The 72,089-nt window shown below is 43.9% G+C and overlaps 3 protein-coding genes across 9 annotated transcripts in view; all 3 read left to right on the top strand.

The window, feature by feature from the left end:
* The window catches only part of LOC310800741 (PDZ domain-containing protein 2-like), a 98,883-nt gene extending 76,690 nt beyond the window's left edge, over nucleotides 1–22,193 (top strand). The window contains exons 3-8 of one of the 7 annotated variants that reach the window (XM_083664669.1): nucleotides 2,448–2,926; nucleotides 13,746–13,915; nucleotides 14,333–14,466; nucleotides 14,868–14,974; nucleotides 18,580–18,628; nucleotides 22,031–22,192. In XM_083664669.1, the coding sequence (XP_083520795.1) occupies nucleotides 2,448–2,926; nucleotides 13,746–13,908 (642 nt within the window). In that variant the 3' untranslated portion in view covers nucleotides 13,909–13,915; nucleotides 14,333–14,466; nucleotides 14,868–14,974; nucleotides 18,580–18,628; nucleotides 22,031–22,192. Of the gene's footprint in view, nucleotides 1–2,447; nucleotides 2,927–5,417; nucleotides 5,505–11,208; nucleotides 11,541–13,745; nucleotides 13,916–14,332; nucleotides 14,467–14,867; nucleotides 14,975–18,579; nucleotides 18,629–22,030 lie in introns of those variants that run through there. The other 6 variants (XM_083664673.1, XM_083664668.1, XM_083664670.1 and 3 more) reach the window with 6 other exon arrangements.
* Nucleotides 22,194–27,772: 5,579 nt separating this feature from the next.
* On the top strand, nucleotides 27,773–58,341 carry LOC310800740 (uncharacterized protein; the record flags this gene model as incomplete). The annotated part of the gene is made up of 18 exons (XM_083664667.1): nucleotides 27,773–27,853; nucleotides 29,300–29,465; nucleotides 29,634–29,677; nucleotides 30,723–31,012; nucleotides 32,500–32,606; nucleotides 35,531–35,633; nucleotides 36,727–36,803; nucleotides 36,974–37,080; nucleotides 37,587–37,663; nucleotides 37,871–38,018; nucleotides 41,230–41,447; nucleotides 43,115–43,317; nucleotides 47,680–47,920; nucleotides 48,078–48,121; nucleotides 53,383–53,538; nucleotides 53,741–53,883; nucleotides 57,931–58,079; nucleotides 58,229–58,341. Exons 10-18 carry the CDS (start codon nucleotides 37,978–37,980, stop codon nucleotides 58,339–58,341), a joined length of 1,308 nt encoding a protein of 435 aa, XP_083520793.1. The 5' UTR covers nucleotides 27,773–27,853; nucleotides 29,300–29,465; nucleotides 29,634–29,677; nucleotides 30,723–31,012; nucleotides 32,500–32,606; nucleotides 35,531–35,633; nucleotides 36,727–36,803; nucleotides 36,974–37,080; nucleotides 37,587–37,663; nucleotides 37,871–37,977.
* Nucleotides 58,342–70,451: 12,110 nt separating this feature from the next.
* Nucleotides 70,452–72,089, top strand: part of LOC310800742 (trafficking protein particle complex subunit 11-like) — a 72,204-nt gene continuing 70,566 nt past the window's right edge. Inside the window, exons 1-2 of the mRNA XM_083664677.1 lie at nucleotides 70,452–70,796; nucleotides 71,689–71,908. Coding sequence (XP_083520803.1) covers nucleotides 71,702–71,908 — 207 coding nt within the window. The 5' untranslated portion in view covers nucleotides 70,452–70,796; nucleotides 71,689–71,701. The remainder of the gene's footprint in view (nucleotides 70,797–71,688; nucleotides 71,909–72,089) is intronic.

Raw genomic sequence — 72,089 nt, 5'->3', positions numbered from 1 at the left:
TTGTTAAAAGAGGGCAAGAGAGGAAATTAAAACAGAAGTGGATTTATAGTTAGAAAGAGTGCTAAAAAAGAGAGATTTTTTTTTTTTTTTGGAAAAAATCCATAGATAAGACGCACCGTTATATAAGCCGCAGGGGGCAAAAAAGGCCAAAAAACGGGAAAAAAGCCGCGGCTTATAGTCCGGAATTTACGGTACATTACGTTACATTACATTACGTCATTTGGCAGACACTTTTATCCACAGCAACTTACAGTAACACATTTTGTCAACAATAGAGAAATCAACTATGCAACATAATCTATGACAGCTACAACCTTTATCTTTATTGTTTATTTAAGCAGGGACAGTACACAAGGAACAGACATTTGCCATCAACAGAAAATTCTCAAGTGTTAGAAAGTTATATTTCTTGATAATGTCACAATGATGATAACTGTTAGGTTTTTTATCCAGGACCTTCAGCGCTTGCTTGAATAGAGTAAAGAGTGGCTGCGTTGTTGTTTTATTGGCCTGGGACCAAGTAGTGGCACAGTAAGACAGATGTGATAAAATGAAAGAATGAAGATACAGTTTCGCCACATCTGTGTTCAGCTGACATCGAATTAATCTAAATTGCCGAAGATTACGTTTGACAGTCCCTGCAGTTTTCTTTATCTGCTTTTTGAACGAGAGGTTGCTATCTAAAATAATACCCAGGTATTTAAACTCCTGGACAACCTCCACTCTCTGACCCTTTGAAGGAATAGAGTGGTAAAGTTTTTTTGTGTGTGGAAAGGAATGAGAGAAGAGAGACAGGTCTGTAGTTCTGAATAGCAGTAGGGTCAAGGGAGGGTTTCTTAAGCAGAGGCTTGACTCTAGCAGTCTTTAGAGTAGCCAAAACAAGACCTGAGGACAGAAAGGAGTTGAGAGTAGTGAGGAAGGGAGATAGGTCAGGTGAGATGGTTTGGAGGAGAGAGGAGGAGGTGGGAAGGGAGAATGTTATAAAGTGGTGGTCGGATGAGTCACAGTGAGGAAGAGGAGTCACAGACAGTGAGGTTGGAGAGAGGTAGAGGTCGAAGGATGAGAAGAAGTTAAGGAAAGGCAGAGATTGCAAGGTTACCTTGGTCTGGATGTTGAAATCGCCCAGATTTGGGCTGAGGTTACAGGGATGAGGAAAAGACACATAGTTAGGTAGATGAGCAAGTAGTTAGACAAAGAGAAGTAACAAAAACTCTATTCTCTGGCCTACCCTCGATGGACTCCCACAGATAGACTCCCTTTGTGCCCAGAGTCTTCATGCCCAGAGGCTGCTGCTAGAGCTGCCGCTCTAGACTGACTATGCTGAGAAATACTGGTTCAACAGGGAGTCAGGCCACACCTTCCAGCAATCAGCGTCTAACCACAGTGGCTGGCCACCTCAGGCCAGGCTGTGAGCAATGAACAGGTTTTAAACAGGTCAAGTATCACTGGTTAGGAATATCTACACACTTCAAACTAACAGAGAGAAAAAACAAGACATATAAAACTTACAAACAAAGTTTCAGCAAGAAAGTGCAGCACAGAAGAAAGCTCTTTGCAACACAAAATGTTGCAAATGGCGATGTTGGTTACTCCTGAAACACCAAACATCTGTACATCTGATGCAGTATTTTTATTTTATTTTATTTTAATACCGCTTCCAGCACCTTTAACATTTTGAACTTCAGCAGAAGATTAAGTTGTTTGTCAAATAATATTGTAGAGGGCTGGTTTGTGTGGGGTTTATTTATCCATACATTAAGACTGATTAAGACATTAAGATTTAAGACTGTATAGTCTTGAACGTCTCTCTGCGTAGTGCTAGTCACGTGTTGTATTCCTCCGGGGATTGAATGGGAGAGGGCAGAGGAACTGAAGGGAGTTGTTGTGGAGCAGGAGAAGAGGGCGGTGGTGTGAAGCTAAGGAGAGAGAGCTAGCGGGGTTTTGCGGGATTGGCGTAGGATTTGGCGTGACTGCGGCCAAGCCATCAGCAGCTGTACGTCTTGGAAATTAAGTGCAGAAATGGAATCCGCCTTGAGTTGATTATTGATTATTGATAACGTTACAATATGTTACAATACGTTTACAATATGACTCAGAAACGCATGGAGGGGATGTAAAGGAGCACGCCAACATTTTGGGAGATTCACCTATTTGCCATATTCCCGATAGTAAGACAAGAAGAATCAGAATCAGCTTTATTGGCCAAGTATGTTTACATACAAACCGCTCCTCGGCTGGCGCCTCGGACCGGTTCACGCCTCTCGCGTCGTCCCTTAAAAAGTGATAATGGACACCTCGTCGTGCATTAACCCTTACTTATTATTTCATAATGTGGTGAGTACACCAGTGTGCTAAGCAAACTAGCAGGAATCCAGTCCTACTAATGCATGAAACAATGTCATCACATTTCATCTAGCATGTGGCTGCTCTTCTTCTCCCTCCTCCAGGAGTCCTCTCAGCATGGGGAGCCTGATAGTGTCTGCAGCAGCAGCAGTTCCACCAGTGTTACTGGGGGGGACATGGTCCTCTGCCTGGCTGCCATCCACAAGCTGGTGGAGTACATCCAGCTCAACTTCACCCAGGCTGACAAACCCCCCTCCTCCAGGGAGGCTGACAGAGCCCCCTCATCCGGGGAGGCTGTAGAGGTGGAAGTCTGTGCTGTTTGCCTTCATAAGTCTGGAGGGGACGTGGCTGAGTTTGGCCTGAGCTTTGGGAACATCCCGATCTTTGGGGACCCAGAGGGAAGGCCAAAGGGCAGCCGGAGGAGGAGGAGACCTACGGGGCCCGTCCTGGAGGTGGGCTGCCTCTGGGTGACGGAGGTGAGGAAGAGGAGCCCGGCCGCCTGCTGTGGAGCCATCAAACTCCGAGACGAACTCCTGTCCCTCAATGGACAGCTGATGGTTGGAGTGGACGTCAGCGGAGCCAGGTAGGATCACTTCTGGTGTAACTGAAAAATATTGCAATATTTCCCGAATAGCCTACCCCCCCTTTTTTTTGGTAAACAGTTAGATAAACAGACAGTTTTGCCAGTCTGCCCTGCTGCCGACCCTCATTCCACCACTCACTGTATATTATCGCTACAGGTAAGAGTGTCTTATTTGTTGCTGCAAAGGGAGAGAGAACAAGGAAGTGTAGAGCACATCAACCTCTCAGTCCTTTATTCATAATATTCACCCCCCCCCCCCAGTATTTTGAAAATAAGTGTTACAGAAGTTTGACAAATGAACACAGTATACACCTTATGTTCAGACCTTACAGCTGGGTCAAATGGGTGCGGCTACATAAGGTGAATACATACTGTAATAACTCAATGCTAGACACAAACAAAGATAATAGCACACTCTCAAGCTAAGGTTTTAAGCAAACTCAAATTTGAGACTTCTGTGCTCAAACTCTGAGTGGATAATAATAATAATAATAATGATTGGATTTATATAGCGCCTTTCCAAGGCTCAAAGCGCTTACACAGAATCATTATTCGTTCACACCATTCGTGCCGGTGGTTCAGAAGCGTGGCAGCCACACATTGGCGCTCAACGGGCCCTCCAAACCACCATCATCATTCATGTCTACATTCATACCAATCATACCAATCATACCATTCATGTCTTACATTCATACCAATCATACCAGGCAAGGAGGGTTAAGTGTCTTGCCCAGGGACACAACGATTAACAGCTGGGAGGGAGCGGGGATCGAACCGCCAACCCTTGCGTCATTGGCTGACCCGCTCTACCTCCTGAGCTAAAGCCGCCCTCGGATTTACTCTTAAAGTCGAGCTGAACCCAAAAATGACTTTTATTTTATTTTAGTTCAAATACCTGGGTATGCAGTGCACCTACGGTATTTAATAATGTATGCAAACAAAATCACAACAATCTACCGGTAATTTCTTTAGTTTTTCACACTTTTTCACATCAAAAGTTCATTTTTCAAGATTTCATTGATAACAGTAATGTACAGTTTGCTGACGTCACCTAGTACTATCAAATTTCTACCCCATTTCAACCAATCATATCACGACATGCAGCTGTCAATCAAATCTTCATTTCTGGATAATTTTCTCTTCCAAATGAAGTAGAAAATGGCGCCTAGTGCCTGTCATCTGGCAGAATTCCTATCCCATAAACTAACTACTAACTTGGCCAATTGTTAGAAACATGAACAAAAAACAAAAACTATAATCTCTGAGAATGCAAAGAAATGTAACTGGCTCGTTAAAACGCGCATTCCAGGGATATCGTAGCGATAATGGCGTGCGCATCCGAGAGCTTGGTTGTTAGGGGTCGCACTTCGGAGATTCTAGGCCGACGTGCTGCACTCTCCGCTCAGCAACACGAAGGCAGCTGGCTGCCTGCGGGTCGCTGAGCTCCACTCAGCCACTAACCTCCCGTCAAAAGGGTCTTCCCGAGGGGAGCGCCACAACACACTGAATCCCACTCGATTTGGAGGCGGAACACGCCAGGATTGGCCAAAGCCCAATCCAGTCCCCAGAATTGTCAAATAAAATCATCGACATGATACTATGACCCGCCTCTCAACCTGTCATCTTAGACAAACTATGTTTTCAGTCTGAAACGGACGCATTATGCACGTGACGAACAGGTTCAGTTCGACTTTAAGTATGTAAATCACTCTCAGGAAAGTGAAGAATTTACTGTGGTTGTGTCAGCATACTTGCCTCCATGCACCGAAGGGTCTTGCAATGCTGCGGTGTAGCACTGACTCTATTGCAGTGGATTGGGCGTGATCGACCCTTCCGCGGGCAACGTTGCAGACAGAGTAGGAAGGCTGATCCGTGAGCGGCTGCTTCTGGGATGCGGGTCGGGGGCTTAATCGGCCTCGGCTGGGTCTACTGGGCGAGGGTGTATGATGTTGAACAGACCCGAAACACCTTACGACCCCAGTTAACATCACTGCTGACGCCTCCCAGCGCATGCTGAAGTATGTATATTTGTAACGTGCAAGCAAAAATTAACATAAAAAAAGATTCCCATTTCAGACGGTCACAGACAGTCAAATAGCGCATTTTAATGTTCTTGGTTAACCGATTAATGATCGGTTAATGCGGGTTGGTTGTGGTCAATTTAGTTTTTTCATTTTCGCCATCCCTACTAGCAACCAAAGAATATAGCCAACCCCCGACACGGGAGAAACCGTGAGGGCCGATGCAACACTCCAGCGGAAGTCGGACTCGGTCCATTGATGCAGCGCATCTGGCCAGTCGTCTGCATTGGCGGTGTTCTACAGCGGTGCAAACATTGGTTGGATTTTAAGCACTAGATTTATGGGAATTGATGAAATGATGCACAATACCCTGCAGCAAATCTCAGACCTCTCAATGGTTTAAAAAATATCACACAGGAGAATGGATGTTGAATTAGATCCTAATGTGTTCTTCAACTTCCGCCCAGCAGATGCCACTAAAAGACTATGGTCCACTGTCTCTGTCTCTCAGTCCAACATGCTGCCTGGTGTAAGGGGCTGTCTCACTGATCAGTACAGTAAGGAGACAACATGCCAACAAGCCTTTGCTCATAATGCTGCTACTTCTTAGCGAAAGGACGAACGCCATTGTATAGTATAAATGCAATAAGAAAAATGACCTGGGAAACCTCCAGTCATCTCAACAGTGTGATGATACACATTGCATATACATTACATATCAGTAATAGTACAATTAGTAAAAGAGAGAAAAGGAAAAATAAATGATTAATGTAAAAGTTAGTACATGTGTGAGCATCCTGCACAATCACACATGGTCACAAGACTGGTTAATTCTCAGCCACGCCTTCAGATGGCCCTTGAAGGTGGCCAAGCTGGAGCTACCCCTTATAGAGGGAGGTAGGCTGTTCCATACAGCGCTTCCTTTAAAGCCTAGCTCCTCATTGCGTGGCTCTCGAAGCTTTAGTTGGCGGCTCTAAATTTTTTTTTTTTTTTTTTAAGATTTCATCCCCCCTGCTCTCCCCAAAATGTCAATAAACCTTTATGGCATATTATTACAATACAACAATACTGGTGTTGACAGTAATAGAAGGTGCCAAATCATTCAAAACAATAAGCATTTTGCTTTTAGGAGTATTGTGCCAGCGTGCAGCGCTGTTCCAAAACGTGTCAACGTGTGTCGTTGCCTGGGAAACGCACATCCCATAATACAACTGTTCACATCGCATCCCATAATAGTATGATGATACTAGGGATGCCATTGCGAACATAGATGTGAACAGGTTAGATAAAACTTCAGCGTCGCCAGCGATGGCCCCCACCGTTGCGGTCGGGGTACGTTTCGAAATCCCTCCAGGCCTGAAAGATTTTCTGTGTGTGTGTGTGTGTGTGTGTGTGTGTGTGTGTGTGTGTGTGTGTGGAAAACAATCAAACAAAAAAATGGTAGGCAGATGTGCTTGGTTGGGGTGGCTTTTGGTGTTTTGCGGTAAAAGTGGCTCTCCTATTGACTTTGTCCTGCCAGTGCTGCTCTCATCGAAGAAATAGTGAGGATCACTGCTTTAAAGGATAGCACGTTTTGACCAAACAGGGTTCTTCTGAGCGGAACTTCACAATCCCTGTTGGTGATGGCTCTAGTTAGCCGGGTCGGATTGGCAGTAGATCTATATTTAATAAAGGTTAAAAGAGGTGGAGACGCTAGGGGCAGGGGTGGGCAACTATTTTTCATGGGGGGCCACATGAGAAATCCAGATTGTTGCCGGGGGCCGAACAAATATTGTCATGCCGTAATGGATGGGCAACTTTGATGATAGAGAGGGCCACAAAAAAAGTCCTCGCTACCAGATTTTGCTGAGGGCTGAACGGCGCCAGCGCGAAAAAATTGGGGCATTTGAAGCCAGGTTTAGAGGAATAACTAATTTTAAATTAACAGTTGTGATGTCATTATTCAGTCTTAACCACCAATATTTGATCCTTTTCTCACTCACTCCTATGTCACCACACTCTCCCTGCAGGGCTTGAAATTAACTTTTTTCACCACCTGCCAATATGGCTGCTAGATTTTAAAGTTACCAGCCAATTAGAATTTCCACTATCCGAAATGTTTTTCTTGAAATAAACCAGAATATGAGTGGGTTAATTTAAGCATAAGTATCAGTAAGTGGCCGGGATTCTCAAAGCCTGTGTTGAGGGTCACACGAACATGCACTCTTGAAGCTAAATAAATCCAAAACCAACAAGTTAATTATTTAAATTTCTACCTCAATGTAGAACAGCCATTTCTTACACATGAGATTACTTTTGGCCTTTTAGTCATAAAGATTATTGAAAGATATTCCATATTCCAGACTGAAATGCTATAACAGAAGAATATTGGCCAGAATGACATGAACATTTGGACACTTATTCAGCGGGTATCTTGCATGTTGCGTTCAGGTGCACTGTAAAAAAAAAAAAAAACTTTTTTTGCAATTCCATCGCAGGCCACACAGGGGGCCGTATGTTGCCCATGTGTGCTTTATAGTAAGGTTCAGTCATAACTCATTTATAATTAAGCCCATAGTTAATGAACTAATCATGTACAAAACACACACAGTCACATATTTTATATACTGTATATGTTGTAAGCCTAATTTTTGCCATCACCGCTGCTTTTTACATGTATGGGATAATACAGGCTAATATACAAGGTGTCCCAAGCTCTGAGTCATTATAAACTCAATTAGCTACAGAAGCTAATGTTCACATTCAGTCCTTGTATATTTCTCTCATGTGTTCATCATTCCTTTCCTCCTCTGTGTGTGTGTGATTGAGAAATGAGATGCAGGTGGTGTTCATCCTAATTGGCCTGGTCAGGTGTCAGATTGCTGCTGGCTGATTGGCTGGTGGAGAGCATTTAAGCCAGCTGATGCCATCCTGACGCCCCTTGCTCTCCTCATTCCCAACGATGATGGCTGCTGTGCTGACTGCTGTGTTCTGTCAGGTAGGAACTGTGTGTAGACCTACTTTAGTAGTTCTGCAGAACTTTATTAAGATGTGTCTTTATCTTGGTAGACCTGTGCAGTCTAAACTGTAAATAGTTACCTTCCAGATCTACACTTTTGTACACTGTAAATAACACTTACCCAAGTAGCAGAAAGTAGGGGGAGAAGCCCTTTAGTTTTTTGTAACATTTTCTGATGTTTATTTTGTAGGAGCTTATAGGTAAGAGCTGTGTCTCTTATTTAATCCATCATTTTCTTTTCTTAGGTAAATTTAAGGTTGGGGATTAGTTTGGTTAGTTGTGTTGGGGCCATGCTGTGCTCTGAAACTAAACCTGCTACTCGTGAACTTGTGATGGTGGTTTGGCTGATCATCCTTGGGAGTGGGAAGAGTGGGGGCACTTTTGTGTTGCGGTCCGGTTCCCCGAGGCCGGTTCCTAACATAATTGGGTGCTCGTCTGCTTTTCTCATTCGTCAGCACGTCGTGTGTGTGTATATATATATTTTATGTTTGTCTGGTGGGCAGTCTTTGTGCAGGTGGTAAATGGTGTTAGTCAAGGTGCCTTTGCATGGAGCTGAGGAAGCTCATGGTGGTAAAGCTGGTGGAGATGTTTGTTGGAGGAGGAGCCGGTCAGAGGGGACCAGTAAGACTGAGGAGGGGCGTGACAAGGCAGGGCCGTCAGTAGCACCGTTTCTCCGCTTTCTGTGTAGACTATGCTACCCTACAAGAGTCTCCGTACATAGACTTGCCTGTGAGTCTGACTTTTTTTTTACCGAGCTTTCGGCCAGAGTGGCGCTGTTGAGCGCTCTGACGGCTGAGAGCTCTAACCTGGAAAAAATATCACCAGCACAGACTTCAGATGAAAAGAGGCATTTATGAGCAGCGTCGAGCTTTCTTACCCCGACGTCGAGAAGCGATGAACCCTTCTCAATATGTGGCTTTGAAATGTTTCTGTGACACTTGTAAATACGTCTGTATCACTGATTTAGATGGCTTGGGAGTCAGAGTCACAGGCAAGTCTATGTACGGAGACTCTTGTAGGGTAGCATAGTCTACACAGAAAGAGGAGAAACTGTGCTACTGACGGCCCTGCCTTGTCACGCCCCTCCTCAGTCTTACTGGTCCCCTCTGACCGGCTCCTCCTCCAACAAACATCTCCACCAGCTTTACCACCATGAGCTTCCTCAGCTCCATGCAAAGCCACCTTGACTAACACCATTTACCACCTGCACAAAGACTGCCCACCAGACAAACATAAAATATACACACACACACTCACGACGTGCTGACGAATGAGGAAAGCAGACGAGCACCCAATTATGTTAGGAACCGGCCTCAGGGAATGGGACCGCAACACAAAAGTGCCCCCACTCTTCCCACTCCCAAGGATGATCAGCCAAACCACCATCACAAGTTCACAAGTAGCAGGTTTAGTTTCAGAGCACAGCATGGCCCCAACACAACTAACCAATCAAACTAATCCCCAACCTTAAATTTACCTAAGAAAAGAAAATGATGGATTAAATAAGAGACACAGCTCTTACCTATAAGCTCCTACAAAATAAACATCAGAAAATGTTACAAAAAACTAAAGGGCTTTCCCCCTACTTTCTGCTACTTGGGTAAGTGTTATTTACAGTGTACAAAAGTGTAGATCTGGAAGGTAACTATTTACAGTTTAGACTGCACAGGTCTACCAAGATAAAGACACATCTTAATAAAGTTCTGCAGAACTACTAAAGTAGGTCTACACACAGTTCCTACCTGACAGAACACAGCAGTCAGCACAGCAGCCATCATCGTTGGGAATGAGGAGAGCAAGGGATGACAGGATGGCATCAGCTGGCTTAAATGCTCTCCACCAGCCAATCAGCCAGCAGCAATCTGACACCTGACCAGGCCAATTAGGATGAACACCACCTGCATCTCATTTCTCAATCACACACACACAGAGGAGGAAAGGAATGATGAACACATGAGAGAAATATACAAGGACTGAATGTGAACATTAGCTTCTGTAGCTAATTGAGTTTATAATGACTCAGAGCTTGGGACACTTTGTATATTAGCCTGTATTATCCCATACATGTAAAAAGCAGCTGTGATGGCAAAAATTAGGCTTACAACATATACAGTACCGGTATATAAAATATGTGACTGTGTGTGTGTTTTGTACATGATTAGTTCATTAACTATGGGCTTAATTATAAATGAGTTCTGACTGAACGTTACTATAAAGCACACATGGGCAACATACAGCCCCCCTGTGTGGCGGGTATGTGTTAGAGGGTACACACAGGAAAATACTGTCACAGAGGACTAAGAGATGATTTACCATCTATAGCATACAGAGAGGAAGCAAATTGTTGCATTTCTGATCAACTGTCACATTAAAATATCAATGACAGATGAATAGATCTGGGGGCCGGGGCTATTTTTCTAAAAAAAAATATATATATATATATATATATTTTTTTTTTTAAATACCGAGGTCATGACCTCAGTGTCCTCAATGGTAGCTACGGGCCTGGCTGCTAGCTGTTTGTGAATTAGCTGTGGAAGCTACAGTACATTGGCTGTCCATGTGAATTAGCGGCGTGAGATAGCTTTGAGCACGTCGGAACGTTTCCAGCACATTCCGTCACAACCCGTTCTAAACGCAAGGTAACTCACTCAATCCCAAACTATTTTATTTCATTTCAGTTAATTTAAGAGTAAATGCTGTTTTAACTGCTGCAGTTTGCACAGTAACAACACATTGAAATTCCGTTGGTCTTATATATATATATATGTATAAACCCTGTGGCCTTACTGGGCGCCCCAAACACTGTTTTGCGTCCAGCCTGCTCACGGAATCGGTGAGAACATGCACTTTTACAAAAATGATTGTCATTTATTTTCTACTTTATTGCCTTAAAGTGTGTGCACTTGTTGAATGATTGGTTGTTTGTATAGCTATTTTGTTACAAAGAGGAGTGAATTATTTTACAATGATATATTTCAATTTATTTTGCACTTTATGTAAAACACTGTTACTGCACCTTAGGTACAGATAACTTGTTTAGAGATGTAATGTTTATTACAAATGCAATATGATGTGATGTACAACAAATGTGAACCAGACACAGTATTGCATAATTGTTTCCTTTTATTTTACGCTTCATGGTAATGCAAATTACATGATGAAAACTACATGTATTATAGAACAGAGAGTAGATATGATGCTGTAGAACAGACAGTAGATACAGTACATTGATACTCATGATACCTCTCTGACCCTGACAGGTCAGGTTTTTTTGTTTGTTCTTCTTAAATCGATCTCTTCGTGACCTTGATGGCGAGCCTTCCCACCTGGATCTAGAGCGAGGACCATTATCCCAGGATACCCCCCATCCCGTGTCGTGATCACTGAACAGGTCCTGCTGCACTCTGCGGTGTGGGAGGCCGATTGCTGCAAACACCCCACACTCAGGCTACTCATTCACATTTCCCCCTTTCACAATCATCTCCCCCGGATACACACACACCCCTTTCCCCTGGACTTTGAACTCACACTTACCTCTCGACGCGTTTTCTTTTCGTTTTGGACTGGATCGTACGGGCTTACCTCTTCCCTTCCCTGGAACTGTGAATTAGTTAGTGGAGTGGCAGTATACACTACTGCAGAAGAGGGGTCGTTTTGGTATTTATTTTATTAGTTATGCCTCCGCCGGCGAAGCCAGGCCGAAGGCATTATGGATCCGGGTTGTCCGTCCGTACGGATGTCCGTCCGTCCGTCCGTACGGATGTTTGTTAACGCCATATCTGAGGAACGCCTTGACGGAATTTCATCAGATTCGCCTTAAACATTCACTTAGGCTCAAGGATGATCTGATTAGATTTTGGTGGTCAAAGGTCAAAGGTCAAGGTCACTATGACCTCTCGAACGCCATTTTCAAGCTTGTTAACGCGATATCTGAGGAACGCCTGGACGGAATTTCATCAGATTCGCCTTAAACATTCACTTAGGCTCAAGGATGATCTGATTAGATTTTGGTGGTCAAAGGTCAAAGGTCAAAGGTCAAGGTCACTGTGACCTCTCGAACGCCATTTTCAAGCTTGTTAACGCGATATCTGAGGAACGCCTGGACGGAATTTCATCAGATTCACCTTAAACATTCACTTAGGCTCAAGGATGATCTGATTAGATTTTGGTGGTCAAAGGTCAAGGTCACTGTGACCTCTCGAACGCCATTTTCAAGCTTGTTAACGCGATATCTGAGGAACGCCTGGACGGAATTTCATCAGATTCGCCTTAAACATTCACTTAGGCTCAAGGATGATCTGATTAGATTTTGGTGGTCAAAGGTCAAAGGTCAAGGTCACTGTGACCTCTCGAACGCCATTTTCAAGCTTGTTAACGCGATATCTGAGGAACGCCTGGACGGGATTTCATCAGATTCGCCTTAAACATTCACTTAGGCTCAAGGATGATCTGATTTGATTTTGGTGGTCAAAGGTCAAAGGTCAAGGTCACTGTGACCTCTCGAACGCCATTTTCAAGCTTGTTAACGCGATATCTGAGGAATGCCTGGACGGAATTTCATCAGATTCACCTTAAACATTCACTTAGGCTCAAGGATGATCTGTTTAGATTTTGGTGGTCAAAGGTCAAAGGTCAAGGTCACTGACCTCTCAAACGCCATTTTCAAGCTTGTTAATGCGATATCTGAGGAACGCCTGGACGGAATTTCATCAGATTCGCCTTAAACATTCACTTAGGCTCAAGGATGAACTGATTCCATTTTGGTTATCAAAGGTCAAAGGTCAAGGTCACAGTGACCTAACAAATGCCATTTTCAAGCTCGGTAACGCCATATCTCAGTAACACATTGACTAAATTTCTTCACATTTGGCTCAAATATCCAATTCTGCACAGAAACGCCTTGATGCAATTTCTTCCTATTTGGCTCCAACATCCACTTGGACTCAAGAATGAACTAATGGCGGAGGCATAAGTCCGCGTTGCGGTCGTTCTAGTTTTGAAATGTATTGATTTGATTGATCTGAATTGAATTGAATTGAACTGAATTTAAAGGTTGAAACTGATAATTCGGGTTAAAGGGTGCACCCGAGATTGAATAACTGGGAAAAAGATTCAACTCAAAAGTGATCACTATTCTGATATCAACACGCTGTGATATTTTTGTCATTGTCTTATTGTTGTTTTTGGTACCAACCATTGTTCATTCTTTATTCTTCCAATACTAAAGAAGCCGGCATATTACACATTTAATTCTTGATCTCTGAGTCTCATTTAAACATTCACTGTGCTCCAGTAGCCGAACCCAGAACCTTCTGGTCCATTCTATTTCTATAAGTGATAGTATTGTTTCTCAATTATCGTAGTAGGTGTTACATGTGCATACATGTATGTTGCATCTCCAATGCTCTGTGATGTCCATATGCAATAAACTTAACCTTAACTCCATCACATACACCACACTCAATTTCACCACCACAAGACTGTATGGGTTGTGGCAGCTGCTGCGGTAGAGGGCCAATCACACGCCGCATTAAATTGAACGCTCGCTGTAATTGGCTGTGAGCAAAACCATACAAATACGATTTTTTTCTAGATCAGTTTACAAAAAAATTATGGAATGCAGGTATCATATGACTGGAGATGTTTAGATCATATTTGGTACTAGTACTACTGGGTTATTTTGGTCGATATCCAGCCCTAGTCCTTCCACCCCAGGTGGGGCCACAGAAGCTTCAATGTGTTGATGTTTTGACTAGCGTTGCCGTCTGTGTGTTCCTGTCTGCCCCCTCCCTCCCAGGTGTTCCTGTTTGCCCCCCTCCCTCCCAGGTGTTCCTGTCTGCCCCCCTCCCTCCCTCCCAGGTGTTCCTGTCTGCCCCCCTCCCTCCCAGGTGGCCGAGGAGACGTCAGTGGTGCTGAGGAAGCTGGGCTACTCGTGCGAGACGGATGACTGTATAGACTGAACCACAAGTTTGTTTAATGCATCATATACATACAATTTAATGGAGCGGCCCAAACGGGGGGCAAGGAACAAACTATTAACAAATTATTAAGGCTCAAATGCACGTGGGATGCTTTTATATCTCATTAATAACAACACTTTATAACGTCGGTTTGGATAGGTCGGACCACCCTGTTCAACTATGGTATATATCTTTAAAGGTTACAGTTACGGCTGAAAATGACAACGGAGATAAACAATAAACAGCTTTGCCGATTTCAATTCAAGCAATTCAAATCAATCGGCAGTTGTCTAACTGGAAGTGACTGTCGTTGGCACAACGATTGATTGAACGGTGATTCGGTCTATAAACGTCACGCGCTCCGCTCCTCGTACCTGTTTGAATCCATCCCTCATCTTTCCTCTCCCTTCCTTCCCGATCACAGCGGCTGTTTCCAGAGAAGCTGTCGAGCTGCCAGCTGTGTCTGCAGTAATCAAGGTGGTGAAGCGCCCGTGTGTGCGCCTCCCTCTGGCCACCATCACCACCGCGGTCATCGTCATCCTGGCTGTTTTCATCCTGGTAAGACGACTCCGCTTCCACCACTTTGAGCCGCTGGTAGAATGCCATCACATGCTCTGCTATTTATAGAGGTACTGCAATTCATAGCTGAAATAGCAAACTTCAAAGCCTGCTGTCCAGTGGCTGTATGTCAATCAAATCCTTTGATCCTTTTACTCCCCCTTAGTGCTTCATCAAGCCAGATTTGACATGTTCCAGTGATAGTCCTGACCGCCATGCAAATAGCGTACACAATGATAAAATGTCAAAATTGTCATCTTCAAGAGTAGCATTCATACATTATCATCAACTATCAACTCATTATCATCAACTATTTAAATAACAACACAGAGACATTTTATTAGCTCATGACTTTATTGGGAAACATTGTGCAAAACGTGTGTTTTCTCACCTCTTCTCAGTTCTCAGTTTCCTGGTCTGGACTGAGGAGGCGAAACGGAGGCAGATGGGTCCAACCCATGGTCCAACCTCACTTGTAGACGGGGAGCAGTGGAACATGCCAAGTGTGGTTGAGTGGGGAGGGGGGGGGTGTTAATTGATTACAGTTTTTCACAATTGCTTAAACACATTTCCTGATAGACTACCTCACTTTCTCAAAACCCGAAACACAAATCTCAAAACTCACACACAAAATGCAAAATCCTACACTTCTCTTGCAAAAGCACACTTTGCCCTCAAAACCGTGTTAACTGTTCACTAAATGGTATTTTCTTTTCAAATGACAAACACATCATATGAGTAGACATTTCTAAGCACCCATTGAACACTGGTGTGCAGAATGGAAAACACTATGAATGCTTTATCAGTAGAATTATGCCTTTGCATGTTCAGTTTCAGGTTGTGCACATTTTGTCTAATGTGTTTAAACAATTGTGAAAATCTGTAAAACCACTTTTTGAGGGGTTAACACTTTCAGTGCCACGGCCCTTGGGCAAAAGGTTGCTTGCTGTGCCACATAGGCCGCAATGCATTTTAAAACAGTCATATAATTTTTTTAATAATTACTATGTAAACACTGAACACGCACAAATAACGATGAGACTCTCTTCTATCACCTGCAAAAAAAAGTTTATTGATCCCATTTTCCGTTCTTTAGTTATGAGCCGGAGAAGATAGCTTGGTTGAACGAAAAACATACCTTTTTTTCTACGAGCTGAGATAATGAGCCTTTTGTGAAATTAAACATTTCAAGCACATCTCTGACTCTGAAGCGAATTTTCTGATGTCTGGGTCTGTCTGGGTGAAGTGTATGCTGCTCTGCTGCTCTCCGTGCTCCCCCCCCCCCCCCCCCCCCCCTCAACTGCACACGCCTCCTGGGTGTGTCTTATGTGTCTGGTGGCTCTCAGTCTCTGCTGAGTTTGCTGCGCACACACAGTGAATGGTGCGCGACATTCAGCTTTTTGGTTCCGCGTGTGTTTGTCACGGGCTGGCATGCTTCCAGTTCGGAATAATAATGCTGATTATGTGAATGTGCTGTTGCAGCGTACATGGAAGTGCTCAGTTGTGACAGCGGATGCTGCTGCTGGGGGCACAGCTGGCGTTGTGCTCGTTTATGGAGGCACGTCGATGCATACGGACGGATGCGATGCGATTTCCTCATTTTGCCCAGTGACTATTTCTGTGTGTTTGGCTCCTTTTTCTCTGATCAGGAGAGTGCTGTCGCCACCTAATGGGTTTGTAAAATAGGTTATCGACCTCCAATAGCTACAATATTGTTAGAGGCGACGTAAGAAGCTTAGATCGACACCCCCCCGTCAAAAAAACAATTTGGAGTTATGACGCCATTTGGCGTCGCTGGCACTGTACGGTAAATTTCTAATGACGCCATATGGCGTCGCTGGCACTGAACGTGTTAAACTACTTGGAGTCATTATAAATGATTAAGTTTGACGTATGGGAAAGTCAATGTAATAATAGTTGTGTTGAAGGGGACAAGTGGGGAAGTTTTGAATAGTGATCTGTTTAATTTATTAACAAATTCACTGCCAGCCGTTATTTTTTTACTGTAGGTAGCTTCTGCCAAGTTTTTTTTTTGAGGATTCTGGCTCATCTTTCAACAGCCGAGGATTATTTTCTGCTAAGATTTTGTGAACACAAAATATCTCAAAAGAACTAATAGAATGTGTGCTTTCTCTGTCTAAAAGAGTTAGTTTGTAGAGTTAGTAGTTATGTAGGCATTAGCACTTGAATACAGCATGGTTTCAGCGTCTGAAAATTTAAGCTGAGATAAATGGCTTTTTGTGAAATTCGATAGAACAGTCACTTTAACCATTCATTTTTGGCATCAGTAAGACGTCAGACATCTAAACAATAGTTTTGAACAGTAATTTCCTCCATAACAGCAGGAAACCCCCCTCTCCTTCAAACTCCTCCCTCCGTGTGTGTGTTCTCCTCCTGCCTCCCTGGCTCTGCAGCGGGCGTGTCACAAGCGAGTTTCTGCTGCTGCTGCTGCTGCTGCCTGTCTGCTGGCGGCCGCTCTTTGGGCGAGTCTGGATGGGCTCGCTCGTTTCTTGGGGTTTCGGTTGAGAGCTTTGATGAAGCTTTTGCGATTCTGGTCTTATTTATGCTGCGTGTTTCAAAGTGTGTTGCACCCATAATCTATTATGCAAATTTGCAATCCCCCACCGCCAGCTCCCTGCGCGAAAGCGAAAGCGAAAGCGTTTTCGCCAATCCATTTTCATGAGAATGGCTTCCTCACGCGGTTGTTTTTGCTTGGCTTTCTCTCGTCTGGAGAGCACTGTCGCCACTTAGTGGGTCGGTAAAATAGATTATACACATTCAATACCTCCCATATTTTAATAGGAGATGTAAAAGGGGTTGATCGACGTCCCACCGTCAAAAAAAAAAAAAAAAAAATTTGGACGAGATATCTCGTCATTGGCAGTCAACCGTTGGTTTCTGCTTGACGAGATATCTCGTCCACGGCAGTGAACATGTTAAGGACAATAAACCCTTTTCGCGTCATTTGTTGGGGAAAGCCATAACAAAACTGCCTAGAGATCCATTGTAAGTTACACAGGCCATAGGGGTTAAGGCGGAGGACCTCTCCTCTGCAGGCTCAATCCCTGCAGAGATGGTAGATTGAGAACAGGGTGAGAGGAAGGAGGCGGGGAGATAGATGGCAGAGGAGGGAGGGGAGAGTGAACACCTGCTGTCCTCCCTCTAACCCGTCCACCACCAGCAAGTCACAGTAATGTTATCTGTATGGACAAGAAACGATTCCTGGCATTCATTGCCATGGTGTTAAACTGTGCTGCTAGTATGACTGGGAAGACGGAGAGGACTGAAATGGTGGTTGACGCTGCAAAGAGATTTCTGGATGTGGTTGATGTATCTGGAGCAGAGATAGATAAAATACTGAGAGATGCATTTGTGCAAACTCAGGCGTCTGCATCTAAGTGATATGGAAAGTAATTATGAATCGGAGTACTTTGGGTGGACAGTGTTTTCTACTGTAGCTTACAGTAGGTTGACAGATACTAGCTAGTCCGACTGGTCACACAGCCAGCGCTCTGTCCTCGCTGCTCGTTAAATATTTCCAAATAGCCGTTATTCTGATAAACTGGTCACATATTTGGAATGTTACGTTGTCATCTGAAAAAATATTGAAACTTTAAAACAGTTTGTTTTTTTGCTTGAAAGGGTTCTTTTTGGAAAGTCTAAAAATTATTACGTAGACGAAAGATGATTACAAAATTACGTTATGCGGAAGTGGAACACATAGGTTGGATTAGAATTCTGTGTGTGTGTGTGTGTGTGTGCGCACATATTCAAGTCTGCGTATTATGCTAAATCAACTTGGACCCCCGGCGGGAAATGGAAGACTGGCGGCAATTAGAATACAGGCGCTTATTGGAAGAATTACGATATATATATATATATGGTATATATGTATATATACCGTAATTCTAGCTAGCTAGCACAAGTCACATTGATGCATTTTTGGCAAGACTCAGATTTGAACCTGAGAAAAAAAAAGTCTATGCAATGTGAATAAAAGGGACATAAGACCATCTGTTGCAATGAAAACAACATTGAAGGATTATGAAGTTGCCATTATCAGTGTTTTTGGTTAATTCTGTTTTTAATTTGGTGTTTTGTTGTTGCTTAAAGGAGTATGCAGAGTTCCAGTACAGGCGGAGACACAGGCAAAGGAGGCGAGGTGACATGTCGAGTCTGCGTAGCAACACTCCTGACCCTGATGACCCTAGCGAGAGCACCTTAGATATTTCACTGCATTTTTCACCACATCTCACCACCAGTGTTTAACCTTTCATGAACTCGATGTTTGTTGAAGAATGGTTTTTAATTTACTGATGATAAGAGATGCTGCACCATAACAATATTTTAAATGATTTCCTTTGAAAAATGTATTAAACGCTCGCCCGCCAGTGCTTTCTCACCTTGGTTTGTTTTACAAAAAGGAAACTTAGAACATTTTTGGCCAGCGCAGCGCAGGCCCGAGCCAATCTGCCTGCTGCACGCGAAGGGATCTAAAATATTATGCACAAGCTTGCCACAACATGGTCTCCAAAGTTCCCAGTCATGCTTACAACTCGTTCTAGTTGTGAGATATATATATACCCCCCTTCTAAAAATGTGCTTTAGACTTAAGGGGCCCTATTCTCCCACAGGCCTTCGGCGCTAAAACGGGCCTTAAACGCAAAAAAACGTGCCTTGCGCCTGTTTTGGGACGATATCAATATGGCTTTAGGCTGCCAAATGCGCTTTAGGCCGAATGGGCGTGGCGCAGTCCCAGAATGGGCCAAAGTGGGCGTGTCGGCGCTAAATACCGGCGTACTCCTATCTTCCGACCTGCCGTTAATTTAGCGCCTTGCGCCTTTGAAAAGCAGGCCTATTCAGTGGGCCAGTCCCTCCCCTCTCTCCTCTGTCACCCTTTTCTGTGTCACTCTCTCCCTCTCTCCTACTGACAGGAGCAGGCATTGGTGTGCGTTTACCAGTTTATTGTGAAATAAATCCTTCCGCGTTGAGTTACTGTCACAAGCCTGTGTGACAACGCTTCCAGCCTGGGTAAAACAACTCCGTCCGTACCGCTTTGAGGCTGCAGGCAGTCTGACAGGCACAATACGACTGTCTCTCTCTGACTGCCTGTGAATGCCCCAGCATGCAATTGGGTACTACATTTCGCTACTAAATAGCAACCAAATGAGGCGAAATAGATATAAAAGGTCGATCTAAAATAATGTGTAATGGTAACACAGCCTGCAATTGTAGAACATTTCAATATTGGACCAAATAAATCATCGAAATTAAAACACCACCCTAAGTGAAACATATATGTCCTCCTGGGCCTATATATATCCTTTGTCGATTTAACGTCATTTAGATAAGTGTCAGCGGAACGCGCTTCAGAACGCGCATGTGCTATACTGTGATGTCCGCTCCAATAACTTGGCCCAACTTCACATTTAGTTTTACAATAAAAACACATTTATGCAATGACTTTACATAATGTAGGGTATATTTATGTGCATCATTCTACCTGCAGCAGGGGAGAGAAAACGATATCGTTCTGAACAAACTTTCACCAATATAAAATTAATCTCATCATATAGGGATAGGCTATATTTTTGTAGCTGATGCCTTTAGAACATTATTTTCACTTTGATCTTGCTATAGTGTAGCGTATTTACATGCTTGCAGTATTGAAACTGCAGTTAGATTGGTTTGAGAAGCATAATAATATGGAATAATAGCCTATAATGCAGACAGACAGACTGGATGAAGGGAGGGGGGGGGGCAGAGCGTTTGGCTTTCGTCTGGTTTTGCGGGATCACTGGAATTGGAGCTAAAAAGGCAAGCGTGCAATTCGTTTATTGCAGTTATCCAATGAGCATGACGGTGCATAATTTTACGCTTAAAAGGCGTGGTTGTAATGGTTGAGGCTGCGTCTAGCGCCAGCACGACGATATCAAGTGCGCTTGTCCACGCCCACTGATTTGAGCTGCGCCAGGCGTTCGGCCTAGAAACAGCGCCGATGCAACGATAGGGACCAAGGTGTTAATTCATATAGTCAAATTGTATTTTTTTATTTTGGCCAACATTGAAATATTCCACAATTGCACGGTGTGGTAAAAATAAATATCATTATTATCTACTGTTACTGAGCTAATTAGGTAGGGCTAGCTCTTTCAGGTTTTAGCAGTGAACAGGATGGGGTGTCGGTCAGGACACAGAATGACGATGAGGAGACATAACTTCTTGGTTGAACAGTACTGCGATCCAGTATTTATTGTTGTGACATGTAGTATTATCATTAGTCTGAAATAACACAAATAAACCACAATTAGGCACTTAGATCTTCAGGGCTACAGAATATAAAATACAGTGAAATTAAAGCTATATATTTCCCCATATTACGAAATTAAACCAAGACCCATTTACAGTAAACATAAAATATAACAATAAGCATTGTAATGCTCCTTTCACCATAACATAAAGCTGCATACAGCCGAGTAAGTTACTATAGTCGACTCTTAACAGAAATAAACCAATTTAACCTTATGTATGGTTAATAAGATCACGGAGGGCAATGTCGACGCCCTGTGGCCAAACAAGGTACTGCTAATGGCGTCCGCACACAATGGAGTTGAGCACACATTCCCCCCATACATAGGAATGCTATCTACTTAACAATTACAGCAGCAGAAATAAACACTTCAACTTAAGCACAGATCACAATAAACTGAATACTCCAGTCAATTAGCTACCAGATAAGCATTGTGACAATTGCAACGGAAATATCTCTCCTCATGCTGAGCACACGTAGACACACGGTGAAACTGGCAAGATTTAACATAAAAACAACAACAGACACTTACTTTACAGCATGGACTCAATCCTAGAACGAATGTCACAAACTGGAACACACAGGACGAACTAAGGAGGTTTAAACGGCAACATGGTCAAGCTGAACTAAAATGTGGGGCACACTGAAGTGAACTGAACACACTGCCTTAATGAGGTGCAGGTACATGCATTGCATCATCTCACCAGTTAACAATACTCTTAAATACAGCTACCACTTATTTAGCTTCATCTGGTTGCTTCCTTGTCAACTTATGAATGCCACAATGCATCTTGGGACATTATGCAAATGTATGTTTGTCAGTGTGTCTGCGTGTGTGTGCTCTGCTCAAGCCCCACCCGCGGGAGACATTAGGAGAAGGGCTAATGGAGTATAATCCGCTTTTAAGAGCAACATCTGTGAAACGTTGCCATAGCTGTGGCTATTTTATGCAACGTCTGCATTTCATTTCTCACTTAACAGGATTCCTCTGAATGTGGGTGTTAGGTGTGTGGGCACAGGTACTTTCCTAGTTTCTTTCAGTGCCATTTCCATGGGCATCCTCCCTTACAAAAAATGGTTGAAAAAGTAGTGACACTATAGTTGTCAAACTGGTGCAATTCTAAGCACGACGACGATGACAACTATGATAATCAAGTAAAAGGGTCTCGCCTTTGCGGTCAGTCTTCCAGATGTTTTGATTGTTTTAAACCTGGTTGCATAAATGCTAAACAGGTTTTTTCTGTCGTGTTCCAGGCTCTTGGTTCTTTAGATGACGATGACCCTAACATTCTCCTGGCCATCCAGCTGTCACTCCAGGACTCTGCGATGGCGGGCGGGGCCAGCCACCAGTTCCTCGCCAACGAAGCGTCGCTCGGCGCCATCGGCACCTCGCTGCCCTCCCGGCTGGAGCGGAGCGCTCCAGGCGTGGAGTGGAGGTCCTCCCCAGAGCTTCGCTGAGCAGCTCAGAGCTGCTGGAGCTGGGAGATAACCTGGCCAGGCTGGGCAACATCAACAGCCAGTACTCGGCCAGTGTCTCCGTGGCGTCTCGGCACTCGGAGAGTCACCGGCGGAGCTACGGCGGCTCCGTGCCCATCCCGGTGGCCCCGGGCGGCAGCAACTCATCCACGGGCCTCTTCTCGTCCTCCAGCGACACCACAGACTGGACCGCATGCGACAGCCGCGACCCGTCCTCGGCGGCGGCGGCCAACGCTAACCTGCTGGGCAACATCATGGCCTGGTTCCATGACATGAACCCTCAAGGCATCACGCTGGTGCCCTCCACATCCACCGACACGGAGACGGACGTAGACACACTCCCCCTGGCCGGAGGAGGCAGCCCGCAGGATGAGGAGAAGACGGGGGTCTTCGTCCTCCCCGACAACACAAAGCCTCCTGGAGGTAAAACAGGCGAATATCGAATATAAAACCAATTTCACCCCGGTTATGTGGCGGACGTTCGATTTGTGGGAGGTGTGGGGACAAGTATTGTGATGGAAAAAGGTGTATGGTAGGAAAAGGAAAAGATGAGGTGAAGTGCTTGCATTGTGGCGGAAATCATCATGTGGGGTCAGCACAGTGCCCTAAAAGAGTTGAGCAAAGAATAGTGAGCAAGATTAGAGAGGAAAATGGAATATCATATGCAGAGGCAGTTAAGATGTCAGAGGAGAGAAAGAAAGAATCAGAGCAAAAACAACCGGAGAGGGAAAAGGGACAAACTAACCAGAGTAATGTCATTTGCATGGAAAAGAAGCAATTCCTGGCTTTCATAGCCATGGTTATAAACTGTGCTGCTAATTTGAGTGGGAAGACGGAGAGGATTGAGATGGTGCTTGACGCTGCTAAGAGGTTCTTAAATGTGGTGGATGTATCTGGAGCAGAGATCGATAAAATACTGAGGGATGCTTTTGCGGAAACCCGGACAACTGGGTCTGAGTGACAGTATGGACAATAATATATTATTAACTGGAGCACATTGGGGGGTGGTGGACACTATTTATTTTTTCATAATTGATATCTTTCACCTGCGGAGGGCAGTAAGACGCCAAGTCTGACACTATACTGCTGAAAATCTGAAAGAAGAAGAAGAAGAAGAAGACCTGTGACAAAGAGCATAAAAGTTCTTTGCCTGTGAGAGGCAGCAATGTGCCGCAAGGCATCCAGTCTGCCGGAAAGCTAATAGAAGAAGAAGAAGAAGAAGAAGAAGAAGAAGATTGTTTGTGATGCGAGCTCCTGTCTAGCGCTAGGTTGTTAGCACTGCAGTTAGCCAGTCGACTCGACTATGCGTTATAGTTCAAAGTTCTAGATAGCAGTTTTAAGAAATACGCGTCGTTTAAACCTGTTCATCTGACTGCATATTGTTTTATTTCGAGGTGGAAATGGCTGCGGCATAATTTGCTCACATGTGGTCGTATTGACCTATACACTTGTGCTAACGCTAGCTTGTTTAGCAAGCTTGTTTGTTTACTTCGTCTTCCCCACTCTGGCTCCTGTGCACGGATTTCCATTGTAATTTCAGTTCAACTAACGTTAGGGAGTGCCGCACGTATAAGGTAAGGCGAAAAGGCTAATTAGTTATTATCTATTTGGAAAGCAGGGTCAAATAACCCTAGTCTCTAAACAGTAAAGTGTCACAATGCTTTTGAATTTAATTACAAATTAAGTAAGGCTCTGTTAACGTTAAGCCTCGGGGGTTTAGATACCCATTGAACCAAGAACAACCTTCCACCTAACGATAACTTTCCAAATCTCTCAAACAAGTCTGACACCATAAATTGGCTGCTGAGCCCAACATCAGCTGTGTAGTAACGTTACTTTTACAGCAGAGAGCGTGTTGCCTCCTGGTAGCATGAGAAAGTAACAATTCAGTAACTAGTCACATACATTATTTACATACAGTTTTTCCGATCAACTCAACAGGGTTGTTGTTCAGCATAGCTTTACCCACTGACAATCTTTTATTTACAGTTTTAAAAGATTTCCTCGACATGTTTCCCAGTTAGGCTTTGGTGTTGTTTTTTCCTCATTTTAGATGGTTATAATGCATTCCTAAATCCTCTTCCACTCCAGAATAGAATTATATTTTTCAATGTAACGTTACACAGCATGCTGCACTATGGCCCCTAACTAGATGTTCTAGAAATTAATGTACCAGTCCAGTCCACTAGCCCCCAATTAAGTTATAGATGGCTTTGAGCCGCTCTTGTTTTATATCTTCTTGTTATTAAAGCCTTACCACAGCAGTACAACAGACCCTTTTGCACAGATTTTTTACTTATTTCCCATACTCTGTTTTTGTAAATGTATCCCCTTTCATTTGCTTTTAATAGACACTATTATGTGTGGATCTATTTTTTTTATATACATCAAATGCACAACCTGTTAATCTGCAGATGTGTATTTTTCTTGTATGCAGGTATTTTTAATCTGTTCAAGTTAACCATGCTCTGACTTTTTTCTCTCTCAGTTTGAGGCTATTATGTTTTTAATAATACAACAAAATAGACAATATTTTTCCAGTTTTTTGTGTGGCTTTGGCTTTGAACCACCGACCGTAAATATGGATAGTGATTCTGGTAACATCCTGACCTTTGACCTTTGCCTCCAGATGTTTTTGGTGGGACTGACCGGCGGTATCGCCTCAGGGAAGAGCACAGTGTCTTCAATGCTGCGGGAGCTCGGATGCCCCATCATTGATGCGGATGTGGTGGCCAGGAAAGGTAGGCCACTCCCTCTCTCTCTGCTGGTCCTTTAGGCCACGCCCTCTCTCTCTGCCGGTCCTTTCCAGTGCAACCTCTTCTGGTTCACAGAATGAATATACTGTATAGAGATACTGTAGAGAATTAGTGATGTCACGGTACCAATAATTCAGTAGTCGACTCGGTACCGGTACTAGTGAATTTCCACGGTACTCTGTACCAATTTCGGTACCACGGTAAAAAAAACAGACTGATATTTCTTCAACATATTCTCCTTTATTAAAGTATGCAACCATTTCCAATGAACAAATGGCATGTAGCCTTCAACTTTAAAACAAAACAATGTGCTTCTGCTTACCGTATATATATACCGCAGCCTGGAGGATGAGTTGACGGTCGGGCCAGCGGAGTAGGCAGATGAAGATGGCCCTCGGTGGCAGGCCGGGGTCTGGACGTGGCCGAGGCGCCCGGTGTGCCCTGTCCACCTCTGGTGTTTCTCGCCTTCCTTCAGGTCCATGTAACACAGGATTTTGCCACGAAAGCGTCCATGTCACCAATCTCAGCTCCCTCTTTTACATTGATCAGGCGAATGTTATTTCTTTTACTCCTGCTGATTAAGTCATCAACCTGCGTGTGCAGCGTTTCGATGTTTTTGCATTTTATCCACTTTCGGACTCACTGTGTTGTTTTTGTCCTCCAGTGCGCTGATGCGCTTTTTTTAGAAACTCTGTTCACGGTTGCATTATTTTCTTTAGTGAGTGAGTGGATGGACTTCTGCACGTTTTCAAACTTGTTTTCAAGCTGCTCAAACCTCTGAGCGATGTCGGACTTAATCGATAGTGTTTCACGGAGTAAAAGTTTAGCCCAAGCCGTGTATCTCCAGCCTCCAGCAGGTGAGTCATTTCCTCATTCATGGCGGTGATTGCTTCTTTCTTTCTTTCGTCTTTTTCTTTCTGCTTACCTGTGTTGTGTTATGTTATGTTATGTTATGTTGTTAAAAGAGGGCAAGAGAGGAAATTAAAACAGAAGTGGATTTATAGTTAGAAAGAGTGCTAAAAAAGAGAGATTTTTTTTTTTTTTTGGGAAAAAATCCATAGATAAGCCGCACCGTTATATAAGCCGCAGGGGCCAAAAAAGGCCAAAAAACAGGAAAAAAGCCGCGGGTTATAGTCCGGAATTTACGGTATATATATATATATATATATATATATATATTTTTTTGCAATTCCAGCACGGGCCCATGTATAATACTATCCTTCTTTGCCTTGTATATTTTCTTTATTTTGTCTGCTTTTTGCAAGGTAGGCCTATATTTAAAAAAAAATCTTTAATTGGCCAAATCTTTGCCTATGCTGTATATTCAAGAAAAATATCGGTATCGGAATAATATCGGTATCGGCAGATATCCAAATTCAGGTATCGGAATCGGATCGGAAGTGAAAAATGTGGATCGGTGCATCCCTATTCCTAAGCATAAGAATTGCTCTTAAATTAAAAACAGGAACAACATTCCCAAGTCTAACATTTTAAGAGGTGGAGAGTAGTAGGTGGTTGGTATACATTTGATCTTTGGTGGTCAGCTTTTTAAACTATCACAGTTCTTGTTAATCCAAACAAGTCTTTATTGGTTAGAATTAGAAATGTTGTATTCAAACCCACAATCTGCAAATGGATGGTAATGATAGTAAAACATAGATGGGTGTTACATTACATTTAAATTATGTTTCAGCTTATTATTGCCTTCAAGGCCAAAATAAACCACTGCTTTATGGTTATATTTCTAGCTACATAGCTACAATGAAAAATAAATCACTTATTCCTGTAACAGCCCCCTCACACTCTACTGCAACAGAAACCCAGGGGCATACGTGAGTCGAGTCTTTGAAAACGATGATAAATGTCACAACTTGTACTGACTTCATGCCTGGCTGCACGTGACCGCTCGTGTCAAAAATAGGCCAGACGCAGAAACGCTCGCTGCAGGGCAGGAGCCGCCCGCCCCGTGCCACGCCACAGCCGGTGTGGTCCCACCCCGTGCCACGCCACGGCCGGTGTGGTCCCACCCCGTGCCACGCCACGGCCGGTGTGGTCCCACCCCGTGCCACGCCACGGCCGGTGTGGTCCCACCCCGTGCCACGCCACGGCCGGTGTGGTCCGTCTACTCCGTTAACAAGGACGCCGAAATTAAACTATCCACATGCTTCCATTTCCAGTGTGTTTGCACCGTTAGAAGGTAGTGTGTCTTTGTGGGGGGGAAATGTTCCTTTCCAAATAGAACCTTTTCTAAATAGAACTCATCTATTGACAGAAAACTTTTCTTTCTGTCTAGATAACATATTATGTAGGCAGCTGTGGCTCAGGAGGTAGAGCGGGTCGTCCACTAATCAGAAGGTTGGTGGTTCCATCCCCGGCTCCTCCAGTCCACACGTCGAAGTGTCCTTGTGCAAGGCACTGAACCCCAAATTGCTCCCGATGGCTGTGCCAGCACCCTGCATGGTAGCTTGCCGCCACTGGTGTATGAATGTGTGTGTGAATGGTAGGGCTGGCACGGATCAGAAAACCCACGGATCGGATCGCGTGACGGATTTTGAGCCACGGATCACGGATTTTTCGGATCAGCAAAAAAATATATATATCAGATTTTTTCTCTCAAAATTAGATTTTCGATTAGATTTTTTTAATACTATTATAATTCTCTAACCATTTGTTGCCCTGCACAGCTCAAAAAATATTTTTTTCTCATAAGTGACACAATGTATGCTTTTACTCTGAAGGCAGAACGACCCAACTTCCTGTTTTAGGTGGCACTGCTATGCCTAACTTCGTGGCTGTTGCTTGCACCAGTCACATGACACGGGTACAGACCTACAGACCAGACCAGGTCAGTCTGGAAATATAACGTTGATGCTACGTTAAGCTACTCAGTGGCCCCACGTGTTGTTTTGTTGTTATGTGTCCTAAGGCAACATTTCACCGTCCGGTGATAATGTGTTTGTGAAACGTGTGCGCGCGTGTGTGTGTGTGTGTGTGTGTGTGTGTGTGTGTGTGTGTTGTGGCTCTCGTTATCTTGTGCAGCGCGCAACACGCTGATCGCATTCCTGTGCTTTTTCAGAGGTGTTGAAATAAGTTTGTGTGACTCTGTCTTTAGTAGCCACTAGCCACAGCCTTCAGACATACTTTACAGCAGCGACAAGGGATGAGGAAGCTCAATTGTGCTTGCCATGATTATGCCTGTCTGTGTCTGGCTGCGCTGGGCGTTCTCATACACTAACATTAAACGTTAAATGAAACGAAGGGGGGGGGGGGGGGGGGTCCGCGGACTATTGATGTTCCGAACCGCGTTCCGAACCGTGGGGGCTGATCCGTACGGGTCACGGATTATCCGTGATCCGTGCCAGCCCTAGTGAATGGGTGAATGTAGGCATGCGTTGAGTAGGGTTGAATTAGTTTGGAGTCTGCTATACTGTAGGTTGGAGGCTTTAGCTGATGTGGCCTCCAGAAGCATCCTACGTGAGGGGATCCAGGACCGTCCTCACGTGATCAAAGACGTCCCATAAACACGAGACCGGACAGACGTGACAAAGCAAAGCAAAATGAGACAGACACTAATATTAACTGTCCACAGGTGATGTGGTTGTGCGTACCAGACTGACCTCTCGAGGGCCGAGGCAGACGCCATTTTAAGTACGCCTATGGCAGCCCCGTATGGACAAAAAGGCACCATACGGACAAAGAGGTGATATAGAGGTATAAAGGGTGCCTCTATATCCTTCTAAATGAGCAGAGCAGATCAAAAGATGAACAGCCACAACAAATAGACATAAATATTGATCATATCTACATGCGAAAGGGGGATGACTGTAACACTACGAAACTGTGATATATGAACAATATTAAAGCCCCATTCAGTAAGTTTCCAACTGCGCCCTCTGCGTGCATTAGTATCGATAACGATATCGCTGTTCAAAGTCAACAAAACACAGCGCCAGAAAGCTCTATGTACATGTTGTGACATCGGGTGAAACATCATTTTCGTAGCAAATCCGAATCGAGTTACTTCCTCGTTTTCATGAGCACAGCGCTTCCGCTGTACAGCGCATGCTTCTCTTTTTTCTTTTTTCTTGCTACGGGACGTGACAGACAAACTGCTTAGTCCCAGTGCTGGCCAATGGAGGGCGGTGTGGGATAAATAAAGACGAGGGTCTCCCTATTAAAAGTCAATCTACCATGTCCTGTGAATAAAAAGCTGTTATATTTCAGTAAAAAATGTCAAAAATCTTACTGATTGGGGCTTTAACCAATTTTCTGGGATATTATCTCTCCTCAGAGTCACCTGTTTGAGAGCATCCAGGAGGGCCAAGTATGAGTTTCCAGACAAGGACTGGGCTCACATCTCAGAGGGAGCCAAAGACCTCATATCCAAGCTGCTGGTCCGGGATGCCACTCTGCGTCTCAGTGCTGCTCAGGTCCTCCAGCACCCCTGGGTGCAGGGGGTAGGTGTCTTCTAAACTTGTATTTACACATGACTACTGGTACTCTAATTCATCCAGTGGCATTTATTAGTAATACAATTAGGAGTTTATTTCACAGTCTTTATTTTGTGGTTATTTAAAAGTTAAAGTGTACATGAAGAACCCATGCTGGTGTTTTCATTTCCCCAGAATGCTCCAGAGAGAGATCTTCCAACTCCTCATTTTCTCCAAAGGTAAAAGCAGATAGCTTTGAAAACTGTCAAATTCATCTCTAAAGCCCTTTAAACAATTGTCAGTGCTTGTGCAAAGTGCTTTACAGAGCAACAAAGGACATTGATAAATACATTTTAATTAATTAAATTAAATTAATTAATACATAATACATAAATAATTGTATTACTTTCTGAAGACTGGACAATGTGTGGTGCGTTTATACTATTACATTATACTTTTATACCTCTCAAACCTTTTCTGTTGCTCTGCACAGCCCAGCTTTATTTTCCAACTTTTCTCAAAAGTTTCACAATCTAGGCCGTCCGGGTAGTGTAGCGGTAGATTCCCTGCCTACCAACATGAGGGTCGCAGGTTCGCGCCCCCGGGTTACCGTCGGGTGTCGGGCAATGGGTCTGCGGGTGGGAAGCCAGATTAAGGGTATGTGTCCTGAAGCGGCTGGCATGTCTTGGAGGAAGCATGGAGCTAGTCTACGGCTCTCCCCAGATTGGCAGAGGGTGGAGCAGTGACCCTGGGCAGCAGGGGGAAATTGGCCAAGTACAAATGGAGGGGAAATCTGAAAAAAAGTTTCACAATCTAAGCTTTTACTCTGAAGGCAAAATCGCTCTACTTCCTGTCTCACCCTGGTTAACTCCTACAGTAGGTAACTTGACGCAGCAAAATCGCACCACTTCCTGTCTAGTCCTGAGCAGGAAAGCTAACTTTTACTTGGCCCCACATGTTCTTTTGGGCATGAAGTGTCCTAAATGAGAGCATTCAACCGTGTGTGTGTGTGTGTGTGTGTGTGTGTGTGTGTGTGTGTGTGTGTGTGTGTGTGTGTGTGTGTGTGTGTGTGTGTGTGTGTGTGTGTGTGTGTGTGTGTGTGTGTGTGTGTGTGTGTGTGTGTGTGTGTGTGTGTGTGAGAGAGAGTTCTCCCGTTCTGGAGTCCCCAAAACTGTTTGTCTTCATACTCCAAACGGACAGTAGGCGTTTTCGGACCAGAAGAGTTAGTTAAAGACAGGCATCCATGATCTTACAGATGCTCTTCTCCCTTCTCTCTCCTGACAGGAACAGCAGCACCAAAGACTTGACCCAGTTCGCTGCGCACGCTATCGCCTTCAACCGGCAGCTGTCCCAGCACGAGGAGCAGCAGGAGGAGGTGGAAGCCCTGGTCTGCTCCATGAGGCTCCAGCACGACGAGAAGCAGGAGGAGGTGGGAGCCCTGGTCTGCTCCATGAGGCTCTCTCCTCCCTCCAACTCCAGGCTGGCCCGCAGTAGGGCCATGTCCAGCGCCCTGCGAGGAGGAGCCATGGAGGAACTCACCCCCTGACTGACTCAACCCCCCACTTAAGGCTTGGGTGAACGTCCTCCCGTCTTTGTCGTCCCACTGACAAGTCGCTCTATTGTTCATTCTTAAAGGAGAATTCCTGTTTTTTACACCCCAGACCTTATTTCCAGCTTAAAATATGTTTTACTCGCCCAAATAACTTTGGTTTCATTCTGATCTCCCTAGAAGATATTCAGATCCAAGTAGAGTCCTGGAACTGGCCAAAACAGGCGTAAATGGGGCATATGTCGTTCACACTGTAAATAACATATTTTCTGTCACCTCGCAGTTGGTTGTTATATAATTATGGGAACATGAATTAGCTATGTAATGAACCTCAGATGTGCTTATGTTCTTCTTCTGTGGTTTTCTCTTCTTATTCTGTTACCAAACAGAAGCGCTTCTCGCTTCTTCTCATGAAGCACACCCGGGGCAGGTCAGAGTTCACTCCGTCTGTTGTGTTTTGTAGCGTAGCAGCCTATCTTAGCATAGAGATATGATCTGATTTCAAGATTATGGACGATTCAATTAAATTGCTGCTTGTATGGAATAAGGCCATATATCGATTACAAACAGCAGCGGGAGATAAAGCGGGAGATGTTATCTATGTGACGGACACTCGGACAGCAAACAGAGCAGGCTGTCGGCAGCACGGGAGGTTCGTTACATAGCTACTTCATGTTCTCATAATGATAAGTCACCCCTTGGCCCTTAACCCTCCGTTTTGCATGTTCACGTGGAGGGTGTCCCGATTGTTTTTTGCATCAGATTATTTATATACTATAAGAAAGAGAGTTGGAGAAAGAAAAAAAGGTGCAAAATCTTAATGGGTGCGTTTTTATTATTAATTTAAATATCCAGCATTATATAAGAATTTAAATCTCCTACCACTGCCAATACCAACATTCAGCTAGGGAAAGCAAAATACAAATAAAGCAAGACACTATCTGTCTGCTGCACTTGCCCCCAAATCACTAAATATCCCCCCCCTGCCTGGAAGTAAAATTTCAACAGAGATGATGCTAGACTGGGTTTTTGACGATAACACACCCAAACAGCTGGATAATGTTTACTACCCTCGTCTTTTCACCCATGTTCACATAGTCCTACCTGGTGAGGTGGGTCGGGGCATTATTGACAGATGATGAAGTCGTGTGAACTAGCTTGTTCCCCTCCCCCCCGAACAGGCGCCCCAACTGACCAGAGGAGGTGCTAGTGCAGCGACCAGGACTCATACGCCGCTGGCTTCCCACCGATAGACACGGGCAATTGTGTCTGTAGGAACGTCTTGAGCACGCCGAAAATACCGCTGCCCGGGAATTGAACCCGGGTCTCCGTGGTGGTAGGCGAGTGCTTATTATACCTCTACACTACCCAGACCCACCCTGTCAATGAAATGTTTAACTTTAACAAATCACCAGCTTACTGGGGACCCCCTGATGGTCCCCAGACCCCATGTTGAGTCGACAACCACTCGTTAGGTTCTATCTTACTAATTGCATTATTATGCTTCTCAAGGTGGATATGGTGAATCCCATGAAGAATAAGAAGTGCAACCACCACTATGATGAAGCAGCCATCCTGGCCCTCATCAAAGCAAGACACACCCAGAAGAAGAAATGCGGGTAAAACACACTCCCTCTGCAGACCGCTAGAAAGTCCACTCAGCTTTTTCCACCACTAAACAACTGGGCGGGCCGGTGTGGGACCAGAACTTAACCTTAACTCACATTTTCTTCATTATAGCGCTTTGATGTTTCAGACAAATGAAGTTTGGCTGCCTCCTAGAGGAAAACAGATGAAATTGTGCCACCTGGCCAGTTGTTGTGAAGGAAACGTGCTTATTGTCTTGGCCTTGGTTAAGCTGTGTTCACACCGAGATATTTATTTTTCTCTCTGTCGCTCGATTCAACCCTTTGGAATCGCTCTGTCGCTCTGTTTAAATCGCTCGTCAACAGGCACAATAATTGACGGACATGTGGGGGCTATAACGTTACGCAATGTCATGATGTTTGTCCACTACGAGGCCGAGCCACCGTAGTTGTTTACAAGCTAAGCCTATCAGCGTGCTCCTAATGCGAGCTCTATACCGGTAGTACAGACTTCACTTCATGTCAGCTGTCAGCCTGTCAATCAGCTGTCAATGCAGTTTGTTGCCACACAATAAACCAGCGGTTTGTTCCAAGCCAGTGTGATCCTTGACTCACTCTCACACGGCAGCCAATCAGCGTTGAACAGCGAGCGACTGATGCCAGCGTAATTTCGCTCGAGTTGGGATATTTCATCTCGGGCGTATTTTCGCCCTATCGTTCTGTCTCTGTCGCTCGGACGCCCAGCGATTTTTCTCCCGGGCGAATATACGCTCAATCGCTCGTTTGCATTGACTTTGTATGTAAACTCGATGCCAGCGAAAAAATTTAATAGGTCGGTGTGAACGCAGCTTTAGCAGTTTGTTTTCAAAGACACAAACTCTGGACGTTTTAATTTTGGGTAAAGCCAGAGGGTTTTTATATGGCTTACGCCAGCTCTGGGAGTATGAAGTGCTTTGAATGTGAGACGTTAAACGGTCTGGTTAAACGCAGGTAGACGCGTCTACTTACTTATTCTTCAGACGGATTTGCGTCTACTCACTTCTAAATCTCCTTTGATGCAAATCCATTCAAGTTTTTTTTCTCTTTTGGGACTAAAGTCTCTGCCGGGCAGCCGGGCAGATTGAGATTCCACCAGGAAACGTTGCATTACGACGGCGAGATGAGGCGGACGTAGCCTGTCTAGTGAATACTTGTGTCCACCAGAGGCGTCCCCGAAGCGGCTCTCCGCTCTGCTCCACAAATCAGCCTGTGTATTTTAGCTTCTCTCAAGAGTCACGTCAAGCAGCACAGAGCAGATCAAGCTGGGCAGGAATTCACGAGAATAATAAAATAAAACATCCTGTCGATTTCCCCCCCATTGGGGGGTGCCAATTTAGCCTGCTTTCTATAATAATGCATCCCTCAATTACTTGAATGCTTCCATTATTTTGGCAGCTACTTGGGTTCAAATTAACTTAGTGAGTTGGTTTGAAATTTGTGTATCAATGAACTAAATTCAGTAATGTTCAGGTTATGGTAGTCTAATTGTTCTCATTGTTACATTGTAGCCTTTAACTCAATCAAAATGTTGTTTTTGTAGACACCAATAATGACTGCCCAGCAAATGTAGTTGAAACTAGTAAGTATAGTTAAAGCAGGACTAAACCCCCAAACACCTTTTTCAGCTTTTAACCAATATATATGGCTTTTGGGGTGGTATGTGAAGGATTCTGGTCAAAATCTCCACATCTGTGACCAATCTGTTAAAATTGTACAAACCCCTATCATTTCAGCAGCATAAGTTCCCTCTATGGGTTCAAACCTGCTTTTTTTTGTGCCCTCAAATGAATGGGCGATTTGGTACATCGTGACGTCACGGTGGTATTTGCGCGTGCCCCACTCATGTGAAAATGTGTTTTTTCCCCCCATGTGATTATTACTGTAGTTAATGCGGCGCGAGCCCTTTAAGAGCAATGTGGCACGTTGGACAACAGCGGGATGGTGTACACAGCATTAATTATAGCCTTCTTCACCGCCTCGGCCGGCATCTTCTTTGAAAAGTTGAAACAAATCTCGGAACGCCTCCTCTCGAGACCTCGACTCTGATTGGCTAAACGGACAGTGACTATCCGACCATCCGATACGTCTATCCAGAAAAAGTTCATCCCTCTTCAACTTTCTGTCCATCAAAACGTATGCAAATCTTCTGGATACGTATGCTTCTGAGTACTCCACGGACAGTCGGACAGCTGTCATTGAAAATGAATGGAAGTGAACAGAGAAATGAACGCACACGGACAGACACCACGGATCAGTGTGGCCAAGGCCTAATGTAACGCTACGCTGTGTCCGTTGCATTGTTTTTGAGATGACCTGGAACATAGTTGTTAGTTGTGAGCTAATAACGTTAGTTGTGTGGCAATAAAACGACACTGAATTACCAGTTTGATATAACGGTCAACCGAGTCACACTCTTTCCATGAAGCCCACCAGCTTTAATAATATCTGTTGGCTAGTTGTTGATATTTAAAGTCCCTGGAAACCAGAAATATTTATTTATTATTTAGCATTTTGAGTTCATCACATCACAGGACCCTATGTTAATAAGCCACCAGCCAAATTTGAACGATGATGAACGTCGCAAAGTATATAAATTTAGGTTTGACAGTCATGGCAAAAGTCATGAGAATCAATTAGTTTTTAGAGTGTATTTTCTCCCGCGGACTGTGTGGGCGTGTCAGGCTGTCTTGAGAAATCTGATGTAGTTACCGTAGTTCATTTGTTGACTGAATGTTTCTCAGAATGCGATTATCATGCTGCTGACTAACCCTGGTTTTAGTGCTGTGACTCACATATATGTGGACATGTTCCTATAAGTGCCTTTTATAGTTTCACTGTGCTTATGTGTTGATCTATATCTGATGGAGAAAAGTTGATTTTCACATTAATTATAATTAAATATTTTTTTACATTGCCAGGTTGCAAACCAACAAGTGAACTCCTACAACTCATCAGTTCAACTGGAAAATGGCAGCCATGCTAATTAACGTGGCCATGGGCCTGAAGTCACTTCACAGCTGGGTAAGTGGGTCACTCACATCACTAACCTGTTATTTTACGAGCTATTATTATATGACTCTCTTTCAAGAGTCATATAAAAAAGGTATCGAACACTCTAAAATTCAATCTCTGCAATTTTAGGCAGATTAGAGCATCTCTGACTGACAGTGCGGCTCTAACCTTTCTCCATTCAATGATTTTTGCACATATAGACTACTGCCTCACTGGTCCTTCACAGGAGTAACCACCTTGAAGCCCGTCGAGTCTCTATATAAAAAGGCCCTGCAAATTTTAGATAAGAAACCTATCTTACCATCATTGCAATATACTTCTAAAGTACAAGCTCCTCAGCTTTGACAATTATAATTTTTTTTAAATTGCCTGTATGATTTATAAAATCCTTCATGGGCTAGCACCACCTCCTTTAGAATGCTTTATCAAACGGAGAGCTACCCAGAACACCACGCGAAGCTCGTCGAGAGGTGACTGTGAACTACCTCTGAGACGGTCCTCTGTCGGACAAAATGTTTTGTCCTACAGGGGTAGCAAACTGTGGAATAGCCTACCAATGTCAGTCAGAGAGAGTAGCAGTTTTCACACCTTTAAGGGGCTGTTAAAGTCATGGCTCAGATCAAATCAAAACTGCGACCATATCTAAACCCTTTTGTTTCATGTGTTGTTTTTGTATATATATATCCTTGTAAGTCCTATGTCTACCTTGGTCAATGTCCCTAATGTTTCCTGTTTTTGTTTTATTTGTATTACATACCGGAATTGAAGGTCTGTATGTGCCCACTTGAATTGCAAAGTTAAATGCCTCCTTCATGTATATGTATGTCTCCTCTCCTTTTTACCCTATGTGTATGTATGTGTCACCTACATTGCACCCCTGTCAGTTGCCCTATGTATGCACTAATTTTTCTATTTCTTCTTTTTAAACTTTTTTGTACCTCACCTGTCGAGGGACTACGGATGGAAATTAGCTAAGGCTATAATCCGGCACATTTACATGCAAATGTTCATTAATGTTGCACTGTCCCTGAAATAAATAAATAAAAAATTACCTACCTGTCTTTAGACTAAATGTCATGACTTTGTTTCAATCTTTTTACAGTTAACAAACAAGCCAGAGCTCCCAGCCCACCGCCCAGCGACATGGTTCTGTGAAACAGTGCCTTCTCCTTCAACCAGGTATAATTCTGGACTTGATCTGAAAGCTTGTGTGATTTATCAAATGTCTTCAAAGGGCGTAATGTAGGGCTAGCATTTGAATCCAGAGGTAAATTAGTATTTGGGACAGCCCTACAGTTGGAACAATATTTGGCATTAAAATGTAATACTTTAATTTGCCTTCATTCCAGTGGCAGCTGGTCTCCTCTCCATGACCTTCTGCTCATGACCGATGCCTGCAGCAACTGGCGGATGGAGCAGGATGTGGCCGTGCTGACCAAGCAGCTGGAACAGCAAGGTAGAGCATGAAGAAGCACACATGAATTTGAATGAGTTTTCATAAACTGTTAAACTCCACCTACCTCCCCCCCATAGAGACACTGCGGAGCGTGCCATCATTCAGAAACCACGCCCAAAACGGGGGAAAACACAATCTCCCCTCCAATCCTGGCATTCCTCCTATGTCGCGTGCATGGTCGGGTGTTGCACAAAAATATCGTATATGCGGAAGATGAACACTCCAACTTACTTCATTGACAGCAACATCCACATTTTTCTTCTTGCCAATTCTCAATGGCTTCCTTGTTTTCCTTGGGAGTACAAAAAAATGTTAACTGGCGATTTTTTTTTACATTTGTTGTCTGCGCAGCCCACCACACAACAGCTTTTAGCTATGTTTAATTCAAGGAAAATGACACTGGTGTGTGGAAATGAACTGTGCTTTTCCCCCGTGATGGGCGTGGCCTATTTCATACTGTACATTTACTGTTTCTCATCTCACTCTGTAACCATCTATCTATACAGACTGAGAACATCCAGTTGAAACGCAGTCTGGAGAAGCTGAAAGGACAGCGTGAGGAACAGGAGCTAGAGATCAACAGGTAAGCACCTAAGGACTCAAAACACTTGAAGGGAATGTGAGTCTCTCTTCTTTTTTCATTTCTTTTCATGAGTGCTGGTTGTACGACAAGAGACCATTTCTCATTTGTGACTCAGAAAAAACGACAGGACTTCTGATGAAGCTGTTTTTATTCATTCATGTATAAATTGCCTGACCCACAGTTTCACTGCTCGCCTGTCTCTTTTAGGTTGACAACACGCCTGAAGGAGGAGAGAATCCACTACTTTGACCTCTGCAGTGAGCAGGGGGCGAAGGAGTGGATGCTGACCCAAGAGCTCATCTCCAAAATCAAGGATGAGAAACATCAGCGGGAGATCCAGGACTTGTAGAACCAGGTGGGGAAGCACTGTATGCTATTGTGTGCTGGGGCAGCAGGCTGAAGGCAGCGGACGCCAACAGACTCAACAAACTGATCCGTAAGGCCAGGGACATTGTGGGGCTGGATCTGGGCTCTCTGACTGCGGTGTCAGAGAAGAGAACGTTGTCCAGGCTACGCTCCATCATGAGCAACGACTCACACCCACTCCACGGCGTGCTAGTCAAACACAGGAGTACGTTCAGTGAGAGACTGATTCCACCTAGATGCAATACGGAGAGGCACAGGAAATCATTCCTGCCTGTGGCCATTGGTCTATTTAATGCCTCTCTTAAAAGAGCACCTCGGAGACGCTCAGTCAAGGACAGTCTGTTGAAAGGCCAGGAGCCCCTGAGCCCCTGATATAAGAGTCATGAAACAGCTTCCCAGTGTCAATTCCTTTTCTCACCCCTCCCTCATGCCCTTATAGCCAATCCAAGATTCAAGATTCAAGATTTGTATTGTCACTCCAGTCCGTAGTACAAGTATCACGTGTGAAATTCTTGTGCTGTAGACTCCGTTACAACATAGTGCAAAATAGCAGGGCATATGAGTGCAAAAACAACAAGAGACACAACAAGCAATAAAACAAGCCAAAAAACAGTGACATATTCACTGCACATAGGTGCAAACAGTATAGACATAATTTAAACATAATTATAATAATGTTTAATAATTAAACATTCTGTTTGCACAGGTGCAAATAGCATAGACCTAATTAGAATTAAACATACGTAATGGTAGCAGCTGCAGTACAGCTACTACATGATTGTTGGGAGTTTATTTGTGTATGTTAAGGAGTCTCGTGGCCTGCGGGAAGAAACTGTCCCTCAAGCGATTTGTGCGTGCTTTTGGGACAGTGTATCTCCTCCCTGAGGGTAACAGGGAGAACATGTGGTTCACATGTGGGGGTGGTTTGTGTCCTTGATGGTCTTCAGGGACCTCCTGAGGCAATCCAATATTGCTGTAGAGGTGGAATGATGAGCAGCTGTAGTGCCTTATGCAACTTGGATGACATTAGTTTTTCGGCCTCTGCATCTTTGACATGATAGTAGAAGTGGTTACCAGACTGGGGTGGGGACATCTCTCTCTGGCTGTCGTGTGTGTTTTCCTGATCAGAATGTATCTTTGACATGATAGTAGAAGTGGTTACCAGACTGGGATGGGGACATCTCTCTCTGGCTGTCGTGTGTGTTTTCCTGATCAGAATGTATCTTTGACATGATGGAGAAGTGGTTACCAGACTGGGATGGGGACGTCTCTCTCTGGCTGTCGTGTGTGTTTTCCTGATCAGAATGTATCTTTGACATGATGGAGAAGTGGTTACCAGACTGGGATGGGGACATCTCTCTCTGGCTGTCGTGTGTGTTTTCCTGATCAGAATGCATCTTTGACATGATAGTAGAAGTGGTTACCAGACTGGGATGGGGACGTCTCTCTCTGGCTGTCGTGTGTGTTTTCTGATCAGAATGCATCTTTGACATGATGGAGAAGTGGTTACCAGACTGGGATGGGGACGTCTCTCTCTGGCTGTCGTGTGTGTTTTCTGATCAGAATGCATCTTTGACATGATGGAGAAGTGGTTACCAGACTGGGATGGGGACGTCTCTCTCTGGCTGTCGTGTGTGTTTTCTGATCAGAATGCATCTTTGACATGATAGTAGAAGTGGTTACCAGACTGGGATGGGGACGTCTCTCTCTGGCTGTCGTGTGTGTTTTCTGATCAGAATGCATCTTTGACATGATGGAGAAGTGGTTACCAGACTGGGATGGGGACGTCTCTCTCTGGCTGTCGTGTGTGTTTTCCTGATCAGAATGCATCTTTGACATGATAGTAGAAGTGGTTACCAGACTGGGATGGGGACGTCTCTCTCTGGCTGTCGTGTGTGTTTTCTGATCAGAATGCATCTTTGACATGATGGAGAAGTGGTTACCAGACTGGGATGGGGACGTCTCTCTCTGGCTGTCGTGTGTGTTTTCTGATCAGAATGCATCTTTGACATGATGGAGAAGTGGTTACCAGACTGGGATGGGGACGTCTCTCTCTGGCTGTCGTGTGTGTTTTCTGATCAGAATGCATCTTTGACATGATAGTAGAAGTGGTTACCAGACTGGGATGGGGACGTCTCTCTCTGGCTGTCGTGTGTGTTTTCTGATCAGAATGCATCTTTGACATGATAGTAGAAGTGGTTACCAGACTGGGATGGGGACGTCTCTCTCTGGCTGTCGTGTGTGTTTTCTGATCAGAATGCATCTTTGACATGATGGAGAAGTGGTTACCAGACTGGGATGGGGACGTCTCTCTCTGGCTGTCGTGTGTGTTTTCCTGATCAGAATGCATCTTTGACATGATAGTAGAAGTGGTTACCAGACTGGGATGGGGACGTCTCTCTCTGGCTGTCGTGTGTGTTTTCTGATCAGAATGGAACTTAGGCTGGAAATTGGAGCAATTTGTTATGCAGTAACCTCTGACATCACTGTTCCCCTTTGTTGCTGGAGAAGAGTTGAAAATGCTATTTTGTTCAGATTGCCTGTTCCAGTGTGTTCCAGGCCAACGGCGCCCCCGCCAGGCCAGAAAAAAGATTGATTTTTTTTCCTGCTTTCCCCAAAATTTCAATAAACCTTTATGGCATATTATTACAATACAACAATGCTGGTGTTGACAGTGTTGACAGTAATAGAAGATGCCAAATCATTAAAAACAATAAGCATTTTGCTTTTAGGAGCATTGTGCCAGCGTGCAGCGCTGTTCCAAAACGTGTCAACGTGTGTCGTTGCCTGGGAAACGCACATCCCATAATACAACTGTTCGCATCGCATCCCATAATAGTATGATGATACTTGGGATGCCATTGCGTACATGGATGCGAACAGGTTAGCTAAAAGTTTAGTGTTGCCAGTGAGGGCCCCCATCGTTGCGGTCGGGGTACATTTCGAAATCCCTCCAGGCCTGAAATTTTTCTAGGGGAAACACTGCTGTTCCCATATTATTCTCAGAAGCAATAATCAGTGATTTGATAATGTTTGCTTTTATACTAAGACCATCAAAGCTAGATTCAGAAAGAAGAGCGAACATTTTCTGAGGAGTTAGGAAACTATTCAAATCTCATAAAACAATCAAATGTTCACTCACTTTATTATCCATTCAACTGATGCAAAAGGCATTAGCATCTTGTCCCTTGTCCTTACAGGTTGATAGCATGCGGGGCAGTGATGCGACCCTACGTGGAGGCCAAGATATCCCACAAGTCCCACACCACCATCAAGTACTTCCTGAAGATGTGGAGCAGCGTCAGCGAGACGCTCATCTTCAACTTCCTGGGCGTGGCCACGGTGGACGGACAGCACTCCTGGAACTGGACCTTCGTCACGGTCACTGTCATCCTGTGTCTGGTGGCACGGGTCATAGGTCAGCTCTACTGTAGTGCTTTCCAAACGTTCTGAACGTATATGTGATGGCAGGCGGGGGTGTGTTAAGATATACATTCAAACGGAAACATGATGTCATGGTGGACTGCCGTTGATAATCTATGCACAAGTCAAGTGAATAGCTTCTTATGAAACACGTTTGTCACAAAGTTCACTATAGAGCAAGTACTGTACATAATATGTTAAGCAATGAGCAGAGCATATATATATATATATATATATATATATATATATATACATATATATACACCAGAGGGTTAGGGTAGCGGAGCGGTGATAATTACCGCTCCTCGCTCCCAGAGCGGTCCTTTCCACCCGCTCCAGCGCTCACGGCCGCTCCAGACCGCTCCCCGCTCGATACAGATTTCACCCGCTCGCACTCACCGCTCCACTCCGCTCAAAAGAATAAGAGAGATAAAAAGGCCAGGGTGTTTTAATTTGCATTTAAACGCGTTTCGGCATATGTGCCTTCATCAGAGCAGAGCATGCTCTGATGAAGGCACATATGCCGAAACGCGTTGACCCTCAATAAAAAAAGAAAGTGGAAATCTGAAGTCTTGCATCTCAATTTTTGGCGTGCTGCTACCGTCACTCTTGTAGTGATTTTTTTGATGATATACTGTCTGTCTGTGACTTCATTGGTTGTTGCCAAGAGTCACGAGCTCATCACAAGATACTGCCACACACATCATGTGATGGGAGAGCTTGTGATGGAAAACCGTTTTTAAGTTGTAGCGGTCAGTGGGTTTGTGGTCACTTCAGTGCCTACGGAGCCATCTCACATAGAGTAGCTTATTAAAACACACAATCAGAGAGAAAAGTCATTTGACTTTTATTAGGGCTAATTCATAAAACTCTGCAGTGACAGAACAGCAGCACGCAAAATCTGCACCACGGTAATTTACCCCGATTCATAAAATTATGAATTATGATTGTGAATACCATGATGGATCCACATTAGTTATTAGTCAGCTGCAACACAGGTGATCACAGCCAATCACAACCAACATGTTAATTAAGCTTGACATATGCAACAGTCTGCCTCTGAGTCTGTATCTGTCAATGGGCAGCAGAGACATGTTAGAATGGCAGATGATGTTGGGCATGGTAAACCAAATGTTTATGATGTCACTGACTGAGATTATGAATTGGTCAGTGGTGATCATCACCTGATGAAGACCTATCAATGCTCTGTAAGATAAATATATAGGAGCATTGGTGGCAGCAGCCTTCTCTTTAGGCTACTTTATCTCTGCTACACTCCAGCACCTGCTAAAACGTTTATGTGACGTGTATGGTCATCTTCTCTTTTTCAAAATGATAATTTTCATTAGTTAACGTTCATTTTTACAATAGACCGTGACCAAAATGGGTGGAAGAATGGAGAAAACGGGTCATGCAAAATTTGCAAATCGCTTCCCAATATTTCGCATTTTGAAGCACCCTACCGTGACGGTATCTGCCCCTAACGTTACTCTAAACCTGCCAGTAAGTTTTATGATACAGCCCCATTCTATGGCCCTAAATGGTCAACTCTGGCAACTACCGGTAAATAGGCAAAAAAAATAGCAAATATTACAGTATTTGACCCAAATCTGTTACACACACACACTCAAACCCAGTTTCTCATGACATTGTCCTTCCCAGGTGTGGTTGCTCTGGTCTACGTTATCAACAAGTTCCACATCGTCAAGCTGACCACCAAGGACCAGTTCATTATAGCCTACGGTGGCCTGCGAGGAGCCATCGCCTTCTCCCTGTGCTACCTGCTGGACAAGGACCATTTCCCCATGAGAGACATGTTCCTCACCGCCATCATCACCGTCATCTTCTTCACTGTCTTTGTCCAGGTACTGGGACACCATCTTGTCTGTTCTGTTCCCCACTCAACAGACTGTGTTGTCACATCGTTAGCCGTTAGCTGTTAGCCGCGTTAATATAAGAGCCCGACCCGTCACCCGTGACGTAAACACATACATGCAGGCAGGCTACATACACAGTCACTCGCAAAGGTTTATTACAGCTGAGAGGCTAAGTAAGGGACGCTAATGTTATCTCTCTGACTCGTTTGCTCCAATACACCCTTTTCACGGGGGCCATTTTGTGTCAAAAAGGCAGGGTAAAGACAGGGGCAAGCATAACACTAATGAGGGTTTCCAACTTCCATGATTCACCCGTTTACACAACTTCTTTGCGGGTTATCTGCCCCGGTGTACAACTGATTCAGCTCAGTCTGTCAGGAGGTGTGAGGTGATGCGCTTCATCAGATGGCCTCTAAGTTTACACCAACCGCAAAGATCATCTCATATCATACGAGGGAGTCCTGTTCAGTCTGTCTCGTGGTGTTGCCTAGTTGAAGGATTTGCCTAATAAGATTCAAGATTATTTCAAGATTTCAAGATTATTTTAATTTGTCCCGAGGGAAATTTGTCTTGGACATACAGGCTGCCACATAGGTACACAGTGCCATAACAAAAACAACAACAAAAAACAATAGTGCATAGCACACCAGTGCCGACATGTGCAAACACACAACCAAAGTGCAAACATCAATAATTTACAGTACAATCAACAATACATTACCTATGACCTGAGTTTAGGAGACTGACTGATATGGGGATGAAAGAGTATTTGTATCTGTTGAGGTGTCTTTTTTTGTTCTTGATTGGGACTCTGTAACGCCTGCCAGATGGAAGCAGTTCGTATTCTGAATACAAGACATGAGAGGGGTCAGCAATGATCTTCCTAGCTTGTCTTATGAGTGATTTTGATAGCGAGGATGATATGCCATTCACCTTGGTGACAAGAGGATACAATTATGAACCAGAGAGAATACAGAAGAGGAACTTTTGCAGAGAGTGAAGTGAACAGGCAGAGAGATGCGCCTCCTGTCTAAATGCCTGGGTGCCCTGGCTGCAGACCTTTTTCACCATTCCCAGGATAAATTGTGGAAAACGTCCCAGACCAGAGAGGCCAGGTGACTTGTTGTCTCTAAAGTAAGTCAGTGTTTTATCTCTCTTCTAAGCCTTCCTGTTTTGTAAACCGCGGCTCTGTGCTCTGTGCAGGCTTTTAGCGGAGGAATACGGTAGTTGTACGGTTGGGAGAAAAAGCAGTGCCGAATGAAACTGCTGTTTTGCGGAAAAGTAAAGCGCTGAAAATTGTCAAAATAGAGCGTGCATGTACACGGATATCGATTTGTTTAGGTGGGCGTTGTTTTAGGTGGCTAAATTACGTTTTTTTGTTTAGTTGTTGACCCCCAGGACTTAGAGAGAAAAAGCTGGTGATGCTGCTGCTCTGGGTGCCGGATCTCGTTCGACGCTGCGCCCCGCTTCAAGAACACTGTACCTAATTAAGTTAGTGTATCTGACTAGCTGATACTTGTTAAATACTTGATAAATGTTTTAACATTGCATGATATTCAGTATAATCTCAGATATCCGGCAAGAAAAAAAATATTAATTTCACTAAACTTCCTGAAATTCCAATTCACTTCCAATGTTTCATTGGAATTGATTGATTGATTGATTGAATTGACCCCAATGCTGTTGCAGACCACCATGCCACTGCATCGTGGCAATTACGGTCAGATGCAGCATTGGGATGCTGAAAATAGGTGTTAGATCTACTGTATGCAGTAGATGGCGCCATTTTGCAATGACGAATACCTCTGTTACATTTAGACTTCACTGTTTATACCAAGATATATTTGAAGCTGCTAGTGTAAGAAAGGAAACCCACAGTGACCTTGGCTTGTGTGATGAACACCAACATGAGGAAGGGATCAGTGGGATATTGCAGCAGACGTGTCTTTAGCATACATGTAACAAACACTGACCTTGCATGCAAGATCATGTGACACAGTTCCATTTCTATTTGGTCCTAGATAGTCCATGGGCCAAGGCAAAAATCGGTACCACCTGAGGTGACCGCACGATTTTGTTATTTTTGTCTTCCTACATGTCTGTAGTTTATATTTTGGTATGATAACCCTGCCCATTTGGTAGCTTAAGGATAGTTATCACTCTGTAAACAAACCTACCCCCATATAAATGACAAAACCCTGATTTCTGTGTATTAGTCCAGATGATATGTGAAAATGATGTTCCCTTTTTCGTAAAAGCATGAAACTTGGTACGCTTATAGTTTGGGGCCCTGTACAGTTTCAGAAATTGAGCCATCACAAAAATGCCTTGTGGCGGCCATTTTAATTCTGCCATAAGCATAGTTTGCATCATATCTCCTGAACCACACATGCTAACACTGAAAAGGAGATGTCTATCCCAACGTTTTCATGGTCAAGGATTACAATGATACCATAGAACATCATAAAGTGTTAAAGTGACTAATCAATTGTGAATTTGATGACGTTGTGAGAAGGAAATGACAGTATCTGATAACTGATGCTATCCTCTCCCGGTAGGGAGGGGAGGCTGGCCAGCGAGACTAACATAATTATGAAATTACCCTCAAAACACAATAATTGTCAATACTAAACCATGTTTGGTAGGCATGAATTTGCAATTAAAATAGCTATAATTCACCATTGTTAATCTCCGTCCTTACTCTAAAAATGGTAAACCCCATCTTGGATTTGGCCGTCTGGCAGAAAGTCGCAGGATGTTTGGGAGGGGCCTGGGGGCTATTTTAACAAAAGGCCCATAGAAGTAACCCTGACCCAAATTACTCATCAAAAAATGTTAGCCAGAGAGTGGTCATGGAATTGAGGTTATAGCATCAGTTATCAGAAACTGTGATTTCCTTCTCACGTCATTAAATTCACCATTGATTAGTTACTTTAACAGTTTATGATGTTCTATATGGTAGCCATCACCTTTTCTGTGTTATCATGTGTGATTCAGGAGATATGATGCAAACTACATAATTCACTTATGGCGGAATTAAAATGGCCACCACGAAGCATTTTTGTGATGGCTCAATTTCTGAAGATTTACGGGGCCCCAAACTATATGCGTACCAAGTTTCATGCTTTTATGAAAAAGTGAACATGATTTTCACATATCATCTGGACTAATACACAGAAATCAGGGTTTTGTCATTTATATGGTTTTTTACAGAGTGATAACTATCAATAAGCTACCAGATTGGCAGGGTTATCATACCAAAATATAAACTAGAGACATGTAGGAAGACAAAAATACAAAAAGTGCGCGGTCCCCTTAGGTGGTACCGATTTCACCATTGGCCCATGGACTAATTGCATTGTATCTTTCTCAAAACACCACTGAATTCACCAAAACATCACTGAATTCACCATTAACTATTCATGTGAACAGTTTATGATGTTGTATAGAGTGTCATTGTAATCCCTGACCATGAAAACATAGGGGTAGACATCACATTTTCTGCGTTATCATGTGTGGTTCAGAGATATGATGAAATCAGGGTTTTGTCATTTTTGGGGGTAGGTTTGTTTACAGAGTGATAACTATCCTTAAGCTACCAAATCGGAAGGGTTATCATACCAAAATATAAACTAGAGACATGTAGGAAGACAAAAATAACAAAATCGTGCGGTCACCTCAGGTGGTACCGATATGTCAAAATTTCAGCCTTGGCCCATGGACTATTGTGGGCGTGAGATATTTCAACATTGTATTACAATGTTTACAATGATGACTGTTGTCTTTTTGGGTGTAATTCTCCACCCTGGACTTTGTGTCTGCTAGCTTGGCTTTCTTCTTCCTCTGTATGAGCAGTGAAAGTTACATTTTGCCTACATTGTCGATTAATCGGTTAACATAGATTGATCGATCAAATTCTTAATGTAGTAGGAGGAGTAGGGTTGAATTAGTTTGGAGTCTGCTACTATAGGTTGGAGGCTTTAGCTGATGTGGCCTCCAGAAGCATCCTGCGTGAGGCAATCCAGGACCGTCCTCACGTGATCAAAGGGGTCCCATAAACACGAGACAGGACAAAAGTGACAAAGCAAAGCAAAATGAGACAGACACTAATATCAACTGTCCACAGGTGATGTGGCTGTGCGTACCAGACTGACCTCTCGAGGGCCGAGGCAGACGCCATTTTAAGCCCCGTATGGACAAAAAGACACCATAAGATCAAAAGATGAACAGCCACAACAAAGACATAAATATTGATCATATCTACATGCGAAAGGGGGATGACTGTAACACTACGAAACTGTGATATATGAACAATATTAACTAATTTTCTGTGATATTATCTCTCCTCAGAGTCACCTGTTTGAGAGCATCCAGGAGGGCAAGTATGAGTTTCCAGACAAGGACTGGGCTCACATCTCAGAGGGAGCCAAGGACCTCATATCCAAGCTGCTGGTCTGGGATGCCACTCTGCGTCTCAGTGCTGCTCAGCTCCTCCAGCAGCCACTCTGCGTCTCAGTGCTGCTCAGCTCCTCCAGCACCCACTCTGCGTCTCAGTGCTGCTCAGGTCCTCCAGCACCCCTGGGTGCAGGGGGTAGGTGTCTTCTAAACTTCTATTGACACATGACTACTGGTACTCTAATTCATCCAGTGGCATTTATTAGTAATACACTTAGGAGTTTATTTCACAATCTTTATTTAGTGGTTATTTCAAAGTTAAAGTGTACATGCTGGTGTTTTCATTTCCCCAGAATGCTCCAGAGAGAGATCTTCCAACTCCTCATTTTCTCCAAAGGTAAAACCAGATAGCTTTGAAAACTATGTCAAATTAATCTCTAAAGCCCTTTAAACAATTGTCAGTGCTTGTGCAAAGTGCTTTACAGAGCAACAAAGTACATTGATAAATACATTTTAATTAATTAAATTAAATTAATACATAATAGATAAATAATTGTATTACTTTCTGAAGACTGGACAATGTGTGGTGCGTTTATATTATTACATTATACTTTTATACCTCTCAAACAATTTCTGTTGCTCTGCACAGCCCAGCTTTATTTTCCAACTTTTCTCAAAAGTTTCACAATCTAGGCCGTCCAGGTAGTGTAGCGGTAGATTCCCTGCCTACCAACACGAGGGTCGCAGGTTCGCGCCCCCGGATTAGTCGGGTGTCGGGCAATGGGTCTGCGGGTGGGAAGCCAGATTAAGGGTATGTGTCCTGAAGCGGCTGGCATGTCTTGGAGGAAGCATGGTGCTAGTCTACAGCTCTCCCCAGATTGGCAGAGGGTGGAGCAGTGACCCTGGGCAGCAGAGCAGGGGGAAATTGGCCAAGTACAAATGGAGGGGAAATCTGAAAAAAGTTTCACAATTTAAGCTTTTACTCTGAAGGCAAAATCGCTCTACTTCCTGTCTCACCCTGGTTAACTCATACAGTAGGTAACTTGACGCAGCAAAATCGCACCACTTCCTGTCTAGTCCTGAGCAGGAAAGCTAACTTTTACTTGGTCCCACATGTTCTTTTGGGCATGAAGTGTCCTAAATGAGAGCATTCAACCGTGTGTGTGTGTGTGTGTGTGTGTGTGTGTGTGTGTGTGTGTGTGGGTGTGTGTGGGTGTGTTTAGGTGTGTGCGTGCGTGTGTGTGTGTAGGTGTGTGCGCGCAGTCAGAGAGCCCAGATCCAGCCCCACAATGTCCCTGGCCTTACGGATCAGTTTGTTGAGTCTGTTGGCATCCGCTGTAGTGTTAATTTTGTCGGCTATTTTTTTATTTAGTCTTAGTCTTAGTCCCGTGTTAAATGTCCTTGTTAGTCTTTGTCATATTTAGTCAACCTCATCCTGTTTTTATTTAGTCAAGTTTTAGTCGACTAAAAGTTTGAGCATTTTAGTCTCAGCTTTGTCAAATAAAACCATAAGTATATTAGTCTAGTCTTAGTCAACAAAAACTGTTCACATTTTAGTCTAGTTTTAGTCAATGACTAAATCTGCTGATGCGCTTCACTAGTAATGGTATTTCGAAGCAGTGTTGGCAACTCTTTCCCAGGGAAATTAATGCTGACCCTGCCCACCCGGGCCAGTGTCGGCATATTTACAGTCCCTGCTCAGCCCGCAGCTGAGGGGAGAATGGAGGGAGGCTGGCTGTGCTGTGTGGAAAGCACTCAGACCTCTCTGGATATAATGTAGACAAGCAAGTAGCTGTACATTTTGGGAACACAATGCCTCATACACATATAGATAAGACCCTTAGCTAAGACTGGGTGGATTCTGTTGTAACTACTGCAAATGTTTTTCAGACAGCTAAATGTCAGCTAGATCTATGATGCTGCAACACAGGAAACTGAACTGCTGCATTGAGGGGGGGAAACAGTCTATAATTAGTGTTAATTTTGTTGTCTATTTTTAAATTTAGTCGTAGTCTTAGTCCTGTGTCAAATGTCCTTGTTAGTTTTTATCATATTTATTCAACCTCATCGTCTTTTTGTTTAGTCAAGTTTTAGTCGACTAAAAGTTTGAGTATTTTAGTCTTGTCTTAGTCAATGAAACTAAAAGTCTGAACATTTTAGTCTCGTCTTAGTCTTGGGGAAAAAGGTAGTCGACTAACATTTTTCGTCGACGAAATTAACACTAATCCGCTGCCTTCAGCCTGCTGCCCCAGCACACAATAGCATACAGGAAGGCACTAGCCACTACCGACTCAGAACATCCTCAGCATGGTCCGGCAGACGTTGAAGGACCTCAGCCATCTCAGAAAGTAGAGACGGCTTTGCCCCTTCTTGTAGAGTGCATCAGAGTTCTTAGCCCAGTCTAGTTTATTGTCAATGTACACTCCAAGGTACTTGTAATCCTCCACTATGTCAACACTGACCCCGTCGATTGAAACAGGGGTCACCGGAGCCTTGACCCTCCTCAGGTCCACCACCAGCTCCTTTGTCTTTGACACGTTGAGCTGCAGGTGGTTCTGCTCACACCATGTGACAAAGTTGGCCACCACATCCCGATACTCATCGTCGTCGCCATCTTTGATACATCCCACTATCGCAGAGTCGTGAGAGAACTTCTGAAGGTGGCAAGACTCTGTCTGGTAGGTGAAGTCCGTGGTGTAGATGGTGAAGAAGAAGGGAGAGAAGGCCGTCCCCTGTGGTGCTCCTGTATTGCTGACCACTCTGTCTGACACACAGTTCTGCAGGCGCACATACTGTGGTCTGCCAGACAGGTAGTCCACAATCCAGACCACCAGGGGGGCATCCACCCGCATCGCCGTCAGCTTCTCACCCAGTAGAGCCGGCCTGATGGTGTTGAAAGCACTGGAGAAGTCGAAGAACATGACTCTCACAGTGCTGGCCGGGTTGTCAAGGTGGGCGTAGGCGCGGTTGGTCAGGTAGATGACAGCGTCCCCCACTCCCAGTCGGGGCTGGTAGGCGAAATGGAGGGGGTCTAGGGATGGTTTGACCATAGGCCTGAGCTGCTCCAGGACGAGTTTCTCCAGGGTCTTGGCTTTTTAGGTATAGGGACGATACAGGACATTTTCCACATCACGGGGACCCTTTGGAGACTCGGGCTCTTGTTGAAGATCAGCTGTAGCACATCACAAAGCTGGGGGGCACAGGCTTTGAGCAGCATGGGGCTGACGCCATCCGGGCCAGCTGCTTTCCTAGTGTGTAGCCTCATAAGCTGATTCCTCACCTGGTCCGCTGTGATGGTCAGCGTGGGTGGGGGGGGGGGCATCATCAGCTCTGAAGCCCTTTGGGGGGGGGAGGGGCGGTGTAGCCTCGTCTCTGGGTGACGGGGTATAGACAAGTTTCCTGGGCACTTCCGGTTTGCTTCCGGACTCGGCCGCGATCGTGTCTGTCGGTTCCGGTGTTTGTGAATACGGAGAAGCGTAACGTACTACCGTAGTAGCCATAGCGACCGCCGAAAAAATGCAAACTTGGGATCATTCTGCGAGTCTCCTATCTAATGAAAGAGTGTCTATCCCACACCCGTTGACACTGGACACATGGGAAGATAATATGTGTAAATGGCCGAACGTAACTACAGGCAGGATTATAGCGTATTTTGAGGAATCAATGGCGGTGGATGGCAACGCGATGAACAATCTCAAAAGCTCCGAAGCGTACCAATATCTCCACAGCAACAAAGTAGGTCGGGTATGTTGTAACGCTATGTATTTCATCAAATTACCCCCGTTGTGAATGAATATTACGGCTATTATTCCAGTGTTGTCATTAAGAGGCCGATTTCGCAGCAAGAATATTTAATTGGTCGGCACGTCGTTCTCGGTAAGGACGCTTTCGTTATTGAAACAGACAACATGCATGCACACTCCTACTGTAGCCTATCTATCTGCATTTGCAGACATTCATGAACCCATATCTTCTGGACATTGCCTTGATGAAAAAACAACGCAGCTAAAAGTAATAAGTGCGACAGTGTCAGTGCAGAGTGCAGACAGCGCACAACTTGAATCTCCAGCAATAGGCTACGCACCTTAATCTCTCCCACTCCACACCTGGCACCTGCGTCAGCTCTCCTGCACTCGTTCTCGGCTCGCATGTGGCTTTATTGGTGGTAAGCATTTTGATTCATCTCCTCATCATACGAGCGTCGGGCAACAAGCGCGAGCCATTGATTGATTGATTGATTCGCCCGAGTAGGTAAAAAGGCTTTTTACCTCCGCTAAATTGACAGCCTACGTCGGGTCTCTTTTGCTTTTGACGGCGGCAGGCACGCTTCTGTTTCTTTCCTGCCGTCTTGCTGGCCTCGGCTGAAGTAGGCTACTTGTTGCATGATCTCGATTAAAAAAAAAAGGACTGGCCTAGCAAGGGATGTCTGTTTTGACATTTCGGTTTCCTCCTGTGTGTTTCCTCACAGCGGGTCCAGCGCTGGCCGGCGGGACTGATGCTGCTTGTTGTGCAGCTTTTAAACGGCGCTCTACAGTAAAGAAAGCGTCTGCTATATTTTTCTTTTTCACCAACACTCAACATACAGGGGGCGGAAAACATATGATGTAATAAGTCTCTATTTAAGTCGTAGCTTATTGGCAACATCAGGCTGCTGTGGACGCTATGTGGACTTAACCGGAAGCCGGGAACATATAAGGCTGCTATGGCGCCGCCCTAGGCCAGCGCTGGGAAACTTGTCTATAGCCTGGGGGATGAGGGGGAGGGGAAGGTGATAAGCCTGGAGGGCCATCAGCCAGAGCCGGAGGGGGGGGGGGGGCACGACCCGTTCCTTGATGGGCCACGACCCGTTCCTTACACCAGTGATTCCCAACCAGGGGTACGTGTACCCCTAGGGGTACTTGAGCAGCTTGCAGGGGGTACTTGGAAAGATTGGGATTACAATGTATTTCCAAAATGATAAAAACTGATTGAAAACTGAACCAATTGAAAACTGTCAAAATTGTATTAAAGAGGAATCAAATTATTTTCATTTAATGAGATGTGTTAGAGAGGCCTACTGTTTAATATAAGTTTAATATAACAACTTTAGGACACACATGAGTGAGGGGGTACTATCGGCATGGTAAAACAGCTCAAGGGGTACATAACACAAAAATGGTTGGGAACCACTGCCTTACACCCTACCAACGCCAACAGCTGCTCAAGAAAGTCAAAGAGGTGAGACTCTCTTCCAGCCATCCATCATGCAGGAACTACCACAGTGAGAACATCACATCACGTCACATCACACATGCATTTCATTCCAGGCTTCTTCCCTATGGGACATTTCCATACTTCCTGTTTACATTTGAAACCCCTCCTAAATCCAGTTGTTAGGGTTGTCTTTTTTTAATTGCAAAACATGTAGTACAAATGTACAAAGGTGATTTAATAGATTTCTTATTGTTGGAAGAATATATTGTTTTAGTATATTGTTTGCTACGCTTTTCAAAAACAATAAATAAAGACTTTAAGTTGGTGAATATGGTTTTATGGATGTGAAATGTTGCTAAAATGTCTGCCATGTTTTAACTGGGGTCTCTCTGGGATTGTGTGTGTGTGTGTGTGTGTGTGTGTGTGCATGCATGCGTGTGTGTATGCGTGAACACGCGCATGAAGGTGCATGGCCACATCCGCTCCATGTCTCCGTCCCTGGTCGCTCAGCTGGGTGGACTAGCGGTGGAGATGTCAGAAGCAGAGCTGGGCACCCTCCGTCTGTCCGAGCTGAGGAGTATCTACGCCATGGGATCAGTCAACACCTGGACAGACAGACAGGTATCAGCTTCGGTCATAGCCGGAGACATATTACATCCACTGTGTTGTGTGTTCACTCGCTTTCTGAAACAAATTGTACAAGTAGCACTGGCATGCTATACAATACAGGGTGAAGGTACAAGTACGTTGCTAATACATCCACCTACAATCCTGTTTGAGGCTATTTTACGCTCACTCATTCTCTCCATGGCTTTCATCCTAGCTGGCTGTGCTGTTCAGCCGCTTGTTAAACGCCACCAAGCAGAAACCTTCACAGCTGGACTCCAGCACTTTTGTGGCGATGGGATACATCGTGTGTGGAGCTAAAACAACAGAGATGCGTTTTTTCAATGCTGTGGAGTTCAGGTGAGACGTGTGTGTGTGTGTTTATTAGGGGTGTCAAAAATAATCGATTATAAGATGCATCGTCGATGCGGACGTGCACGATTCTGCATCGATTCACAAATGTCAAGAATCGATTATTATTATTTTTATTTATTTTTTTAACACGTTGAGTGCCAAGGACGAGATATCTCGGCTTACATGATCCAACCGTTGAGTGCCAAGGACGAGATATCTCGGCTTACATAAACATTTTTTTTTTTGACGGTGGGACATCGATCAACCCCTTTTACGTCTCCTATCCCAGAATTGGAGGAAGAGAATGTGTATAATCTATTTTACCGACCAGCTAGGTGGCGACGGTGCCCTCCCGACAGAGAGAAAGTCAACCAAAAGCAGCCGCCTCCCGCGGCTGCTTCCTCCATTCTCAAGGAAATGGCTTGCCGATTTTACAGTCATCAGTCACCAGACTCGCCGCTCTCGGGCCGCGCCAGCAGCAGCACACGGGGGATTGCAAATTTGCATAATATATTATGGGTGAAACACACTTTGAAACGCCCGCAGAAAGGCCAGAATCGCACGCATTCCGAAAACCCAGAAACGAACGAGCCTCATTCTCATACTGTAGGCGGGGACGCTTTCGCGCTGCTGCGGTGGGGGGTTCCAGAAATGGACTGGGTGGGCAGCATAAAGCCTAGAGTCGCACGGGGCTTCATCGGGGCTCTCAAACCCAAGAGACGAGTGAGCCCTATCCACACTCGCTACCAGGGAGGGAGGCTGCTCAAACTCGCTGCCAGGGAGGGAGGCTGCTCAAACTCGCTGCCAGGGAGGGAGGCTGCTCAAACTCGCAGCAGCAGCAGCAGAGCACTCGCTTGTGACAAACGCAGGCTGAAAGCCACTAGACACGCCCACGGAGGGAGGAGTTGAAGGAGAGGGCGTTCGGAACTATATTGTTTGGATGTCTGATCTCTCACTGATGCCAAAAATAAATGGTTAAAGTGACTGTTCTGCCTGTTTGATTGAATTTCACAAAACTGCGATTATCTCAGCTTTCACTCTCAGACAGCTGAAACCATGCTGTACTCAACGGCTAATATCTACATAACTACTAACTCTACAAACTAACTCTTTTAGACAGAGAAAGCACACATTCTATTAGTACTTTTGTGAACTTCGTGTTCACAAACTCCAAGCAGAAAAGAATCCTCGGCTCTTGTAAAATGAGCCAGAATCCTCAAAAAACGGCCTGGCAGAAGCTACCTACAGCAAAAAAAAAACGGCTGGCAGTCAATGTGTTAATAATCAAATAAAATATAATGGAAGTACATGCAGTTGTTTATTTTAATTATGGATCATAATACAATGCAATTCCAAATGCACTTTTATTTTAAAAGTAGTCACGCAGTGAGAAAAAAGAAAGTGAGAAAAAATAAATCATTGGGGAATATTGGGGGAAAAAAGTGATGCATTGATTTAAGATGTATCGAGATGCATCGATAATCGAATCGAATCGAATCGTAGCCCTCTGAATCGTAATCGAATCGTGAGGCTAGTGAAGATTCACAGCCCTAGTGTTTATACGTGTATATTAGGGCTTTCACAGTCAACAAAAAAACACTAGTCGACACTATGCATCATAATCAACTAATCGTTCATCTGTGGTGAAGAATAAATACATAAATTGAACATAGATTTGTTTGAACACTCATTTTCCACATGACGCCATGTTAAATCAACAGAATTGAAGGTACTTATTCACCTTATTCTTTGCCCACACATGGACGCTTCCGCATTACGTCATTTCGTAATAGTATTTCCGTTTTAGACTTGCCAAAAACCTCGCAGGCAAGATGGCCGCCCACACTCTCCTCCTAAACTGGCAGAATTACTCCCCCATAAACTAACATATCTTGGCCAATAAGTATGTAACATACAAAATAAAACAACCCGTAATATCTTAATTTTATGTAGAATGCAGAGGACATGTAACTGTTTAGTTAAACTTGCATTCCAGGAATATTGTGCTCTAAAGATGACGTTAGTGGAGTCGAGACTGTTTTGTCCTGAAACCCACCTAGGTTGCGCCAGGCGTAACCTATGTGGGATTCAAAATAACGCATCCGAGATAGAAACGTTATGAATATAGCCACGTTTATAAAAAACAAACTAACGCTGGTGATCCGTATGGAAACAGTGTTACTCGAAATGGTTAAAAGTTATATCAATTTGGTCATTCAGTGGCATTTTACTGCCATATAACATAACTAACTAGCGGCTAATATTAGCCACAGTAGGCAACTAGCGCTGAACCGGAAGAACAAATACGTTTGCGTTGAACGCGGAAGAGAGAAAAAGTGGGTGTGGTGAATAAGGTGAATAGACAGAAAGACTCGTCTATGTTGTTACTGAAGTCAAACAGTCGCTATCTCCAACTCAGACAAGCTGCTGGGGTGTAATGGCTCATTTGTAAACAGCCTCTCAGAGCCAATCAGGACTCTGCTATTTCACATATCTCCACATTGGTCCCGCCTACATTAAGTTAACCCTTTACTGGCTGTTTTTGAGACCCTTTTGATGAGAATTGATCATTTCTATTGTGTGAAAAAAATATATCTTCAGCGGTATTAATCGACTAGTCAACTATTATTTGGAAGTAGTCGATGACTACTAAAATTCAGTAGTCGTGAATACCCTAGTGCAGTGGTTCCCAACCTTTTCCAACTCAGGGCCCACTTTTATGTCTCAAAAATGTTCGCGGCCCACCTCCGACCCCATAAATACAAAGGCCATATAATGCGTTCTCAGAGCACTTTTTTATTGAAAATTGAACATAAAGGACTGAACTGAATACAGGAGAAACATGTTGGAAGCTCCACAGTCACTAACACAGCACCTGTAACATGTTGCAACACCTTCAGTATTACAGTTTTCAAGGAGCTGTCCACACACACCCACACACATACACACACACACACACACACACACACACACACACACACACACACACACACACACACACACCAATCATTCAAGGAGCTGTCCATCAGCACCACACAGATGTCAGAAATGACAAGCAAGGGGCTGTCTGTAACAGGCTAATTAACAAATGATTAATAAATAACGGTATCCTTCAACAATGGAAAAATGCATTCTCATAACAATTTGACATCCAATATCAGATCCAAACAAAATCCAAATATCAGAAGAAAGCCCATTAAATCGATAGGGTTACAAATAAACACAAACCCAATATAAAGATGATGTAAAGATGAACCTTCAATTCAAGCAAAAGCAATAACATCAAAGAAACAAAAATCATACTTTTTCAAGTATGATTTTTCAAAATCTTTCAAAAAAAAAATTGATTTTTTTTTTTTTTTTTTTCAAAAATCATACTTTTTTGGAAATGATTTGGTGGCCCACTTGCAATACCTTCGCGGCCCACCAGGGGGCCGCGGACCACAGGTTGGGAATCACTGCCCTAGTGTATGTGTATATATATCTATTATTATTATACTATTATATTGTATATTATTATACTATAATATTATTATCTATTTACTAGTATAATATTATTATACTAGTATTATATATAAATACTGCTGGTTTAAAAATGGGCTGTACATTCACAAAAAGATCTATATATAGTGTGTATATATGTATATACTGTATGTGTGTGTGTATATATATATATATATATATATATACACACACACACTATATGTACTGTATGTGTGTGTGTGTGTAGATATATGAGGACCGCTTTTATGACTGTTGAAGCATTTTCTGAAAATCTCATAAAAAAACGCATTTACACTGTATGCTTCATTTACACTGTAGCTTCATTTACACTGTAGCCTACGCTTCTGTACTGAAAATCATAAAAGTCATAAACTTTTGTTAACCACAGACCTTATTTCAAGCATTCAACCAAAATCCTCACACATAAATCCCATTGACTTTTACACATAAGAGGCGGAAGTGTTAACATCCAGGTCCGGACTCATTCCTGTGGTACTTCTGTCCCCTTTACTTACTGTGTAACCTGCTGTCTCCCCCTGGTGGCTGCAGTAAGGCTGTGCTGTGGCTGGGTCAGCTGAGGCTGTCCTGCTCACCAGACCAGTTGCTGGCTCTCGTCGACCTTCTGCAACACAGTCTTGCATTTGGACCCACAGGTAACTGGAAGACTGATGTCTTCATTGAGATTGGAGTTCTGGCAGGTAAGACACATCCACTCTCCTCATGTTGAGCACCCTGATATGAACAATCCTCTCTGTGATCATCTGCTAAATGTGATTTTTCACTCAGTTATGTTGGTGGCTGTTTAGCTCTGGGAGCATTGATGCTACTTCACTTTCTCGTTGTGCAGCTGGTCTTCCAGATATGTCCATGTCAGCTTTGGTGAGGGACCAAATTGAAGGAATCACACCTCTGGCTATCTCAATGATACCACCTGAGCAGTTTAGTGTAAGTCTTAAATGACTATTATTACTAGTTTACTGTACACTGACCTGACTTCCACAAAACAAGTCTATGGAGTTCTATTCAGCTTTTGTTCTGGGACCCGAAATGTCTTGTTATCTATGTTGGTGTGTTCATCTTGACAATTCGTGCCTCCCCTCATTTGGCTCATGTCACCTTCTGCAGGTGGTGTTTAACCCGAACCAGATCAGCATGTTCTCCTATGAGCAGGCTGTGGCAGTAACAGCTGAACAGGAAGCAGCCCTGTCAGGTAACCAGTGGAAAGCCCTGGGTATTGTGCTGTCACCCTGGGAGGACAGGCCTGCCGACTTCAGAGGTAAACCACTGCAACTTGGATCATTAAAAAAATAAATTAAAAAGCCCATTGATAAATTAGAAACATGTACTTAAAGGCCCATTCCGTTGGTTCTGGCGAGAAATAAATGTGCACAAAGTGTTTATTATTGGCACTGAGTGAATGCGCCTTGACGTCACTTAAAAATGGCGACCAGGGGCGTTTCTCTCCGACCAGCCGTTCAGAAGATACATGGAAAACCGCAGTTTCGAAGTGGATAGCATCTCCCGCCACAGCTAGAGGATGTGACGTCTCGCGCGTTCACGTCGAGCTTGTCTCTTGTCTAGACGCTAACAGGAAATGGCTGAAGTAGCTTTTAACGTTACGCTCGTCGCTAGCTGCTAGCTAAAGGAAACAACAAACACAGACTCCAGAAAAAGTCCAGACTAAATAAATAAATATTTATCTAATGAAGCCCGTCTGGCCAGACAGCAGCAATGTGACCGACATCGGGGGGGAAACTAGAGTCAGGACTGTGTTTTCGGTTCATGAAGGGAACTTGCTGCTTGTAGCTACTGTAATGTGGTTTTGACCAGATAACGTTAGCTGCTTGCTAATGGATTTTCAAGATTTTTACTGTCACTCCGTAGTACAAGTATCTGACCACCTGGTCAGAAACTCTGCTAACATTACCGTCTTGTGTGAAGTAATGCAACCCTAACGTTAGTACCGTTATGCTTATGGTCATGGAACATTATTGTTTGACTGCATTTAGCTGCGGTGGTGAGTCGTTAGCTTCATGCGGGGGTCACCCCTATGTTCCCACAGCCCAATGTTCCCACAGCCCTATGTTCCCACATTTCTAAGATTTCAGCCCTATGTTCCCACAGCCCTATGTTCCCACATTTCTTAGATTTTTTTTTCTTCCAAAATAAGGCCCTGTGTTCCCACATTTCCCAACAATAGTCTTGTTGCACAACCACACCAGTCTCAAAGTTTTGTGTGCCTTTGATCATGCAAGAATACACATGATCATGAAAAAATACACAATATGACTAGCACTAGTTAGCAATTCATCCATATCAGATTTGGCCCCAGCCCCCTAAACTACAAGAAGTGGTTTGCACTAGTTCTCATAATGTTCCCACGTTTACTAAGATTTACTTACTCTTTGTCTGTGTGCATTTTAATTTTTAATTTAATTTTATTGTATTAATGAAGAATCAAAAAGGCATTCACAATCCAACTTACACAATGCATCACTACGAATGACTGAGTAAGGTCAAAGAGACAAAAAACCACAAAAAATAACAAAACACAATGTGATCTAAACGTTTCGATGCAGAATGTTCCAATTTGCACCAAATTTGGTGAAGGCGTGTTGCGTGGAACACTTTTTTGTTGATCACGATCTGTCCATAGTTGTTTCTATTGCGACAGTTTGAAAAACCAAATGCACTATTTCGTAAATACTACAGCACGGATTTTCACGATATTTGGTGGAGAGGTGTAGTTCCGACGACCCCCTTATATTTTGATCGTAATTCGCGGCCATGCCCCATTGGTGCTGAGTGGTCCACAGTGTTTGCTCAGATGGCTGCTATTCATGGAAGCTTGATCCCTGGAAACCGTGGAGGAAAGGTTTTAGTTGTTCAGAATTTCTGTTTCCACCGTCATGAAACGAGAGGAGAAAAGATCCATTGGCGTTGCTGGCGCCAGAAATATAAATCTTGAAATAGTCTTCAAAGGACAGCACTTGCAGATTGCCTGTTCCTGGCACAAAAATGTTGAGTGAACTGCATAAATAGTGCAATAAAGGTTGAGTTAACTGCATAAATAGTGCAATATTTTTATTTATTTAAATAAATAAAAAATTAATCTTATTTTGATTGTTTGCTAGTAGCCCTGGCTTGTGGACATGTGCTGTTCTCTGGCATAATTTTGACACGTCCTTTGCTAAACTTAGCTCCTTAAGGCCAAAATACACCGAACATGTATGTCGCGCAAAAAAACGCGCCGCGCCTTTTAGATTCAATTATATTTAATGTAAAGTCTCACACCGGCCGTGGCTTGTCAGCATGCAACGCGCAGCACACGCGCTGCTCTATGTTACGCCACTGTTCTATTTTCAACGCGTTGCTGCTCTATAAAATAGTCAAGAAAGGGCTGTGGGAACATAGGGCTGTGGGAACATAGGCACGCTCCCCTTGATGCTAACTAATAGATTTAGCTATATTTATAGAAATTACCACCAGCCCCACTAATAACGTTACTGTCTTGTGTTGATAATGAATGAATCTAACAGTCGGAAATATGCCTAACGTTAGCCTACTGTCTGTTATGCTTACGGTACATTGTTTGACGGTACCGTACACACAGGGGGAGCAGGCTATTTCCTGGCTTGTGCAAACATGAGTATCCACTTCCCGCAGCCAGCAGGCTCTGACTGCAGTGGGACTGCACATACTAGTAGCATTAGCTTGATGCTAATCGCGGCTAACTAATATTCATTTACATTTATAGAAATTACCACCAGCCCCACTAATAACGTTACCGTCTTGTGTGGATAATGAATTTAACAGTCCTAAATATGCCTAACGTTACTGTTATGCTTATGAAACATTGTTTGATTGTTCAGTTTGGTCAACTCCAGGCATTACCATACATACAGGGGGAGAAGGCTATTTCCTGGCTTTTGCTAACATGAGTATCGACTTGCCCGCAGTCAACGCAAGCCAAAACACGACCAAACATGCCACAATAACGTCCCCTAATTCATCCAGAATCCTTCCTGGGCATCTCGAGGCTGATCTGACCGATAAATTGTCCAGGTTGCCGTTTTCAAGTGACTTTTATGAGTTAACGTTACAAAGCAACGAACAGCTCTGCTGTTGCCAGGCAACTGCTTGTGCGCGTGCGAGTATGGTGCCCGCGCGTCAGCTCGTTCACACGCTGCCTGCAGTTACACTAACGGCCACCGGCGTCAGTAATAGTGAGTTTTGACGGATTGGGCCTTTAAGTTCACAAAAATCACATCATTTGTATGATCTTGGGACAATCCACCAAAATGGGTAAACATGAACAAACCTCTCAAAGCTCAAAACATTCACTTAAATCGCATGATTTGACAGTGGCTTTTCTTTATTTGTAAGACGTTTATTTAAACTCTGTTAGGGAAATGTTCTTTGATTTTTCGAGCGCCTTCATTACATTACATTACATTACATTACGTCATTTGGCAGACGCTTTTATCCAAAGCGACTTACAATAACACATTTTTTGTCAGCAATAGAGCAATCAACTATGGAGCACAGTCTATGACAACTACAACTTCTGAAGGAACAGTGGTACAAGTTTAGGTTAGTGGTACAAGGTTGGTTAGTTTTTTTTTTTTTTTAAGAAAGAGAGAGAACGAAGTTAGATCAAGAAGGGCCCAGATGGAGCCTGAACAACACTATCCAGCCACACATTCTAGCAAATAAACTGATTCAATATAAATTGCATAATTCAACCATCGCCTGGTGCATGAGATATCTTGTGCCTCGACCTCAGTTTGTTAGGCTGGACGACACTGTATCAGATATCATCTGGACAAAAACTGGAGCCCCTCAAGGAACAGTTTTAGCTCCTTTTTTCTTTATTCTTTATACTGCGGACTGCAGACATAGTGAGGCCATGTGTCATATGCAGAAATTCTCTGATGACACTGCTCTTATTGGTCTCATCAACAAAGGTGACGATCGGGCCTATAAAAAGGAGATTGATTTATTTGTTTCCTGGTGCGATGACAATTTTTTACTGCTCAATGTTGAAAAGACCAAAGAGCTAGTTATTGATTTTGGGAGGAAGAAGGCAGAAGTCTCCCCTGTCATTATTAAAGGGCTGGAGGTAGAAATAGTCCAGTCTTATAAGTATCTCGGTGTCCACCTGGACAGTAAGCTGGACTGGAAGAAGAACACAGATTCTGTGTTCAAGAAGGCCCAGTCTGGACTTTTCCACTTGAGGAAGCTTAGATCATTTGACATCAGCAGGTCACTTCTTCATGTGTTCTACCAAGGTATCCTAGCTAGTGTCCTTTTCTATGCTGTGCTCTGCTGGGGGGGCAGCCTCACTGTCATGGACAAAAATAGGATAAACAAAATGATTAAAAAGGCAGGCTCAGTGATTGGCCTTCCCCCTGATTCTTTGGAGATGATTATAGCCAAGAGAACAAGGAGAAAATTGAATTCTATTCTTTCTTATGAAGGCCATCCTTTGTTTAATGTATTTAATGCCCTGCGCAGTTCGTTTAGTAATAGGCTTTTGATGCCTCGGTGCTCTACTGAGCGATTTAGAAGATCTTTTGTTCCTGCTTCTGTAAAATTCTTTAATGAACACTGCTAGCCTTGCTTTGTGAGGCTCTCTCTCTCTCCACTGTATTATTGTTATTGTGCTGTATGTTACTGTTTCTTGTTTGTATCTGTTCTCGCTCTGGTGGTAAACCATGTTTCCCCTCGGGGATTAAGAATAAACACCATACCATACCAAAAGAGGCCTGAAACACAACATGTAGCTAACAGCTCTGAACACATGTAGCTAACAGCTCTGAAACACAACATGTAGCTAACAAACATGTAGCTAACAGCTCTGAAACACAACATGTAGCTAACAGCTCTGAAACACAACATGTAGCTAACAGCTCTGAAACACAACATGTAGCTAACAGCTCTGAAACACAACATGTAGCTAACAGCTCTGAAACACAACATGTACCTAACAGCTCTGAAACACAACATGTAGCTAACAGCTCTGAAACACAACATGTAGCTAACAGCTCTGAAACACAACATGTAGCTAACAGCTCTGAAACACAACATGTAGCTAACAGCTCTGAAACACAACATGTAGCTAACAGCTCTGAAACACAACGTGTAGCCAGGTCTGAAACACAACATGTAGCTAACAGCTCTGAAACACAACATGTAGCTAACAGCTCTGAAACACAACATGTACCTAACAGCTCTGAAACACAACATGTAGCTAACAGCTCTGAAACACAACATGTAGCTAACAGCTCTGAAACACAACATGTACCCAGAATTGCTGGAATCAGGTGTTGCCACACTTACAAAGCAGCTCCTCCCATTCAGTCTTAATGGAGCAACAGAAACTAAGTGTGACGGCATCATCTAAACTGGAACTCTGTTTACTTTGCCTTTTGTTTGTGACACGCCCAAATACAGTGTGACCAATGGGCATTCTATTTTCCAGTTCTATTGGTTTGACCCCTGTGTGTGTGTGTGTGTGTGTGTGTGTGTGTGTGTGTGTGTGTGTGTGTGTGTGTGTGTGTGTGTGTAGGGAGAGACTCATCGGGGCTGGCACTGAGCCCCAGTCCTCTGTGTCTCATGCTGATGCTGCTGCCCTGCCCCACCATGCCCTGATCTGCCCCCATCCACCCTGGCTCATGACCTCACTCACCCCTGGCAGACGACCTCACTCACCCCTGGCAGATGACCTCGCTCACCCCTGGCAGACGACCTCGCTCACCCCTGGCAGATGACCTCACTCACCCCTGGCAGATGACCTCGCTCACCCCTGGCAGATGACCTCGCTCACCCCTGGCTCATGACCTCACTCACCCCTGGCAGATGACCTCGCTCACCCCTGGCAGATGACCTCGCTCACCCCTGGCTCATGACCTCGCTCACCCCCACTCACCCCTGGCAGATGACCTCGCTCACCCCCACTCACCCCTGGCAGACGACCTTGCTCACCCCTGGCTCATGACCTCACTCACCCCTGGCAGATGACCTCACTCACCACTGGCAGATGACCTCGCTCACCCCTGGCAGACGACCTCGCTCACCCCTGGCAGATGACCTCGCTCACCCCTGGCAGACGACCTCACTCACCCCTGGCAGACGACCTCGCTCACCCCTGGCAGACGACCTCACTCACCCCTGGCTCACGACCTTGTTTAACCCTGGCAGATGAGCTCACTCCTGCTCCAGCAGGAGAAACCTCTTCCACCGTGAAGATGATCTCATCTGTCTGTGCAATACGGTATCTCTCTGAAATGAGCAGCACTTCACCATTTCTGTTTGCTTATGAGTTTTGTCATTTATTTGTGTAACTATCTCTTTGACATATCAGCAAACCGCACTGAAGAAACCAAAGGAATATTATGTAATTTAAGAGATTAAAAAATATAGATTTGCACAGTATATCATATAAACACCCGCTGTAGAATGAGTATCCTTACACATGAACCTGAATGAAACCCAGCTGTACCGATGTAGCCTTCTCAGGGATGCAATGCCATACCCAGAACAGCAACTAAAATACTTTAAAGATTTAAAAAGAGTTATTATGAGCAACTCCTTATGCAATACTATGTTGTGCGAACCTGAAAAATCTATTTTTTTAGAAATGACAAAACGTCTGCTATAACATAGCTATAACATTTGGTACATTTATATCTATCCTAAATTATCTTGTTTAAGTAGCCTTCATAAAGCTTAATAACAACTGATTCACTTGGACTTGTCTATTCATAGTATTCCCATGATGTCACATGCATTTCCGACCAATATGGCACTTTACACTACACACAGCTCATTGGCTGTGTGGTTAATCACCTGTTAATTGATTACAAGCAGACCAAGATGTCTGTGTGGTGATGTCACAGAATACTATCAATAAACCACTGGTCTACTTGTTGCTGTGAGTTTTGTATTGTTGTGCTAACATTCTGGTATGATAAACATGGACCTGGAACCATTCTGCCTATGTTTGAATCTGGTTTTCTATTTTGACACTTATGAGCACTCAGTGCAGACTCAGAGTAGTTAACTGTTTTAATACATGTCAGTTCGTGAATATATTAGTTAATCATTAGATAGTTGCTGATTAGTCGGTCAATTCCTGAATAGAGTGGTTAATGATTAGTAAATGTGAAAATAATATTAATAATTGAAAACAAAATATTCAAAAAAGACTTGAAAGGTTTTAGTGTCCGTACCGGGATTCAAACCACAAACCTTTGGGTTGGAAGGCATGGTCTTTCACCACTGGACTACAGCCCAGCTCAAACACACAGCACATGCAGCAAGTCAAATAGATGTGGTTAAGATCAGGGTTTTCTTAACCACGACCACCATATCAATTGGGTTAGGGTATGGTCGTGGTTAAGAAAACCCTGATCTTAACCACATCTATTTGACTTGCTGCATGTGCTGTGTGTTTGAGCTGGGCTGTAGTCCAGTGGTGAAAGACCATGCCTTCCAACCCAAAGGTTTGTGGTTTGAATCCCGGTACGGACACTAAAACCTTTTCAAGTCTTTCATTGGGAAAGCCATAACAAAACTGCCTAGAGATCCATTGTAAGTTACCTAGCTGATGGTCTAGGGGTTAAGGCGATCACCTTAACAGCCGCATTGTATGCGGAGAAGTGCAGGTTTGATTCCTGCAGGGGATTTGAAGTCGTCTCCCCACCCCTCCCTCCTCCCCCCCCTCCCTCCTCCCCCCCCTCCCTCCTCCTCTCCCCACCCCTCCCTCCTCCTCCCCCCCCCATCTCCCCCCCCTCCTCCCCATCCCCTACTCCCTCCTCCCCATCCCTCCCTCCTCCCCCCCCCCCCCTCCCTCCCTCCTCTGCCATCTCCCGGCCTCCTTCCTTCACCGTGTTCTCACTCAACCACTCTACCATCTCTGCAGGGACTGTGCCTGCTCCCCTCTCTCTGCAGGCTCAGTCCCTGCGGAGATGGTAGAGTGGTTGAGTGCGAACAGGGTGAGAGGAAGGAAGCCGGGAGATACATAGATAGATGGCAGAGGAGGGGATTTTGTTGGAGACGGGAGGAGGAGATGGGGGGGGGGGGAAATGGTGGTGGACAGGTTGGAGGGGTGAGGGAGACAGGAGGGAGTGAAGGGGAGGGAGACAGGTGGGAGTGAAGGGAGGAGGTTGGGGGGGGAGGTGCCTCTCTTGCTATTCTCTACGCAGGTGCAACCTCCTGCATTGTCTTTGTCCTCTCTGTCCTCTCCTCCCTCATGTCCTCTCTCTAGCCTCCCTACCTCCTGTCTGTCCTCTCTCTCTCTCCTCCTGTCCTCTCCTGCCTCCTCTCTCTAGCTCCCTACCTCCTGTCTGTCCTCTCCTCCCTCCTGTCCTCTCGGATGGCAATGCGCCTAACAACGTCTTTGTTGCCGTTAGCTTGACGCGGTGATGTTACCTAAACTAGAGTCTGATCAAAACAAAGCTAGCGTTACATAAAACAAAACGTTTATGCAATATGGCATCTCCGCCACCACCGCCTGACACACCGGTCAAAACGGTGAAAGAGGATTCTGATACTTGGGTCAAATTGTCAAGTTAACGTGAAAGTTGACGAGCTAGAAACGCTGCCATCCGGTCTAGGGCGGGCTCTAGGCGGGAACCAGTAGGGTGACAAAATCAATTGTGGGCGGGAGCCAGGCTCTTTCTCGCCGAGAAGAGCCTGGTGACGCGAGGTTAGTGCCCATGGGACAGTGATGAACTCCATGCTCACATAGGCTATATAGGCTGTGCGTGGGTGTGTGTGTGTGTGTGTCTGTCTGTGTGTAGATAGATAGATAGATAGAGAAATAATCCGGAGCCTGATTTTTTAATTAGGTGATTGCCCTAATTACCTAATGATGTCAGTGATGATGTCATCCTTCCTGGCTGAGGCTAATAAGTTCAGTGATGATGTCATCAGTGATGATGTCATCCCACTGATTATGTCAGTGATGTCATAAATCACTGATGTCATAAGTGATGTCATCAGTGATGTCACAATGAAGTGACATCACTGATGATCATCAGCATTGTGACATCACTGGTAGCGCGCTCGATTCCTAGTATATAGTGTGTGTGTTATGTTATTACTGTTGTGCATAATTATCACTGGAAATATCGTGTGCTTCCCAGTGCGCGCCCCACCGCCTTATTAGTCATGAGATTGTATTCATTTTTATTTTTACTACAGTTATTGTTATTGTTATTATTGCTACTGTGTGCACCCAATCTCTCTCTCTCTCTCTCTCTCTCACTTGGTCAAAGCAGATGGCCGCCCACCTTGAGCAAGGAGTGTTTCCTTTCGCCAAGTGCTCGCTCATGTGTGAGCATTTTTTCAAATGTTGGGTCTAAAATGAAAAGCCCATGACCTGCTCGAGCTATTATGAAAAGTGTCTTGATATAACTTTTATGATTTGGCACGATATAATTTATATAGGTAATACAAAATTGACTTGACTTGGATCGCAGTATTTTTCAAAATAGCTTATAGTTCAACATCATATATAAAATTTGGTGATTCGTGATTATGTCACATACTGTGTATTGTGCACTTGTGCCAATCAGCCCTAACCCAGCTACCATCACAGACTGTGAAAATCTTATATCAGATTTTTGCTGATTCCTATTTCTATCTCTCTTATCTGGAAGTAATTCCATGCAATATCTCCAACTTTATCATGTTTAGGTGTTATACACCCCTTACCATTTTCCCCCCACAACCCATCCCTGTGTCTCCCCATATGTAGGCCTATAAGGATTTGGGTCATAGGTTTAAGGTAAATAAATAAATAAAACATAAATTTAAAAAAATCACTCGAGCAACTGGACTGCCCAACTGTGATGTCATCAGTGATGTCACTCGAGCAACTGTGATGTATGTATGAGCCGATAGGCTATATGAGCTTTCATCTGTGAATAAGGTCATCTAGTGGTCATGGTCAGTCATTACAACATCCCAATCATCACTCTTCATTTCAAATGCATTGTTGCAAGATAAGAATAACGTGGTTCTTTTAATAAATTAAGTGTAGTTAGGCTAGTGGAAATTAATGATTCATGATCTCACAGAGTTCTGACTAATGTTAGTAATAGTAGGCCTACATGGCCCTCAGATCATAAAGTCTCAAATGAACCCATTTCAGCCTTAAAGAGGACATGAAACATTTCATTTCAATTCAGACAAGACACTGCTTTCAAGTCAAGTCAAGTCCTACCTATCTTTACCTAGCTAGCTACCTAGCTACCTAAATTTGCCTAGCTATACCTACAGATGCTGTCACTAGGTTGACTGTACACTATATACCGGTAGAATGTTTTGATGAATCAAAACAACCACAATGCAAGTCAGAAACACAACAGCATGTGCTGTGAGCCTGTTAGAATTCCAAATCGTACCACAAACACTTCAACTTGCCTGTACTCCACTACCCTACTGTAGGCCTACTGTACAGTCAACCGTAGTGACATCATCGTGCAGTGCCCTAGTTGGCGAAAATGTGTGTAAATGTCAGACTTGAAAGCCGTGTCCTGTCTTGTCTGAGGTGAGATGCAAATTAACTCATCATGATCAAATGTTTAGTGTCCTCTTTAAAGTTTCATCTTTCAATTATCTGGAAGGGGAGGGCTGTTCAAACTACGTTTGACTAAGTGTTTTACTTTGAAGATCTGTTGTCTTCCTAACGTGAAAAAAAACTGAAAAAAAGATGGTGCTAGAAGGTTCCTGAACATTGTGGACATTTCTCATTTCTGGAGAGGAGATTGAGAAAACACTGAGGCATGAATTCTCACAGACTCAGACAATAGAGTACCGCAGGAATGAGTCGGACGTAGCAAATCGCCACCATCTTGGTTCGTAAGGGGAAAATTCGATAGGATTTCGGTCAGGACGGCTGAATCACTGCCGATCTTTCGGAAAAGACTAAAGACGCACCTTTTCAGGCTCCATCTGGGCCCTTCTTGATCTAACTTCGTTCTCTCTCTTTCACCCAAAAAAAAAAAAAAAAAAAAAACTAACCTTAACTTGTACCACTAACCTAAACTTGTACCACTGTTCCTTCAGAAGTTGTAGTTATCACAGACTGTGCTCCATAGTAGATTGCTCTATTGCTGACAAAAATGTGTTATTGTAAGTCGCTTTGGATAAAAGCGTCTGCCAAATGACGTAATGTAATGTAATGTAATTTTAGTATGGGGATTTCTATTAAAATGCATGAAATAAGGTAGGCCTATGTGGTTAACACAAGCTTATGGGAGTGGAAATGTGTGTTCAGCAAGATCATCTTCACAGACGAGGACCACCTCGAAACCTCACGTGAGGTTTCGGGAGTAGGCTACAACAATGGCGGAAAGTATGGAGTCCGTGTCACCAATTGACTCTAAAAAGTTAGGCCTATATATTTCATTATTCTGTTCATAGCTATCATTTATTTTAGTAGATACCAATTGTGGCCTATGGAGCTAGGCTATACCATAATGACACACTACTTGCTTTTGGTAAGGAAACACCAGCCACGAGAAAACAACCTTACTTCTGGCCACCTGTCATCCATGTTTGTTGCTCTTTCTGACCAACTTGAGCACTTGAATGGTGTCATGTAGCAACTACGAATTCACAACTGGTAAGTGCGAGCTTCCGAGGAGTACGTGAATGCAGCACAATGGACACAGTATCGGGAATGGGAGCACATCACTGTAAATAGTTTGCACTCAAATATGTCAGAATCCTGTAGGAGGCGGTAATGCAACACTTGGATGCCAACTGCCATAAAAGTCAACAGAAGAAGAAGAAGAAGAAGAAGAAGAAGAAGAAGAAGAAGAAGAAGAAGAAGAAGAAGAAGAAGAAGAAGAGGAAGAAGAGGAGGAAGAAGAAGAGGAGGATAACCTTCAGGGGATAAGCGTTGGATAAACTACTCATTCTGGAGTATTTAATATCAACAAGATTAATTAATACAATCTGAGAAAATTGATTGACAAAGAGAATAGATTTTAGTCCACACTCCAGGTCAATGGGTGGCGGTAATGCACCCGAAAGCTGTTTGCCAACCGCCATTAAAACCACAAGAAGAAGAAGAAGGTGGTGACCGGAAATACAAACAAACCGGCTGCTAGCTAGCTTGTGTTTTTCTCCAATTAACGTTAGCTGCTGGAATAGCTACTTTACTTCTGTCTCTGTGGAATCTATCCACTGACTGATGACACACCGCAGATTGGTTTTCGGGCGATGACCAGATCCGGAGTTGGGATAAAACGACTCGTCTCGGCCTGGAGCTCCAGCTGTACAGACCTGACAGCTAGCCTAGCCTAGCTAGCCTCTTCTCCTTAACCCACCCGACTGCTAGCTAGTGGACTGCAGCTTACTCGCTCTTAACACCCTTCACTTCATGTGATGCAGTCGCGGTATGTTTTTTTCTTAATATATATTAGCTAGCTAGTTACTTCATAATGTGACACGCAAAACGCAACTTTATTACCAGTTGATAAAAGGACATCAAGTAGACATGACAGGATAAGGTTAAATGGCAATGGCTAGCTTACTTCCTGCTTGCTATGTTGTCATGTTTGTCTTCGTAACCTAAAGTTAGCAAGTAGCTAAACTGTCATATAATGAGATACAGTAGACTTTCATTTGAATGTGACAAGTGTTTGTGTCACATTAGCATTACACCACTAACGTTGGTTAGCTTCTGGCTGCCTGTCACTCTAGCCTCCTCCAAAATGCACCAAAACACTGCGTCCATGTCTCAAAATCGATATCATTTTACCCAAACCAACACTAGTTTTCTCCCAACAAGAACACTAGTCATAACACATTGAGCTAAAACACTAACAACAGGTAGCCTTACAGTAGACGCAGTATTTCGTACTTGGGTTGACATAGGAAATGTATAGATTATGTTTTTTTTTCTTTTCTTTTTTTAAAGAAACCTTATTGAAAACACAAACATGCCACAATTTGTCTCTATAACTATATTCGTTTTTCTTTTAGGATTTTGAATATATTTAACATATTTCAATATAGTATTTTTTCATTTAGCAAATTGCTGTCCACTTAAATTTGAACTTCAATTTAGCATGTTTGAAAAGAGTATCTAAACGTTCACAAAAGGGGCTATAGATACAGTTTTGCTGGTGTTTGAGAGCTACGGTTGACCACTCCTGGCATACATTGACTATGACACATTTCTGGTAATGAGTGGTGTAAGAGCCTCTGAGATTGTTTTCCTTTACTGATCTTATAGCTGTTCTGTTTTCTGATCTTAGAATGAGAATGCTGATGTTTTTCTTTTAGGTGTTGAACAGTCATGATGGCAGGTTCCCAGTGGGAACTCCCTCCAGAGTTATGTTGTCGGCCCATGGCCTTTGTAGCTTTGACCGGGCTGGATGTGGTCTACAACGCAGTGCACCGAGCCATCTGGGATGCCTTCTGCGCTAACCGCCGGGCCGACAGAGTCCCCATCTCTTTCAAAGTCCTCCCAGGAGACCACGAGTACCCCAAATGTCGCACCAAGGTGAGCAATAGACAGCGAGATCTTCAAGAAGTAATTCACATCAACCTCTCCCAATTGATTGCTATCATTTGAAAATGTTAACATTTTCAAAATCACACTGATTGGCCACAGCGGGGCACTAGAAGTACAGGTCAAAATTAACAAGGTAACAGTATTGTAAACATGTCCTCCACAAATGACA

Source organism: Poromitra crassiceps (genome assembly GCF_964638095.1).
Source record: "Poromitra crassiceps genome assembly, contig: HAP1_SCAFFOLD_58, whole genome shotgun sequence".
In the NCBI taxonomy this organism is placed as follows: Eukaryota; Metazoa; Chordata; class Actinopteri; order Beryciformes; family Melamphaidae; genus Poromitra; species Poromitra crassiceps.
This window is presented reverse-complemented; position numbering and strand designations above follow the sequence as displayed.